Source organism: Ricinus communis, chromosome 8, assembly GCF_019578655.1.
Source record: "Ricinus communis isolate WT05 ecotype wild-type chromosome 8, ASM1957865v1, whole genome shotgun sequence".
Taxonomy (NCBI): domain Eukaryota; kingdom Viridiplantae; phylum Streptophyta; class Magnoliopsida; order Malpighiales; family Euphorbiaceae; genus Ricinus; species Ricinus communis.
In genome coordinates this window covers 18,905,632-18,966,884 of record NC_063263.1, presented here as the reverse complement: position 1 = coordinate 18,966,884, position 61,253 = coordinate 18,905,632, and the positions used below count along the sequence as shown (strand labels likewise).

Here is a 61,253-nt window from a genome sequence, read left to right as displayed (position 1 = left end):
CACGACAGAAAACAAATAAACTCTAATATAGAAAGGCAAACAAACAAATACTTATTCAGAAAGACAAAACAAAACATAAATTTGTAACCAAATATTCTTTGCGCATGTTAAAAGAATTACTACAAAATCATAACAATATTCCCTCATTAACAAGAATCACTTATTTTCTCATTTTTTAGAAAATTCTATTCTTGAGAGAATTAAATTAAATCAATTATTTTTTAGATAAAAAATCAAATCAATTAGAAATAATTTAACAATAAAATAACTTGTTATTTTAATTTATATTACTTTTATATAATTGTTGCATAAATATCATTATCTACGTCAATTATAAATGAAACTTGATATTGAATCAAGTAATATCAGTCGTGACCTTAAATTGAACTGGGTACTTAGTTTTCGTACATTGCAACTGAAATTGAACTGGGTATTTAGTTTTCGTACCTAGTTCAATTTAAGTCGGGGTGTGAAATTACAACTACATTGCAACATGTTTCTCTGTTCCTTTTCGAGTAAAAAATAAACCTCTGTTATCAGTTGAAGTGTGGGTCTAATCATTAAAAATTTGGATGACAAATATGACGAGAGAGATTGCACACATTAATGAAACCATCAAAGTGGGCAAATAATAAATAAACCAGAATTAAAGGTTCAATAAGAGAAGACCCAAAAAAAAAAAAAAAGAAAGGAGCCATTATCTTGGGCGAAAGAAACCAATTTTACAGCGCCTCTTTGCTATTCATCTAATTCTAACGAGTCAGCGAGTCCAAACGTTTAGCCAACTCCTCCTTTTTGATAAAAAGCTATCATACGCCCTCATTGCCAGCTGATTGTGATCCAGATAACAACAACAATTGGCCCAACTACCTACACACCGTCAGAGATATACATTATTATTATTATTAATTCAAGACCAATTTGCAGGCCACAATTTTCCATCCATGACTTCTAAAATGTGCTTTGCAATACAGGCCAGGAATTGGCAACATAAGTTCATTGCTTAAGAATAAGAGAGAAGAAAAAAGAAATGTTTATTTCTCATTTAGAGAACATCATTCAACGTAATAATGGTGCAACGAATTAATCAACTAAAGTGTAGCAGTAAACAGATATATTATTTCTTTAATGATTTTCGACCTGTTCAGAGCCTTTGCTTCCTTGTCGTAATTTGCTTCAACAGGGGATTAGGGCATCACTCCTGGCAATCGTTCAACTCTAATTTCTAACTGAGCAAATATATAAAATTATATTTGGTGGAGAGTTCCCCAGGGATCAATTTGACAGACAATTTCATAGCTTACGAAAAATTTCATTTCAGAGGCTTTCAAATCAAAAGTATTCGGTTCTTACGGGAAGAAAAAAGAAAAGCTCAAAGCTGATAAATCCCACAATGCACAAACGTTCTTATTCACGAATCCTCCTGTCCGCAGAGAGTATTTGGTAGCTACATTCAGGGAACTGATAATAAATTGATAAAATACAACGCATTCCACCCTGAATTATTTATTATAACGATCTTATCTCAGTTGGGAATCTCAACATGGCTTATCTCAGTTAAAGCTTTGGTAATTCTGCAAGTAGTAATCTCACCGTATAGAAGAAATAATTCAAATGTAATTAGTGCGTAATTAGTGCATTATCATTGCTAATTGTGCTCTCCCTCTCTCTCTCTCTCTCAAATTGCGGAAATACAATCCTGTCCCGGTTAGCACAAGTGCATTACAAAACCCTCTTAACTTGCCTCGTAAGAATTTCTACCTAGGTGGACGCAGATTGCAACTGCAGAATCTGTAGGATGTTTAAGCATGATATGTGCATATGCACATTTAACTGGACAATTTTAGGTAGTTCCTTGATCGTTTATAACACCGGAAAACAATTTCAGATGAGCATTCAACCATGGTGGTTCTTTTTATTCCTTAAGCGGTTACCAACACAAAGGTTGATTGGACATACCAGGAAACATATAGTCGATGTCTTAACCAGGATAATGACAGGATTAAACCCAAAAAAGAAAGCTGCGTAAAACCCTATTTTACCAAGAAACTTCTTTCCGAATATATTTAGCTTCTATCACCTTTTTCACCTGTGATTATTCATTTATAAGGCTTGAATTATTGAGGTTATCAGCTTTAGGTATCTTTAAATCTGAGAGCAACTCCAAGTTTTTAAAAAAAAAAAAAAAAAAAAAAAAAACCTTTTTGTCTGAATTTACTCATATATGCTTTTATAATCTCCATGCCGTACTTAATATTCATCTAACACATACTTTTACAAAATAAAATTACATCTCATAGATACAATTAAAAAAGAATTTCAACCTAAACTTTGTAACTGTAAAGCACATAGTTTATGTGAAAGGCGAAAAGCTCCAAAGATCATGCAGAAAAAACAAGCTATAACCGAAGCGCAAACACATATAAAGCATGATATTTAGCCAACAAAAGCTACTGCATGATAAGCACCACAGACAGAAGCATGCATTCACACCAAATTTTGAGGATTCATGAATGACATTTACAAATAAAAGCACATGTTCTTGTGGATGAAGATGCAAATTAAGAACCCAAACTGGTCAAGCAAAGAAAACATGTAGGAGAGTTCCACATCAAACACAACAACATTAAAAATGTAAAGCTTTAATTACAAACACAATACCATACAAAACCGTGCAAACATATGACACAAATACAGAAACAAGAAAGCACAAGAAAGAACACACATAAGATCTGAAAGTTAGAGCAACATCCAACATAGTGAACTAAAAATCGTATGCTAGGGCAAACAATCTAAGTTAGCAACCTCCAAATGTTCTTAATGAGATTAAAACCAAAACCATCGAATCAGTTTCCCCAAAAAGTAATTAGCCATCCTCCACCCTTATCAACATTCTACTTTGAGCATATGATTATACAATGAACCACTAACAATCACCATCGAGCTGTCGAGTTTTTGAAGTATCATTTCCAAACCATATCTAAATAGAAGAATCAACAATCTCTTATGATTGCTTCTCAATCTGCCAATGAATCTCCTTACAATATGACATCTATGATCCATCAATGAACTCAAATGAGCCAAATATCCACACTCCGAGGCCTTAACATTTGGCAACATAATGCAAATTCCATAGGACCATCCAGTCCTTTTATCAGTATCTGATTTCTTCCCTCCTAAATTAACCAATAATGATTGACTAACTTTTACTTGTGCATCAAATAAAATCAAGCACCCGACAAACTATAATAACGTAAGACCAAGTTGACAAGAAAAAAATGATAATAAAAAATAATCTAATGATGGTATGCATTCAGTCGGAGGCTGCAAACTACCAAGAGCCACAATGCAACATGCTTGCAGGGGCAGAACCAATAAACCCCCTTGCCAAATCTATGATAAGAGATCCCTTTTCCTGCACTTTACAGAACTCTGCCACTTCAAATTTCAAAACAACAAAAGGGTACTTTTTCCCTAATGCCACTATTTCTCAAAATTATGTACAACCATCTCCACTACAAATTACTAATCTGAAATCCACCGTTGCTTTTCTCTATATCCAAGCAGACCTTGTAATCAAATATTGATCCACCTTATGGAAGTTTTTCAATAAACATGTGCAAGAATAGAAAGAAGCAGCTTCATATTCCCTAGAAGTTATTGAGCTACACCTCAAAAATAAGATTATGAACCAACAACAAAGAACTCTAACAACAAAAATACCAGTACAATACATAATAAACACACTTCTAGAAGAAATATCATTTGAAAGAGTACAAAATAAATAAAATCAATTAGTTATGAGTACTTACCTATATAAAAGGAATGTCATTGTTGATTTCCAGATCCTCGCACTGCTGGATTACCTGTTTGCTGCTGTTGTTGCTGCTGTATCTGGAGGAGGAGGCTTGCAGCAAACTGTAATGTTGACTGGTATCGCTGATTCTTGTCTACCTCAACCTCTGATGTGCCCTGATCAGCAACAAAAGGAGCAGTTTGGAGTTGACTGGAAACCTCCCAATTTACTTTGTCAGAAGATAAAGGCAACCCAGATTGTGTCTGGGAATGATTACCACCCTGAGCCTGACTAGAGAAGACAACAGGATTGTTAGATTGCTGAATAACTGATGGACTATAAGATCCTTCTGTTCCATGCATCATCCCACTATAGGCCTTCTGATGAGGAACCTCAAGCTGATACTGCTGGCTGACATGTGGTGGCAAAGCAACTTGCCCACCTTGAGAAGGTAAGTTAACGCTGTTCAATGGCCTAGATGCAATTCCACCCTGGTGCGGTAGGTTGACAGAGAAATCTTGGATTTGGGCAGTCCCAGGGACCATAATTTCTGAACTGTTAGGTGCACTGGAGATCGATGGATAAGGCTGCGATAACAATGGAGCTTGCGACTCAGAATTGAACTGGCTTCCATACTGCATATGACTCGTGTTTCCAGAATGCTTCCATCCATGCAAAGTTCTTTTATCAACAACTAAGGAGCCTGACACTGGTTGCCCACCTTCTAAAGTAGACAACTGTGCATTTGCAGGCAATAAAGATGTAAGACTGGCAATAAGCTCAGGCGTCCAAGAAACTCCAGCCTGCGAAACTGCTACAGTGCTATTAGAAGCATACGCTTGATGTACCGACTGCTCCGTCATAGACTCAGTTGCTGGTGGATAAAATATTTTTGATGGAGGCTTCGAGTCCTCGTGCAAAATCCTGTTATAATCCATTGGTGTAAAACGTTCCTCCTTCCGAGCAATTTGATTATAATCAATCTCTGGTGGTGGAATCTGATGTCTATCCATATACTGAGGTATATGGTTGGGCTGACATAGCTGTGGCTGTATTGATGCACTACTAGGAGTTTGCTGGGGCAACTTGAGTACTACACCATAGAGACGTTCAGGACCTTTAACTTTCAACACATTGGTTAAGAAATCTGATGGAGGCACCAGAAAGAGTGTCGTCCCATCATCAAACTTTGCAACACCAGCGCGATTTTTAGAACCCAGATAGCGAAGGAATTCAGTATAAGAAGCAAAATCATCTTCACTATCTGGCAAGAAAAAGACAATGTCAAACCCAATGGCCTCGGCATAGTGTTTTGTGAGCATATCCAGTCCTGTTCTGGCTGAGCAATTAACGACTTCAGGACTGCAAAACAGGAAGCTTCCACATTAGGTGGTAAGAAAGGAATTATTTGTTCAAGTGCCATTGCCACCAAGAGAATATAATGACAAAAATGAAGTGATGGTGAAAATAATATCAAATGACATTTTTACTTAGAAGTGACAAACTTCAGGAAACATTTTGGGAATCTATAACAAATTCATGGGAAACTAAAACTTATTTAAAGCTCAAGCCTATTACACCTTGATAATTTCAAGCAAAATTGAACTAAAGAAAGATAAAACCATATCTAAACCAAACATTTAGCAGCACATGATACCGACAGCAAATATACACAAAGGGGAAAGGGGCATTATACAATAAGAGTTATACTCACAGTTCTAAATCCATCCCTTTATCTAAAGGGACACAACGAGCATTACATACTGGTGTTCCACCCTTAGCTATAATACCTCGCCAAATAAAATCATGGTCAATACGATGTTGGTGTGGTCCTCCTGCAGCCCTTCCACCAACCGGACTAGCACTACGCTTCCCTTGAACATTCACAAATGGACCTGAAATACCTGCATCAGCAGGAGGACCAAACCTATTTCTTGAGGGAAAAGCATCCTCATCAATGGGCAATGAAGCATCAAGCCTTGACCGTTTTGGTTCCCTCTGATACTGACTGGGGTCAAGCACATCCCATCCAGTAGATACTGACCGCATTGGTGGCCTAACCCTTGAAGCTGGTGATGGAAGGATCCCAGATGCAGGAGGAGACGGCCTTCTCCAGTTTGGCCCCGTTGGAATGTTGGAATTCCCATCACGGAAACTATGCAGAGGAGCCAAATCATTAAATTCTGCACCAGAAAGCACAGGGTCAAAGCTACCTTGAGGACCAAAAGGACGCAGCTGTAGGTTCGGTCTGCGAATATTACTTGGTGGTAATGGTCCAGACAACGTATGTAGCCCCATAGGACGATGATGATCCAATACTTCTAGTTGGTTAGACCCAAACAGATTTTCATTAAAAATCTCTGGCCTTGGGCCTTTACCTCCAGCATTAAAACTAGAGTATTCTTTACCAGGAGCCAACTCACTGCTTGAATACATAATTGAAATGCGAGGGTCATTGAAAAGCCGGCCCTGCAAGCCTTCTTTCGCACGCCGAGCTTCATCAACACTCCTAAATTCTACAAATGAATAGTGCCTTGCTGGGAAGCTCTTTATTCTCTCAATCTCACCAAAAAGAATCATTGCATTATGGAGCATTTGTTCATCAATCTGCACAGAAGGAGGATAGCCTACCCATAATACATTACTGGGTGGACCTTCCTTTCGGCCCCCTGAAGTCTGAGAATGCTGAAACATTACGAACAAAGGCATTAAAACAGAAACTGTGAACTGAGGTAAACAATTTCGGTTGGTATAAGAACATTAAAACATTCAGAAGCCAAGTAATCTTTCACAAAAAAATTGCTATATGCAGTCCAAATATTCCTACAAAACCACTAACCGACTTGGGCTCAGTGCTTTTATCTGAAACTATAAGTGCAAAAGTTCCGGAATATGTAATAGGTACACAACCGGTCAGACAATTATACCATAAAAGGCAAAGTCATAAGAAAATTGGAATTTGACACAAAAGTAATAGTTTTACAATTGATGGTATGGTAGAAATTATTCAGAATAAATCACCTGAAATCGTCTTACTCCAGAGTGTGCAACTGAAAACTGGCTGTCTCTTGAGTCACGAAACTCGGGCAATTGTTCCTGCTGAATGAATAAAGTGAATCCTAAGTTTATCTGGTCAAATAAAACTAGAAGAAAAGAAATCAATTGAGAGGAAATTGCACCCATTTCATAAGGCAGACAGCTTTTAGGTTCCTTTAATTGGCATTTGTTCTATGGGAGAATATATTGAGGATGCAGACGAATCAAATTTACACATACATTTCATACATCTAGGCTATATAAGTGCAAGATTAACCCACAAGATTGGACCAATAAGTGTGTAATCAAAATCCTAGACTCCTAGTGCACAAAAAATTGACGAGAAAAATATCGAAACAAGCAAGCCTCACTTGCAACGTCATTGGCTATCTATACCAAATCTAGTTTTAAAATATGAATTCCATGGCAACTACAGTTAGAACTCTGAGAACTACATCATATATTCTCAAGAAATAAACTTACCCTTCTTACAGATTGTGACCGAAGGAAATCCACTCGTATCTGATCACCACCAAGTCGTTTTCCGTTCATGCTTCTCATGGCTTCTAAAGCATCTTCCAGTTTGACATACTCGATAAATGCAGTATTCCGGTCTCTAAGAAACTTAAATTCCTCAATTTTACCAAACTTTAGAAACTCTTCTTCCAACTGTTCCTTAGAAACTGCTGGGCTGATTCCACCCACCCACAGATTCTTAGAGGGTTTGGCCTGAAAGCACAATCAAGTCGGGTGACAGAAAGAAGTGTATCCACTAAATATTTATTTCACATCAATAGTCTATTCCAAATCAAATAAGAGAAAATCTACCAAGACTTCTGAAATATTTAAGCCTACATTGGCATAAGTCAGCATGCATCCTCAAAAAGTTAAGCATACTGCATCATCCACAGATCCCAAAATAAGTTGTAGCCATGCCCCCCCAACCCCCCCACCCCCCCCACCCATTGTGTCTCAATCTTTGTTTCTCTAACTCTTAACTTTACCTTAGCGTTCCCATGCTGGAAGCGCGTTGAACACTTATACATGTTTACTTAGGTATGATTCTCAAAGTATAAAGAAAAAAAATAATGCAAAGTTCGAGTGAAATAGCTTCAATACGAGTTTCCCCATTTTTAGAAAAAAAAATTGTTTTTCTTCTTTTGGTGAGAGGGGAGGTTTTTGTTGTTGCTAATCTAACCAAACAGATAAATATCACTTCGGAGGTAAATGGGAAAAAAGATGTATCTTAAGGAAGACATACATGTCATATTTTTCTGGTCCGCATAAGAATTGCCAATGGTTGTTGGATCAATAGCCAACTAACCTCCCTTGTGAACAAAAAAATAACAAAATAAAACAAAAGAAGCAAATCACATAGGTACATAGCAAAAACCAGGGTCCAAAGTGTGTGGACCTGCAGAGGTAGGTAACAACAAAAAGCTGAAGAAGAATGAATACAAAATTTATATTCAAAGACTTTATCCTTCTCCCCCAATTCGTATATTGCTTACAGAGCAAGCAATCAAACAACGATTAAATACTAGGAGTTTATGTAGATGGTATGAGGAGTCACAAGGTGAAGAGATCAGCCTAAAGAAGTTTCTAATGGAATTTGACAGGATTACTTTATTCTGCCAATCATAGATGACTTTCAAGTTCTTAAAAGTTCCTGGTGGATTCTCAGAAAGATGCTAAGGCTTTCAAAAATGTAAAGATCTCTTTTTCCCAGCTCCATTTCTCTGGACCAATATAAATAGTATTATAGGAGAACAACAATCTATCCATGAGCCTTTTTAATGAGTTCGTATATTTATAAGTTGCAAAAACTGGAAGTTTACTTTGGAAACTTATGATTCATTAAGCATATCAACGAGATTACAGTGTCTAATCCAATGACATCATTAATAAGCTATTTGGAATATGTTCCTCCATAATTTTCTAAAATGGGTGACTGTAAGAAACTAAAACTCTTATTGAAGTATTTTGACGGCAAGAATCATTTTGTACTTTAAGTATTCAACAAAATCAATAAAATAGTACATTGTTAGTTCCATTATATGTACAGCATCTCTGAGATTAAACAGTAGCCATTTTCACTAAATTCTGAAAGAAAGAAAACCCATATCTATTCATAAGAATTTAACCCATGTGCTTGCATTTTTTGCTATATTCATATAATTAATTAAAACGTTGTACGTGTATTCAGTAAAGTGAAAATCTGATATTTCAACTTAGGATCTAAAGCTTTTGCTCCCTTTCTGCCTTTTTTCCAGCTTGAGTAAACATATTCTAGGGTGGAATAATAATAGGAAAATTAATTGTTAACATTGCGCTTCAAGAAGAATTACCGATGATTGAAAATTGTGGCTTATATTGGGAATTTAGCAAGTCAATATGGAAAAGTTAACAAGAGAAACGAATGTCTGGTTTCTCGGAGAAACAAATATTATTGTTTAAAAACGAGTGAACAAAGTTTCACCAGATTTTTGAACGTTGTCTGCAGCTTTTATTCATATGCTGAGCGCAATTTATGAAACTAGAAACGCAATGTCGTGTTCATCAACGCCTTAAAGATATGTAGATTTTCTATTCGGTGAAACAAGATAATAATTGACCCAAATACACACACACAAAAAACGCCTGGGTTTAAAAGGATTTAAACCTGTAACAGATACTTTAAGTAAACGATAAAGACATTTCCATCTTCAATGTTTTTCATTTTTCTTTTTTAATTTGTGACCTCTCTAGTTGGGATGGAAATTAGAACGAATATGAAATCTCACAAGGATAATGCTTTTAAAATCGGTACTTTCTTTTTGTTTCTTTGTCTTTCATGAGTTGATCTAACTTGCAATCATATGATATTTTTGATATCTTGGAAGTTAATTTGTTAAGAGGCAGAATAAAGAGTAAAGAAAACCAAAAAAAAAAAAAACATTCACAATGCTAAAAAGAATCAAATAATAATTTACAAAATCCCTAGACTGAATAATCAACAAATTAAAAGAAAAAAGGGATCCGAATCGAGAAAAACTAAAAATTAAACCTAACAAAACAACGTAAAGAAGAGAACAACAAACCGGTCTCGCAAACTCGATTTTGACAGGATTTCCACGAAGCAGTGTCCCTTGAAGCGCGTCTTTAGCAGCTGCGGCATCCTCCACATGCTTGAAGTACAAGAAGGCGTAGCTTCTAGAAGAATACGTGGTTACACTATCAAGAGCACCGTATTTCGCAAATAGATCCATAAGATCCGAATCTGTTACATCCGGAGCCAAGTTACCAACCCAAAGATTGTTCGATGGAGCCTCCGGTTCATCTGATTCCTTGTGTACCCTGCTAAATTTCATTGGAGGAGCCATTTGCTTTTTAAAAAGAAAGGACAGAGAATTAGGGTTAGGGTTTGGCTAATTAGGGATTATGAAGAGAGGGACTGGTGAATGGAAACTTGAAAAGAATGATAGGGAGAATGGGAAGAGAGGAAAGGAGATTTTACAATGAGAATTGAAGAGATCAGAATGCGATTCCTTGCATTTATATATGCATATATGGCGAGGCTATTGCTTTTACGAAAGAGAGAAGATAAGAGGAGGTAAGCATGATAAGGTTTGCTAAACGCTGTGTCGTTATATCAAAAGGTTCCTAATCCTCTTTCCAATTGATAAATAACAGTACATTTCTTTAGCTTAATATGATAACATATCTATCTATAATCTATACAATAATAGTAATATATAAATATACTCTTATAATTAATCAAAAATTACTGATTTTATCTCATCATAATTATATATGAAATTTATTTAATTTTTTATCATAATAGAATTAATTAGTAATTAATTTAATCCTAATCCTAATCCTATCATAATTTGATATACATTCATAATTTTATAAAAAATTGATAAATATATCATATTATATACAGTAAAACCTCTTTATAATCATACTCTTGAGACTAAATAAAATTTATGACTATAAAAAAGTTATAACTTAATAGAGATTTAAGTACTAAAATTTTATATTGATTTTTATTGGTGAAATTATAAAAACTATAAATAAAATATGTAAATATTTTTGTCATATTATACAAATATAATTAATAAAATAAAATAAAAATATAATAAGATAAATTATAATATAATATATATTTTTTAAAGTTATATATACAAATATTCTGTATAGATGATTATTTTTTATATGAGACTTAAAAAATTTACAATTTATTACAATAGAGAGTTTATTTCTATTTATAACTAGTCCATATTAGGACTATCACTTTTTATCACTATATAAAAATTATTTATATATAAAAAGTATCACTATAAAGAGACTATATATGCCTATGATAGAGTTCAAATAACTCAATTATAAATTTTTTGTAAAAATTGAAGATAATAAATAAAAAAGATGATACTTTTAATTTTATTTAATTAATTTTTTATTTATGTGTATCTTTTTTTAATCCTATAATAGTTTTATAAACATTTTTAATCCTATCAAAAATTGATGAATTACTTTATATCGTATATATATATATATATATATGTGTGTGTTCATTGTTATTATTATAATGTTTTATTCGTAAGATTATTTATTATTTACTACTATATTATCTACTAATTTATTAAATAAAATTATTTTATAACTTTTATAATAATAATTTATATACGTAACACCAGTGACGAGTAATACTAGTAGATATAACTGAGATATAAAAAGAAAGATTGATATATGTTAATAACATTTACATACAAATATAATGATGATATATAAAATTTTATGTTTATTATATAATTAATTTATTAACGAATAAATTATAATTAAATAAGAATTATAATACTAACAATAATTTTTAATTTTAAAAGATAACATATCATTTATATTTTTAATATTATATCATTTATATTTTTAATATTAATTTTTATATATAGCTAAAAAGAACTTTTAAAAATTTTATATTTATCATATTAATAGAATTTAAAATATTTAAGTCATCATTACTTTCAAAATATCATAAATAATTTTAAAATATTAGAGATTTTATTAAACTTTTCAATCAATTTTACGTTATCAAGTACTGTTAAAATTATACCAATGTAAATAGATGACTAATTTTTTAAGTATTCTAAATATTATTTATTGATAATTGAATTTAAAAATAATTTATTATTTAAATATATTTATATAATTAGGAGTATTTTATTTAAAATCTAGAATTTCATAAGTTCACTATTAAGAATATAAAAATATAGATTTTTTATAGTACAATTTCACTTATATAAGAAAAAAAATAAAACACAAAGCTTTCATCATGTATTAAATAAGAAAAATATGTCTTTTATATTAGGATTAATTGAGAAAATAGTAAAATAACGAATTCAATTATTATATTCATTTTCTAAAAAAATATGTAGTAATTAATTATTTACTCATGTGTTACTCTTTAACTATAAATTACAATGAAGAATTGATAAAAAAGGATTTCAAAAAATTTCTATAATTACTTGTTACATTTTAAAAAATAGTAATAACTTAAAATACTTTTAAGTGTCTTCTTTAATAATTTTTTAATATTTTAAAATTTTATTAATATAACAAATAAATAATTATTTAAAAATATTTATTATATGATTTATTATCAATTTATGAAATTAATACTACAAATATAATTGATATGTTTTTTTTAAGATTAGACATTATTGTATAATTAGAAAACTATCTTTTAGTTAATATAATGTCAAGAATACAATTAAATAAATTAGAATCATATTTAATTATAAAAATACCTTGTTAGTTAATATATAATATATTTAATTATACAATAAAATAAAAATTATATATAAGCATAATACCTATATATATTAAAAATAAATACTTAAGTCAAAAAAATATTTTTATATGTAAAAAATAAATACATATATCAAAATTTTCTATTTTAATATATTAATTTTAAAGATCATAACTTTTATAATAAAAAAATCTTAAGTAATATTTAAATATAAAGAGTGAAAATTTTTATTTAAATTCATTAGACTCTTTAAATTTTATAATTAATTTACTTTTATTTCCATAAATATTAGTATTTTTTTTATTTCTCTTTTCTTTTCTTTTAAACTTTAGCCAATGAAAAGATAAAATTAAAAATATTAGTTAATGAAATATATTGAAAACTTGCAATACATTAATTAAATACAAAATAAAGAACGAAATTTAGCGCTCTATACTATTTACTTTATGTTTAAAGAATAAAAATATATTAAAGCTCGTTTTTTATATGCCATTGTAAAATAAAAAATTTAATATATATAAAAAATGCGAATATTAAATATTATAGAAAACTCAAAATTATTAAAATATAATCTAGATTTTGCATAGAAATCTTCTATTAATAAACTATTTTACTAATAATTAGTAGTATAAATCTTTATTGAATCACATAAAGAAATCTAATAAAACCATTACATAAATTTAATAAGAAAAAGTAAATAAGTAAAAATCATCATCTCCTAACAGAAAATCAGTAGAAAAGTTTGAGATAACACTGTTATTATTTTTTTCTTACGCTTATTTCTAAAGTGGTATTGCCTTATTGCCTTACCACTAGGAAAAAGTACCAGTTATTATTTTTATATTCATTTTAACTTGAGTTATTAAGAAATGAAAAAAGTAAAACAGAAAGTTTAATCCACATATAATAAGATCATCAAAGAAAAAATGTAAGAGATTAGTGGATCTTACATCATTGCTTGGTTCATCCTACAGGCCTTTAAATGTTATTTTGCAAGTATTTTCAAAATGTCATTGCATAGTTACAGTATTAATCAAAGAATTTGTGGAAGTGAAAATATGAAGAGTCCTATAAGTAAAAAAGCAATCTTCAGAATGTCAAAAACAACACCCAACATGGTGGCTGGCTCTGTTGGCCAGGAGGACAAAAGATCAATGTGATCCTGTAGGGCTAGAATTTAGATTCCCAAGAGTTCTTCTTGGTGGGTGGTGCAGCAGCACCTAAACCTAATAGAAAATTTACAGACGACACCTGACTTGACTGGTAGCCCAGGACCAAATAGAACAGGAACTCACTCACTATCATTTCTAGGATAAGAAAAGTTGTTGAAAACATGAGTGAGGAGAATATGAATGATTAATTGCTTTAACAAATGATAGGAAATCATCATCTTAGCAACTATACACCCCAATAACTAATAAGTTATGATACATATAGAATGCAAGAAAATACCCTCCAATTAAGATGATTCCAAAACCCAAGGATCTCCTCAAGTGAAGTTAGGGAACACTAGTTCCAACAATGAAATTAGCACTCGAATTCAACTCCAAACGCCACAAACCAAGTATGATTTGATAAGTTAAGAATAAAACATAAGATTTTGGTTAGAGAACGCCACAAAACATCTGTGAAATGAAATAGTTTCTCCAACAAAACATCAGCACAAACACTTAAACATTTATCAAGCTTTACAGCAATTCAACCCAATAGACACATTTTGATGTGCAGCAAACTAGCAATCAAACGCGTGATTGTTTACCTTTTAAGTTCTTTACTGAATAAAGGGAAGCCATCATCTGTCAACTACCCAACAACAGGATGAGCAATTAACATTTCCAAAACTCAAGCCATCACAGGTAGTCTAGGATAAATATAAAAAAGGAAAATTAGATGCCAGAGTTACTCATTTAAGGCAATTCACCAACGAAATGAAATTAACGGCATCAATTAAAAAGCATCAACAAATAGAAAAGAAAACTATGTGTTTAAGATTGATATGTTGCATGACCAAGATTCCCAGATTTCTCATCAAAGCCAAAGCCAAGTTCTGCAAGACTGACTTTGCCCTGGAAGAGATCCAACAATTGAGGCACCTCTTCTAGATGCTTCATCACAAACCTTTTCAAGAAGACCTTCTCAGAAGCTATCAACACAGAGGATACAGGGATATCATCCTTAATCAAACCTTTTAACAGCAAAACTCTTACAACTGAACATCTAGGAATAATCCTTGCCTCCAAATTATAACAAAGAACAGTTGGAACTCTAACAATATCAGCAGGACGCCAACCCATCTCGCAGACAAAGAAATGCATTTTAGTCATTACATTCTTCTCCGAGATATTCATACATAAGGGCTGCTTTTTGAAAATTGACCAAAACTCATCTTTAGAAATACCCCACCTCCTATAAACCTCCACTTTGTGCTGCCATGTTTTGTTAGACATTAGAAGAAAAACAGGCAGTTCCCAGACAAATGACTGCTTTGAAGGGTCAAATCCCATTTTCATAAGCTTCTCAACCCCTTCAGTAAACTTGCTTACTTTTCGGCACATAACCATAGTATAATTAGCTACCAGGATAGGAATAGCAGATAGAGGAACTCCAATTTCTCTTAAAAATGATAAATTGACAGTAAAATATTTCAGCAGTTTAGGCATAGAAAATGTTGACATGCGTTTCAAAGTCTTAATTACTTTCTCATCATCTGAAACAAGTGCACTTTTCAAGATATCACAACATGGAATGAGATATCGCTCTAAGCTCCTACAAAGTAAATGTGCATTCTTAGAAACAATTATAGAAAGGTCTGAACTTGAAGCACCCATTGAACGTAAAAACTCAAGCTTTGGCAAAAGTGAACTCTTAGGATCGGCTAAAAGCACCTGGGGCCTTTCTTTAACAATTCTGGAGATTTGAGAATTGTTGAATCCTTGGTCCTTGAAAAACATGAGTACGGAATTTGGTTTTTCAGGTGTATCAAAATGTACCCACTTAGAGAGAGTTTTAGCAGTTTCTGAAGTGAACCCACATGAATTTACGAGATATGAAACTGCAAATGATTTCTTATAGTCTAAATTTTCAGTTGAAAAGTATCTCACTTTAAGAAACAGAGAAGTACTCTTGTTCATAGATAATTTTGAACAGTACAAACAAAACATTATAAAATTTTACCTCGAGAGGAACAATCAATTACTAAGAATTGTATAAAATCTTGTTTAAGAGAACTGACCAATGGAAGCAGCAAGACAGCCGTGGATATTGGTTTAATCTTCTCCCATCTCCTCTAACTGCAGAGCACCAGAAGGAGAATTCAGAGTTTTCTATTAGTGAGAAAGGGGATGCTTCTTTGAGTTGGGATTCAATTTTTTTTGCTTGTAACCAGTAAAATGAGAGCATGGGTGCGATTTTCCAATATGCAGCAGGCTTTTGGGAGGGAGAGACCTCGAGGAGGCGTAGATGGGCTTCAGAATTTTATTTGTTCTTTGGAGGTTCTTGCTTGTTTTCTTCGGTAAATTATAACATTGACCGGGCCATGAAGGTACCTGGTCTAATCCATATATATAAAATTTTTTATCCTTCTATTTTGTAATTTTATTCTAAATAATCACCCCGATCGAAAATTTTCGTTAGACGATTGTGGACTAAATTTGATTTTAAACTATTTACTTTTTTATTTTTAGTGTAATTAACAGATTATCCCCTATAGTTTATTCATCACACTAATTTTTTTTAATAAAATTAACTATTACCTCTTTCATTTAAATTTAAATTTAAAATTGTTAAAATACTAAATTGATAAAAAAGATTTTCAACTTAATCATTAAATATTTTATTTTAATTTTTAGTATAATTTAATTTTAGTAAAATTTAAACATTTTAAACGTACTTATATTTAGCAAAACATTAAAAATTCATAAAATTTAACTTTCAATTATAAAATAAAATAAAATATTGTTCTTATTATTAATTTTTTATACTAGAATTGTAATTGAATAAGAAATTTTAAAATCAAATTAAATCTTTTATCAATTTGTTTTTTAATTATATTGACTTTTAAAATATAAAAAAATTTAGTGCAATAAATAAAATACATGGAATAATATATATATATATATATATATATATATATATATATATATATATATATATATTACATAAAAAATTAAGAGGCAAATAGTACAAATCTAAATCTAGTTAACGATTGCTCGATAGAAATTTTAACGGAATGATAACTATTTTAGTATAAACTTATAAAATAGAGCGATGAAAAAATATAATTTTTAAAATGTTAAAGATGCAATGTGATAGGGCAAATGCAGGCTAAGGTGTTACTAAAATGTACCCACTTAGAGATAGATAGACTGATTCAACAGTTTTTGAAGTAAACCCCCGCATTGCTTTATCAAATATGAAAACTGCGGATGACTGCTTAATGTTTGAATTTTTAGTCCAAAAGCATCTAATTGTACAAGACAGAGAAGTAGTCATGTTCCTAGTAAATCTTGTACAGAAACATCCAAACATTATGATATAAAGAAGAAAGAAGCAAAAGTTACTTAACAAAGTTGATTCATTCAAAGTTAACAATTTAACCTAAGAAATTAAGGCCACCAATTAGAAAGCATCATCAACTATAAACCTGCATGACCCAGAATCCAAGACTTCTCATCAAAGCTGTCTAGCTCTTCAAGATTGATTTTTCTCTGAAACAGATCCAGTAATTGAGGTACCCGTTCTTGATGCTTGATGACAAACCACTCCAGGAAGTGTTCATCAGAAGGCATCAACACTGAGGATAAACCGATATCTGCCTTAATTAGACTCTTCGAAAGCAGAATTCTAAAAGCTAAACATCTAGGTATAATCCTCATCTCCAAACTACAAGTAAGAACGACAGGAACGCTAACAACATCAGCAATCTGCCAACCCATCTTGCAAACAAGAAAATTCAATATACGTATTACTTTCACCTCCGACCTGATCATAAATGTGGGATTCTTTCTGAAGATCGACAAATTCTCATCTGCAGAGAAACCCCACTTCCTATAAACCTCCACTTTGCGTTCCCATGTTTCCTGTGTCATTTGGAAAAAAAGTGCCCTGATAAATGTAATCTTTGAGGGTTCAAATCCCATATCCATGACCTTCTTAACCATTTCAGCAAACTTATCAACTTATAGGCACATAACAGAGGGATGATTGGTGACCAACACATCAATAGAAGATCGAGAGACACCAATCCCTCTTAAGTGTGATAAATTGACATTAAAATTCTTCACCAGCAATTGCATAGATAATACTGACATGTGTTTCAAAGTCTTTGATTACTTTGTCATCAGAAACAAGTGCACTCTTAAGGATATCATAACGTGGTATAAGATACTATCTAAGCTTCGAAGCAACATTTCTGGATTCCTAGGAACAATTACAGAAAGGTCAGAATTTGAAACTCCTACAGAACGTAAAAATTCAATCTTTGGCAAAAGTGGCTTTTCTGGTGGGGCTAATAGGACTTGCGGCCGTTGCCTAACAATTTTAGAGATACGGGTTTTGGTGAATCCATGATTCTTAAGAAGTGTAAGTACTGAATCTGGTCTTTATGGGGATTCGAGGCTTACTTTCTTAGAAACAGTTTCAGCAGAATTTGGTGTCAAACCACATGAATTTATGAGATATGACACTGTAAATGACTCTGCACTGAAATTTTCTAATGAGAAATATCTGATTGACAGTAATGAGTCAAGACCAAGAATACCCAATTGAGCATTTGGGAGTAAAATGGGAGCATTATAACACTTCCTTAAAGCTAATCTTGAACATGAAAAACCAAACATCATGATATATACTCGCCTAGATTTTCTTTTCGCTTTTTTCTTTTAGTAGATTCCTCTCTTTCAATCAGTAAAGGCCTTAAGAATTGTATAGATGCGATGACTAAGTAGCATAGATATAAATGTTAACAACTCATAATATTATCATTTAACTGTTAAATCAGTCTCATTAAATTAATGACTTTTTCAACAATAATATGACAGTCAAATAATAAAAATTAGAAATTATTAACTCTTAAATCTATTTTATAAAACACAAACAACATAATAATAATGACCGATTAAAGTGATGATGGTTGAATTTTTATGGTTGTGAAAATAATTTAGATTCGTGTGCAGGATTTACTAGTACTCTTAGCTTACGGAGTTAAGACGTTTGACCCATGGATCTGATAATAGTCAATATTAGTTTCGTATGAACCTACTTTGTATCATTTATTCGAGAATTAATTACTTTTTTTTTTTTTGGTCAATAGATAGTTTTTAAGTTTCATAGATGCTGAAACAGCTATAGTTACAAGGAGAGGTGAGAATTTGTTAGTCTCAAAAGACAAATACACAAATGGCTTTATAAAGCAAACTAATACGCTGTCTAATCAAACAAACTCAAGTTAATAAAGTTAAAGGTCTAGAAATTATATGCAGCCCAAAAAACTATAAAACCCTTCCAAAGAACTAAATAAGACATACTGAATTCTCATATATAGAGGACTTTGCTCACTGCTGCCAACCCTCGATGCTGTTCACTGTCACCGCGGACGCAACCATATTTAGGGCTCCATACAGATAATCATAAGCTCTTAGTCTTTTCAGCATCATAGAATGCATAATCTCAAGTTTTTCATTAATATTTTCATAATATATATTTCTTTATTTTGTACTTTGAATATTCTTATTCTAGTCAATCCAATCTGTTGATGTTGAATTGTTGTTCATATTGAAATAAATCAAAATTGATAAAGAGTTGGTCAATGATGCTCAAACATGTACTTATTTTGAGTTGAAGTAAATATTAATGACCGAGTTAAAATTTAAAAATAGAAAATTTAAATTTTTTCTGCTAAGAGACAAAAAGAAGAGAATAACTAAGAAAAACCTTTAAAAGAAGTTCTCCACTATCTAGAGCACTAATTATGAAATACTTGATTGCCACTTTACTACGATCGACTTCAATTCCACTCGAGTAGTTTGAATACAATTAACCAGAACATAAATATTATTATATTCGACTTTAAGTAATTTGTGAGTTTAATAAAATTTTATAATTTTTATACATTTAACTTTATCCCAATTATATAAATTTAAAACTTTTAATTTAAAATTAAAAATTTATTACATGAAATCCTTTTTTATTTTAAAACGGAAGTGCTGAGAAAGCAATAAATCAAAATTTATTAGAACCAATATTAGGAGCTTTCGAAATACAATAAGATCTTCATCATAATTATTACAAGCGTTATAGTAAATTTAGATGAAAAATTCAGTGAAAAGAAAAAAAGAAATTCATATACTTTAACTGAATCAATGAAATAATGAAATCTATAAAAATTACTTCCTCCATTGCATATTAACTATATTTTTAATAATTCATTTAGATTAAGAAAACATTTAGTAGACGTGATTATAAAAATCGCTAAATTAGACTAAATTGTCCTTCTGCAGATATTTGTAAATTTATTACACTTATTTCCACACAAAGATAAGATAGAAAAGAAAATATTAATACTGAATTGAATATATAAAAGTGAGAGATAATTGAACTCTTTTCTCTTTTCTTTTTAGTATGAAATAGAGAGTCTGAAAGAAATTCTAAGAGAACTCTATAAGGATTTAGAAACCCGAAATTCTAAAACAGATCCGAAATAGAGTCAAGTTGGAGGTAAAAAAAAGTAAAATTTAATCAAATCAAGTCGAGTTATACATTTTGAATTTTTTTTTTTGGCAAGTTCAAGCTTAACTGCATTGACTCCATTCTGTTCGATGGCACTAGCTTTGGTTGACAACATAGTGTGAAATTCATAGAAAATGAAAAATCTAAATACAAATAGAACTGAACAACTGTTACCCATTATGTTTATTACAGATAACAAAAACTGAATAAGGAAATATTATAAAACATATAACCAAATCAAATTAATATATACTATGTGGAAGTAATTTAACAGTTGATTTCTATATATATATATATATATATATATATATAAAGACAAAAAGAAAATAAAAATAGCCAGTTTAATTTAATTCAGAGTAGCAATGACCGCTCTGCTCACTATTTCTAGCCCGCAATGTGATCAGCGACATGGAGACGAAAAAAGGAAATTTGAAACAATCTATCTCATTCAAATTGAGCACTGAAATTTTTTTATTTTTAATATATTCTATGCATTCCATTACCAAAGAAAAGGGATATTAATAAAATAAATATCAAATAAAAAAAAAAGTAATGGAAAAAAAAAATTATCAATTGAATCAAGAATCCAGCCATTTTTGAATTCAGAATGGATAAACGATCTTTCTATGTTATATAAATGAATATATATATAATATATAAATATATAGAATATAGAAATAAAATATGGAATAGAATAAAGACTTAGACTTGGATCATAATATAATACAGATATAATAGGGATATCACTAGGATGCAAATGCAAGTCTCTTATATTATTATAAATTAAATATAAAGAAAGCACTCTACTCCTACATGTGTTTAAGCTGGTAAAATAGACACAAACTGCTTATCAGCATTTTTCTATCACTATTTCTGTATCCTTTTCCATCATCTCAACATTTAATAGCATTACATCTATTTACAGATATCCAAATAAATATTTCTTTATCCGTCTGTCATCTAGCACTAGAAGAGCAAAAATCATGCAAGCGCAACACCTGTGGCGTAGAATTGGTTTTTTTACAATAGAATGTGAGAAGAAATCAGGAAAAAGAAAAAGGAAGTATGGCAGGTGCAAATTGAGCTACACTAGCCTAAATCAGGCAACAATTGTTAGAGAACGTATCAAGTTGCAGTAATTCAAAATCAGAGTTAGTGAATGAGTTTTATCCTATTGTAGGCTAGCTAGTTTATATTTTGACACTTTGTCTAAGATACTCTGCTCTGTGTTAATCGGCACCTGCGATCTACGAGCTAACCCTATTGTTTCAGATATTAGCAATCAGTGTTACAAAAGAAGGAAAAAGAATTAACGAAAAATAAAGAAAAGGAAGAAAGTTGTGTTATACTAACATACCCCATCTCTTTCTTTTTCTTGGGGAACATCTCTCTACATATTCTGGCAAGGCTAATCGTGCTAACTGATCGTATATGAGGTTTCGTAATTGACCTTGGGAAAAAAGGCTTCAAATCCTTCCAATTCTGCTACAAGCTACCTTTTTCTCGTTCCACATAACAGGTCAATCCTCTTTGTTCAGCATTCCTTTGTTTTGTAGAAATGATGCCACTGGAGCAGGAAGTTTCCTCATCAATAACCTCTTTGATTCCTCTATTCCACTGAGCAGAAGCTTCATCAATCCATCAACTTCTGCTTCATATTGCTCATAAACAAAGAAGGCCGTAAAAGCAAAGACCAGTGCTGCATTTAGTTTCAATGAAGTCAAACTAAAGACGATAAATTGATAATACCTTATAAATTTGAGATTTTAGAACAAAGGTCTCTTACTTATACCAGCCACCACAGTAAATGATTGCAACAGAATCAACTTGATAGAATAGAGAACGAACAGAACCTGTATGGTTATGAGAATAATTTAAGAAGAGATTCCACAAGAATATGCCTAAATTGAACTCCTGTTTTATTCTGACCAAATAAAAAATAAAAACAACTATCCTATTAAGTATAGAAAAAGGTGTTTCTTACCTTACTAGTGTGAATTAAATATTCACATGCATTCTAGACAAAATAATTTGTCATGTGCAACACGTAAAAGCAGCTATATGTATTTGGAATGTATATATATTGCTATTGCTGGGGGCACACCAGATCTTCAGTTAGTTGGTAGATCCGGAAAATCCAATGGATGTTCCTAGAGCGGCCCTAAAGAAAATGTGCAGCCGAAGTGTGCCAATTTGCTAATTTCAAAAACCGAAATACTTAATTTTGCATGGCCACCTTTAATCCACATTAAGCGTACACAAACAAAGACCACTACAAATTCCAATAGTTTCTCTAAATCCGCTAATAAATCAGCTGTACAAAGCCATATTAGGCTAAAACGTTTTAAAGAAGTATAACGAAGTGATATAGGTGGGAACTTAGCATTCACTCTACTGTCCTCACGCATAAAACGTTGGATCCAGTAAATATCAGATCCCACAATTTAATTGTTAAACTTAAAGACTTCCAGATCAAGAATCACAAAGGCAACTACGGAGTCCATATCCTAATTGTACATGCAAGAAGAGGACATGAGCATCCAAGTAAAAGGAAGCATGGGAAAAAGAATTGGTAAACTCAGTCACTGTAAAATAACCACTATCACAATCCATACCTTCAAGAATCTATTGGAATCCTTCCCTTGGACCAATAATCGTATATTATGAACCCCTCTATTCCACAGAGAGGCTATGGATGTCACTGAATCTTTCACCATTGTTTCTGAAATTTCAAACCAAGACAAAGATATCCTCTGAATGGTAAAGCCGGATCTGTTCCAAAGGTATAACAATCAACACACATCATGTAAATCCCAACATATAAATCTGATTATCTAAAAGAATAAGAAATCAAGAGCAAATTGTAAGCAGTAGCTAAGAATTCCTAAAGCACAATCTTGTTGCATGAACAGTAATGCTAAATAAAATTAAGGATTCAAAACATCCTGACAACTGAACTACTTACTTTTCCTGTCTTTGTTTCTCAAAATAACAAAGAACTATGTTCAGTTTTTTAAGGTCAAAAGCTTTTCTTTAAAATGTTACCTATTTACAAGTAACCTCCAGAATAGTATTTAATATATTATTCGTTCTATTACGAATCCAATTTTTAAAAGAAAAAATAAGAAAGATGCAGCTTGACGACACATGTTTTACCCCTTTCCATCTTATAAAAATCATACTACTACTGAATTATTTGATTTGAATACCACTCAATTTAACTAGTTTCTTCTTTTACTAAGTAAAACTGCCTAGTTTACTCATGATATACGCTTCTTCTCTTGACACTTTCTTACCATTTATTGACAATTTAAAGACACAAGATTTAGAACTAGGACTAATTGTTTTCATCTAGTAACTGCCTCTCCAAACCATTAATATTTGGAATGCCCTTTATCTTAAGAATATAATATATTAATTTTACTAAATTATTGATTGTAGAAGGATTGGTGAAGTGTTCCAATCTTCAGAAAGGTGGGAAATAAATAAACCATAGTTGTTAAAGGCACATCAAGGCACAAAGAGGTCCTGGAGCCTAGGCACAGCTATCCCTTACCAAAGTGAGGCGCAAAAGAAAAAAGAAAATTTCATTAGGCTGATGAGACTCGTAAAACAAGACATGAAAGAAATCATAAACCTGACATCAAACATTTTTCTTTTGACAAACGACATAAGCTGTTATTATTTCCCATTCTTTTTTTTAAACTTGTGGAAACCCTTGAACCTTCATTTCATTTCTTGGAGCAATTAGGTATCGATGGGCTTATTGTACATCTTATTTTTATTTACCGTCAACAACCCAATTTCAATCAGAAGTCAAAAACAAATATTTTTTCTGGATATAATATTAACGAGGCACACCTTTTCACACCTCACGAACTCCTCTACGGCGCATGTATCAGTGAAGTTGCCCGCCTCCAAGGCTTTGAGGCGCGCCTTTACCAACAATTAAATAAATTGAGGTGTTTGTGAATAGTTCTATGGCATGAAATTAGCTTTGCAAAGAAACAACAACATCGAAGGATAAAATCAACTCAACTAAGCCTCTCCAATTAATCGTGATCAGCTATATGGATTCCTATTTCCACTCCAAATGAGAACGCTCTACACCCTTGCCTATTTCTCACTGCCCTTGGGCTCCAGTGAAGTTAATCACAAGTAGGGGAGGCTCCTAGGTTTATATTGACAGATTCCATATCATGAAATCTGACAACTTCTTATGTTGACAAAGTTCAAATTTGTGGTTTAAGATAGATTTTTTTAATACCTTTTAACAAAAAATAAAACCATAAGGAGAAAAGACTGAAAGAAGAAATGGAATATGTGCTTTCATGCCACATATCCCAAAAATGTTAAGCTATCATAAGCAGAAATAATAATTTGGAATATCTGGTTTCATCCCACATATCCCAAAAATGTTAAGCTATCATAAGCAGAAATAATACTTACATCTTTAGTGGTAGAAAGCCATATCCATACAGAACGGTGACGCTTAACAGCAGGAGTCTGGCAGCAGATGATGTAAAAGTTCTTCCAGAAAGTAAAAACCAGTAAAACAGGACCGCAAATATGAGGAAATATGTGAATGTTTTCTTCTCATCTCTCCAGAGCAATATGTCCGCAACTGCAACAAGAAAGGTTAATTAAGAATCTTGTACTGCATAGCTGTTTATATACGAATTTTAGGACGCATCACAAGATGATTGAACTAAAATTTGCGAGTATGATAATGCTGGTGGAAAACAGTGTGTTTTCAGCTGAGAATAGACCAACCCAGATAGGTTTTTTATAGCAAGGGCAACCATAGCCATGCCAATTGAAATGAAATCTAGCTCCAACCTTTATAGGCAAAAATTAAAGTTCAGGGGAAGATCAAAATCTGCATGAAAAACCATACACCCAGAAACAAATTAAAAGCATAAAAGCCATCAGTCTAAGGCTTTATCAATAAGGTTCTGTGTCTAAATGCTTCTTCACAATTTAAACTTGAACTGGTAGAAGCAGAAAGCAGCTGTAGAATGCAATAGAAGTGTAATTGCATAAACTTTAAGAAGTATACAACAAAATAAGACTCCAACCTTTCCCACCACCTAGTAGCTTATCAACCTTTGATTCTTCTTCAAAATTAGGACATCTCATGAAAGATGTGTCCTTAACCAAATTTGAGTAAGCTTCAATGGTTAATGCAATGCCATCCTGTACGTTCAACAATCAACACAAATGGAAGAGAAATTATGAATTAACAGATCCACTTACACGAATTAAATTATAGAAAACAAGTACTCAACTAGAACTAGCACAGACAGGTTTTAAATGTCCTGGAAAATCCTGGCATTCCAGTTAAATACTATCTGAATCATTCAAGCATATTAGCTTGGTGAAGTCCGTAAACAATATAAAGCTACAATCATATAGACAAAAAGAAAACTACGCATTCAGCAAATCAAAATCAACAATATGTCATAACACCAATAGCATCCAAAAATTAGAGGCTACATAGAAACTAGAAAAAGAACAAAAAACACATGCAAGAAAACGTCAATGGTCTGCACACACATCGCAGGAAAAGGTATGATCGTGAAAGAACAGAGTTAAGAAAAACTTACATCCAGAGAGACAACTGGTGAGTATCCAATGTATTTTTGAGCTGCAATGCAGTTAAAAGTCCTCGTGTGTGAAGCTAAACGAAAGAAATAAGCTGACATAGAATGATTATATTTACTGAAGCCCAGCTTTTCGTGCATCCATTTGATAAACAAAAGGACATACCACACCATCTGGGCTGGAAGTTTTATCAAAGGTCTGAATAGAAAAATAAGAAAATATCACTCTCTAATTATAATAATAATAATTTAAAAAGAAAAAGAAAACTATAAGAGAACACCATATAGCAAACATAGTGATATGAAATGAGTCAAATCAATAAGGTATCATCACATTCTCTATCCCATCTCTATGAAGATTTGACACAATTGGCACACATTTGGCACATTACACACAATGAGAAGGTCATGCTCAAATGAAGAGCATCATCTTTTTTACATCATGCATGCCCATAATATTATTATTTGCTTTTCTTTTCCCTTTACCCCGTGTTATCCTTTTCCTTTATGCTTTGGCTTTCTATCATGCTTGATACAAAAATAAAGGCAAAGTTCAGTTATTTTGTCCAAAAAATGTTTATAATACACTTTCTACAACTTCTGTCCAGCCTTAAGAGCTTAATAACTCAAGATGCTTACTTTACCTTTGATAAGACAAGGCTTCTACTATTAATGATGCAAATTCCCAGAACTTCATGGGCTCGAGATTAGTGATGAAGAATGCCTGCAATAGATCAGGAACAAGGTAATATCTCGTGGGACTGCAGTCAAACAAATAGTTAGAGCTCTTTGCAGGATGCCAAAAATATTGGAGTACCTTTCCAGCAACACAGACCATCTGAGAATCTAAGGCTTCTGCTGCACAGATGTGGGCATGAGCAACATTCTCAACATAGGTAAAGTCGGACATGTTTTCACCACTTCCTATAATAAACTGAAATGAGAAACACTGTTACTTCAGAAGAATTAGACAACCACAATCGATGATTTAGGAGTTCAGTTTGTGTATGAAATAGCATAACTGAAAATGGAAGGGCAAAATACAAAGCATCTTTTCAAGATATATCATCTTGCAATGAGGTAAATAGTTATAGCATATGAAGGAACAGTGTATTGGAACAAAAAAAAAAAACAATCATGTTTATAACAAGTTCACATATTAACATAGTAAATGAAGCAACAGAAGATGATCTGCATAAATAGCTCTCAAACCTTTGCACAGCCAGATTTTGCTAAACTTATCAAGAATGGCAGGAGTTGTGTATCTCCAGGTCCAAAGACATTGCTAGGACGAAGTGCACATGTCAAAAGGCCGTCAATATTGTTAGCAAACAGGACTAATGCTTCTGCATGAGCCTTAAGGTCATTTAGCATGTCCTCAAACTGTATCACGACATAAATTAAGCAGGATGAGTATATAATCAACTAAAAACATAAAGGATAGTGCTCAAGTAATACATACTCTCCAATGGCAGGGTAAGGACTCATCTCCGTTGCATATATCATGTGAACCATCAAAAATGACATCAGCAGAACTGTTATATATCAGCTTTCGAACTTTACACTGTCGACAAGCATCGATGACGTTTTTAGCACCTGATGAAAATGAAATAGAGCAAGCAGGATGTTTCAGTATGGCAGCAACCCCACTAATTTAGTACAATAATGTACCATTACCTTGAACTACATTTCTGTAGCAGTAATAGAAATCATGAGTCCATAAATCGGTAGCTTCCATATAAAACACAACAGATGAACCTTCAATAGCTGCAAAGGCATATACAATAAACTGTTAATATCACACCTTATTGATTCACATCTCTTTTACCAATGGTAGTTAATTTCATATTACCATGACTAAAGTCAGCAACTAACTAGCCAAAATTCAAATCCTAAATACAAACAGATAAAAGTTTGTTTCAGGGAAAAAAAATATTTAGACCTTCAAGAAGTAACCAATTCTGATGCTTTAAGAACAACGCGACCCAAAATGAATCATTTCAAAAAAGTTGCAGCATGTGAAAAGGCTAACAATGAATATATAAAATGCAGCAAGGTTATTACTAGTGCTATAAACTTATATAGGGACTTCAAGGTTAATAAGTAGCAAAACAGAAAACTGGTAAGGTCTTCTGATTTCCACACTAAATGTCTTCACAAACTTAGGAAGCAACTAAATGTTTAAATAAGAAGTGTAACTCAAACCTATTAATTCTCCAAAACTATATAATATAACCACACTTTCCATAGCATCTCTGCATTTGATTACTTGCTAAGACAATTATGCATGCAGAAGTTCAGTGATCCTGTTCACTCTATAAGTAACTAAAAACAGACCAACCCACAAATCCAATAAGGAGCAAGAAACATGATGAATGATGATAGTATGTCAATTTTGTAATGACTGCCATTTCATGAAATGACCTTTTTTGTGATAAAGAGCCTCTAACCAAGGAAGCAGTTTCCCCCAAAAAACCCACAAAATAACTCTTCTGGATCTTTGTCAATCCGCCCATAGTGACTAGGGTGGATATCTCGTATCTGGAAACTAGCAGTTCACCCTGTTAATCCTCCAGGACCCAAAGAACTTGGTTTTCTCCCATGAACTATTTGTGTCAATGGATTAGTTCGATCCAGAACTTGAGATAACGGGCGTAATCCGAAAAGAGATTCATAAGTGGTTGTTAATGGAGTTGAAGTTACCAAAGTTTGAGGGATTGGTATCAATTTATGCCTAATTGCTCCACGTATAGTTCCTTTAACCACATTTTCTTTCATGCATAAAATTAGCTGCTGAAAACAGAATTCTACTCAATGGAGGCCTTATGTAGATACTTTGCCTAGTTTTCACATTGCAAAAATAAAAGCATCGCATGATAAAAGCTTAAGAAGTTCATTTCATGTACTTTATTTTCTATGTTTTAATTAATAAAGGATACAAGACACCAGTGCAGTTTGACATTTCACTTTGACCAAACGTAAAAAACAAAAATCATGTCACTTGTATTATGATTTCATTTCTCTCAAAATGCTCTTTGTTTAAGTAGAAAGAACTGAATTCTAGGACTTAAATAGAATTGAATTCTTACATATTTACTTTCCAAACAAGGCTATCATATTCTTCATTATCTATATCTAGTCTAGAATGTATATGACAATAAATCCAAAGAATAAAAAGAAATCAAAATGTTAAAAATCACCAAAATATACAAAACTCATTCTTTTTCTCTCTCCTAATTCTTGGTTGCAGTTTTAACATTCGTCTTACTAAGTACTTATTCAAAATTATAGAAGCCAAACAAGACTTGAAACAAAAATAAAAATAATAACGTAGACAAAATTTAAAATTACCTTTAGCGATAACGGAAATGTCAATAACGTCGATATAGTGATAAGAAGCGCGGCCGGAGGAGATAGCGTCGTTAAGAGAGGAGTCAAGTGAGTCAGTAAGGTCGAGTTGCAAAGACTGAGCGGAATCAACGACTCGAACGATCCAATTACCGAGTTTAAGAAGGTTAAAAACAAGAGATCTTCCTATAAAACCTCGCCCTCCAACAACAGTGCAGGTTCTAGGGTTTAATTCACCGAACGGAACCTCGATCGCCATTACTTGATTAATTAATACAGAGGAAACAGAAAATAAAAAGAAGATTTAAAGAAAAAAAACAAAAAGGATTCGAAAGAAGAAATGAGAAAATATGACCAGAGTGTAACGATGTGTAATTGTCAAGTATATATATAAAAGGAAGGAATTTGGCGCGGAAAGTATGTACAGCGACGTTTTGTTGCTTTTCTATTTGGTTTACTGTAGCTCTTGTTGTTGCTGGGTCCCATCATTTTCTTTTTCTATGGCTTCAGGTCTTCTTTTTTTTTTTTTTTTTTCTTTTCTAGTTTTATTAATTTGGGAGGTGAATTTATATTCCTTTTAAAATTTTTGTTTTGTTTTGTTGTCTTCTAATTCTAACTCACCAAACCTATCTAATGGATGTAATGTGTTTTCTGAGGAAAAGAGTTTTCTTTTCTTTTTTTCACATAATTATTATAGTAAATAGTGATACATACTCTTGGATATTTTTTACTTTTTATTTTTTATTAGAGGCAAATAGGTATTTAATACAATCTTAGTTATGTATGAATTTAATTATAAATTAGTATTGTTTTTTAGAGTGAGAGGTGAGTTTGAATTTTTTTTTCCACATTAGGTGAGTTTTGATTTTTATAAGGAGTGCAGGAATGTCAAAACGTGTTAATGGATCGTAAAAATTCTCAACTTTAACCCGTATATTTTTCGTGCCTGGCGAATCGGGTTTGTTACGATCCATTTTGACACTTCTAAATGAATATAAAAAAAAATGACTATTTATATTATGTATTTAATTTCTATGGCCTGTTAAATCTTATATGAATAAAAGAAAACTATTTAATCAAGATTACTATATAATAATTAGTATATTTTTATTTGATAGATTGACAATATGGAGATAATATGATTAAGATATTGTAAATAAACGATATTAGTAGCAGAGATAATTGTTTAATGGTAGCTGGTAATTAATTAATTTTAAATATTTAGTAAATTACTATTAGTTATTACATATTATATATTTAATGATTAATATACACATCAATTAAACTCTTATTTTAAAAATTATATAACATAATATTATTGATTTAATGGCTTATTAATTATATATGTGTATGTATCTTAAATAATATATAATTATATAATAAAATATTTTATTTATGTAATGATTAATTCTATGTTAATAAGTTAAAACAGTAAATATGATACTATTGATTATTTTAATTTTATAAGAAACAATTTATGTTATTTTTTTTATTTTTGTTTATAAATTTTTAAATTAGTATTCTTAAAAGGTATATAGAATAACTTTATATTGTATCTAATATATTCAAATCAAATTAATAATAGTTAAAAGTAACAATATAGAAATTAATAATACAAAAAATTCAATTCAATTTATTTATTTATATAAATATGTTTTTGATGAAAATTTTATATTGAAAATGTTATAAATTGAAATTTTTTAATGTCTTAATAGCTGTTTAAAAAATACTATCAAATATTTTAATATAGCTAAAAATTAAAAAATTATTAGTTACTCTCCAATAATTATACTAAACATCCTCATAATGTAAACATTTAAATGTAATGATATTTTTAAACCTAATTGGTTTTATTTTTTGACAATTATATATAAGATTATTTGATATATTGGAATATGATGTTTTTTTATTTAGATATATGATTAGTATATATTAATTATTAAAATTATAGGATTGAGAAATTTTTGTTAGATGGACAATTATGAACCTTGTACTTTTTTCAATTTTCAATTCATGAAAAATTAATTATGAATCTCATATTTTTTCTAGTTTTTAATCTATGAGAAATTAATTTCAAATAGGGAGGAATATAATAGAATAATGAAAATAAGTATATGTTCCCACTTTTTAATCATGAAAAACACAATTCTTCATGACCTTTATTATGTTCCTAAAAGATGAGGGAAAGGAGCAGCAAGTTATAGCAATCAGCTTTACAAAGACAATTAATAAAATGGAATGTACCCACCACCAATTGCAAAATAGCCTCTAAAGTAGAAAAGAAAATGTCTAATCTAATAACAAAAGTGAACTCTTTTATGGGATCTCTCATAACTAAGGCCAAAAAGCCAATAGAGCATTGGCTTGACTAAAACACTCTTCCATGTAAAGCAAACTCTAAAAAGTGATTGCTCTTATGAAAATTTGACACCTCTCTTTAGCATTATAAAAATAAAATTTCATTGTCAATTGCAATAAAAGTACCTTAATTTTGATGACTTAAACAGTCAGTCCTCCTTAATTTACTCAACCCAATTCTCATATTATGCATCAAGCATTACATTGTGAGATCATTATCTTAAAATAAAATTAGAGAAGTAAATTAGTCAATGCATATAATATTTATCACCAATTGTACTTATTCAAATGATAGTCAAGAAAGCCTATTATCTCATGGCTTAGTGCATTTATTCCCTAGTTAGCTAGCCAAACACCATTTAGTCCTCAGTAGTGGGTTACCTAAGAATGAGAAAATTATAAATAACTACCAAAATAGGGTATTGATGCCAAAGAATAATAAATAAATAAATAAAACCTTTTATGTTATTGACAACATAATAGGTTATGATGGAATGATTGATAAATTAAAAAATAACAGTTTAAATTTATTATCCAATAAATAACTATCTCATTTTTCTAAGCTTTAAATATATTGTACTAGAATCTCAACATTTAATTTAAAAATTTAAAATGAAAATTATAAACATTAATAAATCATATTTGATTGGAGACAAAAAGATGTCAGTACAATCCAAATTTGAGGTGACATTGATAATTTTCATAAATGGTATGCAAAAGGAGGATAAGATTATCTCATGAAGTGTATGACTGAGTGTCTTGATTGAGATGTAAGATGGGTTTGAAATCTATTAGCTACACAAATGGTGTTAGGTAAACCCATCCATCACCTACAATGCCTAACCCTAAACCTACAATTCCAAAAACCAAATCACATTAAAGAAAAATAGAAAATATTTACACACACAAGGGTTTTGTTCCTGGGCAGCTCCTCCCTGTTATATAAAAATAAATGTAAAAATTATATTATAAGTATAAGTTTACTTATTGTATAATAAAATTATAAATTAAAAACCAAATATAAAAAAGTAAAAAAAAATTATTCTATAAAATACCTTTTTCTCCAAAAAAATCTACTAAACTTTGGTATAAATTTTCATTTCATTTGCAAATATATTTCCATTAAAAGAAATTACTTCTAAATGAAATTTTTATGTTTGAATATAATGCAAATTATTCATATGATTACTTGCAAATTATTTTTGGATATGTACGACTCCAGAAAGTTATGAGAGATTAAAGGGTGCAAGAACTGCTAGTCCAATGATATATATTCTAAAATGCCCATTGAAAACCAAACTCAATAGCCCAATTACATGCATAACATAAATAAAGCTTAATGTGTTATTTCATAAATTACAATCAAGAATTAAAAGAAAAAAAAAAACAGATTCCTAGGTAAAAATAAGGCATCTGCATCAGCAAATATTATAACCAAGATTCACAGAATTTTCTGCTAGAATAAAAAATTTGCCAGAAGTACAAAATGGTCAATTATTTTGGATGCAAATAGTTCGATATGAATTCTGATTCCAGAGGTCTACAACAATCATACACTTGAACCATTTTCCACAGGATAGAAAATTTTCGTCATCATCGAATGGATTTCGAGTAGGATCAAAAAGGACTTCATATCCAAAAAGAAAAAACAAAAAAAATATATGGACAGAACAAGCAAGGAGTACCTATCCTATAAACAAACACATACACTGTACTTCAATATCAAAAATTATCCTTTGCTCGGCGAATAACACCCAAGACTTCTGCATCATTTGCTGTCGCTGAGATTTTTAACGACTGCCGTATTTCTGCACTTGAAGTCCGAAGAAAAGGATTACAAGCCTTCTCGACCTTCAAAGTCGTCGGAATCTAAGAAAAGCACATAGTCAACTTCAATATGGGAAATTTAGGAAAACATCAAAATTATGCTAATATTGACAAAGAACAGCACTTCTTATAGTAACCAACCATCTGGTAGGAAGGCCAAGGACTGGGAGGTCCCTAAACAACTCAACTTTCTTGGTAATATATGCTCATGTAAATTGAAGTTGATTAAGGTTCATGATCATACCAAGGTTTGGACAAAAATATGAACTTAAGTGTAAGGATTTACTAGTTTACAGTCAGTGACATGTGAACTTTAAAGCATGATGCTTATTGTATTTACAACACGAGATAATGGTAGAAGCCATCTTATGTATAGACGTTTGCGGCACTTCATATGCAAGATGTGAGTGCAAGAGGTATGTCTTGGTAAAAATATTCTTAGGATCTCAAACACAAGATATCAGTATGATTTTTAGCCGTCTTGCACAAAGGCACATGTGATATAAAGGTATCAAGTGCATTAGTGTCTATACATGAGATGCTAGTGTTGCTTCCTACACAACCATCTGAACAATCTAAGCCTAGATTAGTCCATATGATATGGGACACCTAGTAATCTAGACCATTCTCGTGATGCTGGAAGATCTAGGATCAACAGGAATTGGATATTCTTGAGTTTATTTTTCAAGATTAAGGTCAATAATGCTTCTTACTAATAACCACTTAAGTATGGAAAAAATACAGAACTGATCTATAGATGGCTGTGCATAACAAATACACCTTACAATCAACAATTTTAATATTGTACGCTTAACCATGAATAAAAGTTGAGCATCGTGAAGAATCAAAATGAAAGGTTCTATCAGATTCAAAACCAATAGATGCAAATATAAATACATTTTTGGTTTAACATATATACTAACAAAAGTCATTCATGTGACTAGCTGTCTCATACCAGAGACAGGGGGGCACAGTCCAACTTAAAAGGAAGGGGGTTCTGCAGAGGCAGGATTAAAGGGTCGTGCAGATGTATGTGGGTGGAAGCAATTACACAAAAAAGAAAAAAAAGAAAAAAGGAACTCCAGGAGCTTACCGTTGGCAAACTTTTGCTGCGAAGATGGGTGACATGGGCCACATAGGATCGGAGTGCCTCATTATTGGGTTCTATAGACAGCGCGAACTTTGAATTACTCTGTCAATTGAATCTCTCATAGTTAGGGCCCAAATTTCTGATCTTGGGAAGATTAAGCAAGCAAAAATATGGAAAAGGTTATATCAACTAACCAATGTATATTCATGGCCGCAATATATATTCGTATCATCTGGCAAAGACATAATTTTTCCAAGAGAAGAATGCATCTGAAACAAAGACGATATTTATAATATTCCATCACCATTGGAAGCCTATGATTGCACATGTATACATGCACAGCTTCCATAAACTTCTTCAAAAAAAGAGAACATTTAGTTATGTAAACATCCGTAGGCAATACCATATCTAAAGCTACCTTCATAGACTTGAGAGGTGAGCATGAACTATGCTGAAAATCTTTTTAAATGTACAACTCACAATTTAAAAAAAAAAAAAAAATACAGCATCCATTTTTCACTCCCACCATGATCCTAAGTACACACACAAACCCCTTCATTATTATTTCTGATGGTTGGGGGGATAGTAGCAGCGTCCAGGGGAGATAGGGCAAATTTTTGATAATTAAGACTCATGCAACATGTTCCTTTAGATTATACCATATTATTCTAGTTTGAAATAGTATCCCTCTTGTGACAACAGCTTCCCATTTAAGATTTAAGTACCAAAAGTTTTTCAAATCCTGAAGGCTCCCTTTCAGTAATTCAAATGATGATACATCCACCTCTCAAGAACTCAGATATTCCCTACTTCTGTTCAAGGTTTATTTACCCTCTAAATCTAACAATCTCAGAGCCAGCCAACCCTGGTTTCCCAATTTCTCTCCTTAGACACCATCTTGGACACTGAGCTGGTCCATCAGGAGTAGAACTATGCTATCTGTTTAGCATATAATAAATCCCATGATATGCAGCAGCGGACAACACTATTTCAGATATCAAATTAGCAGCATAGTCACAAATTAACGTCATAATTACCTGCTCAGGTGTCCCTTCGAAAAGTTTGCCACATGATAAGCTAAACAAAGTGTCTCCTGTAAAAATTGACCCTGATCCAGGAAAGTAGAAACTAATGTGGCCTACAATAAGCAAAATCAGAACATTAGTATGTAAAAGGAAGATATGAAATGCATGTGCACACACGTTTCACATATTAATTTTGTTAGTTATCTATCAAATCCCACAGACAAGTTAGAAGAGATTGTGATTTACCAATGTGAAAGGCAAGATCTCATTTCAAGAAACTTAAAACATTCTACGCCAAACCAACAATATAAAATAGCTTTATGAAACAGTAGTTCAAACTAAACCATTTGCCACTTGTGAACTAATCATACAATAACAATGTAAAAGAAAATTCATGAAGCAACAATCATAGCAGCTAGCTAAACAAACAAGTATTCTTATTTCATCAATGGATGTTACAACACGTACACATCTTCTTATGTTAGATAAATAACCAAATCCAACCTCGGGTATGACCAGGAGTTTCCATTACAAGCACCTCATGTCCTGCAAACATCCATTTATCCCCATCATTCAGAACTATATCAATGCCAGGAATTCTATCTCTGTCAGTTCCTGGACCAATTACCTGCAAGCAAGAGATAGTAAAAAAGAAGTCCGTAAGACATATGAGCCTTGAATAGGTAAAGAAACTGATTTTTGTGGTCAGAGTCACCAATTTAAGACCTTTCTCCATTTCCAAAATATATAAAAATTTTAAAATAGAATTCAGAGGAAAACTCATCTAAGCAATTGAAAACATTATCATGAAAATAACGATAATCTTATAATTAATAGCGTTCTCATCTGCTCTTACACGATGAGGTGGCATAGCCAGTTTCAGACCGCCTATTTAGTATCTTTTCAAGATAGTTGGGCCACCTAGATCTATGAAAGCTTTAGGTTATCTAAAATGGAGACAATTTGATATCATGGAAGACTCAAGTTCTTTGAATTTGTGCCTTATTTCTCTTCTCGGGGTATCTCGACAATATGGGTAGGAGTATGAATGGACAAAAGGTTGAGAGAATGAAGACAGATGGTTTTTCAATTGATAAAATGTGAAAACATATTTAAGTTTCGAGAGATAAAAAAAGTGAGGTATATCTAGATAGACATGGGGGAAAGCAATCGAAAAAGATATAGAAGCACAAATATTTCTGAAAAGGCAGCCCTGAACCAGGTGGTCTAAAGGAAAAGATCCATACAGCCGAGCCCAAAACTTTTGAGATTAACTCTTAGTTACGTCAAGCAGAAAGAAAAGTAGAGTATGTGAACGGATAGGACTTGCGAACATTTTCAAAGATCAATAAAGTGGACTCCTGGCTTCTTTATGAGCTTGTTCATGTAGGCTCTCAAAGCAAAGGAGCATTCTTTAAGATTATTATGGCAATGGAAAGCATAAAAGATAATAAACTTAATGGTTTACTTTCTTCCTTGTGCATAACAGATAGTTTGAAATAAAAATTCAAACTACCAAACTTCTTTCATTAAACTAAGCTTTACATCAAAAGAGGAATACCAAAAGGAAAGCAGCCAAGCACCAGTTATACATTCTGCTTCCATAGGAAAATTAAAACCGAAACTATAAAATATAAGCCGAGACTTGCTTTTCAAAGTGCATATACAATCTCATGAGTACAAAAATCTAGCACGAACCCAAGAACTCTACACGTTTCAGTTTTTTCACAACATTCTCAGTTTTACCAGAAATAAAATATTCCTGTCTGAAATTGTCATTCTAAGATACAGTTACCCTCTTTAAGTTGAAACAAAAGGAAGAAAAAACCTTCTCATTGTTAGATACGATCTAGAAAACTTGAAATTGTCAAACTCACTCTAGATTTTAAAGCTTATGACTAGTGCCAATGCTGACTGATAAGAATCCAATATCTACAAATATGAGTAAATGGATAAAATAAATTTCACCAGGGAGTACAATCATCATACCTTTGCACCATACCTTGCTTTCAACTCTTCATTCCCACCAGTGTGATCATGATGATGATGAGTATTTAATATATAGGTCAAATTTCTGTTTTTCTTAGTAAGAGCATCTATAATAGGTACAGCTTCAGAAGGATCAACAACTCCAACTGTTCCTGTATCCATATCATGTAGAAGATACGCATAGTTGTCCCTAAGACATGGCACCTGAAGATGCAAAAAGAAAAAAAGCGAAAGATAGGTATTAGACATTCAATTTGCAAATATGGACACAAGATAGCTACCCTTGAACAATTTCTGGACAGAACGACGGAAAGAAGTACCAATTCAATTTGTAATGAGGAAGACATATTGGAAACACTGCAGAACTGAGCAACTTTAAGTGTTCGACTAGCTCCACGCAATGTCTTAAATGGCATAGACAATAAGTGCATGAATCCATACAGGAGACCTTTTCTAAAGCAAAGCTGTCTTGCACCTGGCCGTACGCAAAGCCCACTCCTCACCTAAAGTATGAAAACATAAGTAAGGTTCTAAACCATTTTTGCAATGTTTATAGCAGAATACTAAAAGAAAGCTGTAAAAGGTGATCAGCTTGATGATGGAAAAAAGGAAAGAATAGTTGTTTAGCATAAAACACACATGACAAGGAAAAGCCAAGCAATTGTTTCACTTTATCCAATCCAAGCATTGCATACAAGAATTACTAGATAATACCAGGAAAAACTATGAAAAATTGCACAAGTCTTTACGGCGATGATGGTCTCTGAACTTCATATGCCACACTATTCAACTTGCAATGTATGCTTACAATAATTAGAAAAATATTGTGACGTTCCCCAATCATGAACCACTATAGGTTATAGAATTTTGAATCCTTTCGCCTGGATTATGCCCCCAACTTCACATTCATTTCCTGAATTCACTGTTTCATTATTAACCTCAGCCCCTTTATACACAGAAATGTTAACCATTGACATCAAGCCCTCAACAACTTTTCCACTAAAACAAACAGTATATTACACATCACTTTAATTAATTGCTATCTAACAGACAATTTCTACCTGGGAAATCAAGTACTCACAAAATTGTATATGACTACACAATCCTTTATAACGAGGAAAAAGAGAAGGAAAATTTTGAGCATCCCTATCAAAAGACAAAAAAAAAAAAAAGAGAGAGAAAAACTGCACAGAGAAATACAGCAAAAAGTGAAAGAAAAAAAAAACCCAATTCTTCAATTGGTTCATATACTTGAATCATACATGTCCCGGAAAATTTAACAAGAAAACACAATCGATTCTTTTTCCTAAAAGAAAAAATACACACATTCAAACATGCAAGGAATATTCTAAAAGAGATATAAAGAGAATGAAAAAAGAAGAACAGAAACAAACCCTTGAGCAAGGGATGGAGGCCATAGCACAAGAAGCTTTTGAGATCATTTGCATCACTCTCTTATGGGTACTTAAATTAACACACAAAAACAAAAATAAAATAAAATAAAACAAAGAAAAGAAAGAATTTTAAGAGAAAGAGAATTTTCTTTTATATAAATAAAAAAATTAGAAAAAGAAAGTGGTTGAGAGAGTCAGAGAAAGAGAGAAGAAAGAGTAATTGCGATTTGTGGGTTGGCAAATGGGTGGCACTTTGACACACACTCAGAATCATTACTGATTTTGATACTTTGATACAGAAAATAATAATAAAAATAAAAAATATTGCTCAAAAAAATTCCAAAAAGAAAAATAAATAAGAAAAGGTAAACAATTGATTCATTCCCTTTTTCAGTTCTCTTTTATCCTTACTTCTTTTTTAACATCTCTCTTTTCCTTACTAGAAAACTACCACCGCTACGCCTTTATTTAATTTCTTAAACATGACAGTATATTTCTATTCTTTTTCTCGGAGATAATATGGTATCTAAATTTAAAGACTGAGTTTTTTCCTTTACAGATCATTTAAGATATCTCATAAATAAAGATAAAAAGGAAACTATTCTAAAATTTCACCATTTTTTATTTTCTTTTCAATTTTTTAATAATTATATTTTATTCTCTATTTATGAAAAAAATCAACAAATAATATACCACGTAACAACAATAGCTATTCTTTTATATTTATTATAAAAATAAAAGAGACTAAAGTAGAATAGAAATAAAAAATTTAAATTTTTTAATAGAAATAAAAAATTTAAAATTTTTCATTACTTAAAAATAAATATTTTTATGATTTAAACTAAATTTTAAATTTTATTTTATGTTTTTCTAAATCAACAACTAAACTGAATATTTAAGTAATCTGAAAGTTAAATATAAATAATTTCATCTAATTTAGAAGTTTTATAAAATAATAATTTTTAGGGATGTAAAGAATATTTTTAATATAAATTATAATAAGATAATAATTCTAACTTTTAATTATCTAAAGTTAACGTATTTTTACTGATTTTTAAAATAAATTTAAAAATTTTATATTTAATAATTCTAAGATCATTGTAATATCTATTATCTTATATCCAATTCAAATAATATTTTGTAGTAATTATATTTATCATTAAAATGGTGAAATTCAAAACTAGTAATAAATTTTAAATAAAACCATGAAAAATTAAAATTTCTTGTATAATTCACTAACAAAATAAATTTTTTTATTCAATTCAATAAAATAAAATAAAAATAAAATCCTTCCATCTTTTTTCTTTTTCCTTTTTAAACTAAAGATAAACATTCAAGTTGGAATTAAGTCAATTGTCAAAGAGCTTTCAGAAACTTACCAGAGATAAAACTACAAGCGGGTGAGATTAGCGAAAACCAGAAAGCATAAAATGAAAAGACAAGACACGTGGAAGTGGGTACAGGTGTTGGGCATGGAAGGTTGCGTCATTAACCGCTTTAGTGGGGCCCATGTGGCAGATTACGCGTAAAGTTTGATCCTCCTTGTCTTTTTCTTTTCTAATTTTTGTTTTTATTTCTATTTCATTATCTTATATTTCTTTTTATATAAATATAGTTTTTTTTTCTCTTTTATTTTAATTGTGATAAGATAAAAAATTTGTTTTATGAGAGTGAAGAACAATACAAAATGAAACCAAGAGAAACAAAAAGAAAAAGATTTTTCTTTGATGGCTTTTGTCCATCACATTTTACTATGTAATGAAAACTATAAATCTTCCATTTCTCATAACCTCTCACATTTCCATTTTCTAAAATATAATCTCTTTAATGTATGGAAAGAATTTCATTTCAATTTTATTAGATTTTTTTTAAAAAAAATTTATACATTGAACAAAAAAATCTATTCTTTTAGCTAAAAAATAAGAGATAGAATCAATAAAAATTTAATTTAGATTAGTTTATTATAATAATATTTTTATTTGAGACCCTTTAAATAAATAAATAGTAATAAAATAAAATATATTTTTATATTTTATTATTTAAATAGTAAAAGGTGAATTTATTTTCACAATATAAAATACTAACATCATAATCTTTTTTTTTCACATAAAATACTATTTACATAAAACATTATAACCTAGCAATTTATATTATTGGGTGAGTAGAAAAGCTTCCTTTTTATTGACAAAGTTCTCAAACTTCTACTAAATCAGAGATTTCTTTTGCCAATGATGTAAACTCAACAATGGTTTCCAATTACTTAATAATATGTGGATTGATTTATTCTGTTTCAAAATGTAACATATAACAAAAGAAATTGATTTATTCTGTTTCAAAATGTAACATATAACAAAAGAAAAAATTGGAAATGGAAAAATAACAAAAAGGGAAGTGAATTCTTCCAAACTGTGTGGCACATGTAATATTCAATGTTTGGCCAGCTATTATTGACTAAATGGGTTAATGTATTTCTTTATAATTATGATGCCATTCACTCATCTCTATTAATGGGTAGGCTAAATATATTTTGCCATTCCCATTTCTTTGCTATTACAAAGTCTAAAGGGATGAAGTGGGTAGGTGGTGTAGGTAACATGTGATAATAATGATAATAATAATAATTATTATTATTATAGAAGACAATAATATGATTATTGAAAGTAAATTCTACCATCAAAATCAATATAAACATCCATGTCTTAGAAATCATTTCCAATATCACATGGCGCTGGTTCTACAAAAGTGATACCTTCAAATTATATATAATTATTTATGATATTTAAAGATTTTAATGATATATTTTTATATATAATATGATGATAATATGTATTTCTATCTCTATCTCACTTAAGTTTTATTATATAATTCTAAGTAATATCAGTCAAGAGAAAAAATTATAAAGAAAAATATTCAAAAAAGAGTTTAATGGGACATGTTCGTATCAAGGCATAAAATTAAAACACATGGACTGTTATTTACTGCACTATCCCAATTCTACTATTTATCAAAAGAGAACACTTCAATCATTTTATATTATTATTTGGATTTATATTAAGAGTTATTATGAATTAATATTTTGTGGAAATAAAAATACTTATAATAGATTGATATAGGGTATACATATTTTTAGAAAGATTTATTTAAAGAATGACTCTTTTTTATATATATTTATGCATTCATCTGTCCACCATTGTTGTCTCTACAATTCTCTACAGTTCATTTTTCATAAACACCTTAGTTTTAATGGAGTAGAAATTAACATTAATGGATCCATCAGTAAGTTAGATTTGGGGAAGTTGGTAAGCAAATAATAATGAGTTGTGGATTACAAATTTCTAACCGCTCTTATTATTTTTCATTAATCTTGTTTTATTAATACCGATCATATCCTAAATGAAAGTTGATTCTTTTTTTTTCTTTATATCTTTTTATTTTGATCATTAAATACAGTATTTATTTTCTTTTATTATTAATAGGATTTTTATTTTTTTATTATTTTATTATTTTTATAATTAGACTCATTTAAATATTAAAGATTCGATTTCTAATTAATATAGTCATTAAATAGGGTGCACAGATTTTATTATTTAATTTATTAATGCAATTGAAGAATATAAATATAGAATTTTACTATTGAAGTGAATTTTTTTTCTATTTCTTGATTGTGTATTTTTTATTTTTATTATTTATTTGATTGTACTTCTTATATTTAATAAATAAAAATTGATGATTTCTATAAGAAAAAAAAAATAAAGCAAGCTTGAGGAAGTTACTTTTAGGGGGGATGAATTCAATGTTACAACAATACCTATACAACATAAGGCACTTTACATTATGTTAGATCCAAGAAAAAAAAATTGCTGCATTAAGCAATTTAAAACTCCTTTCCTTTTGAATTGTATGATGCAATTTAAGAAGCCACATACATTAAAATTCTTCCTGCAAAACCCAAAATAGAAATAAAAAATATAAAGAGAGAAGGTAAGGAAGAAATATGTCCTTTGCAATCAAAGTCATGGAGATCATATTGCATAAGCAAATTTGTATGTTAAATCTCACATAAAGTTTCATTTGAGCATTAAGAATATGTAACAATCTTTGCAACAATGTAACAATCTTCCTCACATTTTATAATCAAACTTCTCTAGTTTGCTGCTTCAAATTTAATATATGTTCCTTAGAATGCATTATTAGAGATAGTCTTAATTATGTATTTAGTTTCAATTTGGTCATATAATTTCAATTTTTCTCGTAAACTTAATTTTAATTTGGATCGCATAATGATCATTTTAGTCTGTGTTTCAATTTGTCTCGTGTTTCCATCTACATCAAATTCAGAATGTATGATTTTTATCTTTTATTTATGTTATTTTCTTCATCTTTATTATTATGTCTCTCACTTTATTCAGCATTCTCATTTAAAATTATTTAATTTTATTGTTGTTATTTAGAATATTTCTCTCAATACCTACGTTGACAGATTTCTAAAAAAGTGAATCATCTTCATGTGACACATCATAGTCACTATCAATTAGTTCCTCATGAGGATAATTCACGTTTTAAAAAGTCGTTTGACATAGGTATAAAGACAAATATTCTAGGTAGAAATAATAGAGTCAAAATAATTTTAAAGGATAGTGCTCAGCAAAGTGAGAATTATGTTGAAGATGAAAAAAATGATGGGAATAGAAAAGTAAAGATCAGATATCCTGAATTTGATGCTGACGGGGACATGAAACAAATTGAAAATCAAACTAAAGTGACTATTATGTAATCCAAATTAAAATTAAATAAATTTGATAAAGTAAATTAAAAATCAAGTGACTAAATTAAACTAGGGGCATAATTAGGTGACCAATCATATAATTACTTGCATTAGTACGATAGTTGAAAGGCTAGAAACTTAATAATATATATCTTTGACGTGTTCATCTTCATTTCTTCCAAACTAAATTTCACAAGTAGATCAAGAGAAGTCATGGGAGACTGACCTGCCACAGTTCAAGACCCACATATGTAATTGGCTTCAGAACATAGAGGTCAGGATCATCTTCAAACTCTGGAAAAAATAAATGAGAAGATAATGAAGGTTCACTAAATAAATTAGAAAGTCAAATCTGATACAATTGTTGGATTGATTGCATGGTCTGAGGAAATGTAAATGCACACTTGCAGTTGCCTCGAAAAAATTGTATAACAATTCTGTTACATCCTACAATTCATACTTGTTAAATATATCCTCTATGTAAGGGGAAGCTCAACTGGACTAACATATTGTGTGTTCTATAATGTCCTGGAGGCAGAGTGCACTTCTCCCACATTACAGAGGTGGTTCAAGGGAGCAACAAGGAACCAAGAAAAGGAATTCTCGGGTTTTCTGAGTTGCAATAGATCCATGAACAGGAATACGACGCCTCGTGCCTCACCTGCGACTAACTTAGCTGTGGAGTTAGCTATTCAACTAGCACTGTGGAGAAAAGAATAAGGAAGATATTTATTGATCATAACAAAGCCAACAACATTGAAGCCTTAAAAAGTCCAGCCGAGGTTTAAAAGTTGGTTTGAAATTGCAAAAAGCTTGTTCAGTTTGAGAAATGAAGTTGTGTCGTAAGCAATATGATTGTTTTGCATTTTGCACTGTGGATTATTATCATACCACCACCAGATATAATATAGAGGGGTTCATTTTCAGGGTTCTTTCTGAAATCCTAAAAGTTTACTTGTATATGGGGAGATGCCCCAGTATGTTGAACATTATCTCATGGACTGTTCTGTTTACCTTCTTTGCTTTTGTGTTTTTGATTTTCCATGGAGGAAGGATATCCCAGTCTGTATGCGGGCTTCCAGATTCTCTTCCTCCATTATCAACTAAGATACTGAAAGATGCATTGGGCCTAAGAATAAATGTATAGAAGTGAGTTACCTTGTCAGTTTCACATTGTACATCTTTTCTTATGGGTCCCTGGTAAGAGTGTGTAACATGGAGCTCTTTTCTCTGTCTGCCACACCTCATACATCAGGTCCAAACATAAAACTGCAGAAGGGGAAATAAGAGCTGTCAGAGAATTTACAAGCACATGAAATAAAATTGTAACCAAGACATCCCAATAAATACAGCTGTTCATGACAATGGGCAAAAGAGCAGACGATAATAGAATCTTGGCGAAACAGTGGGTTTTCCCATTTAACCCTTATGCACATTTAGGTAGGAATAAGAGCTCTCATGCATGATTTCTTCTACAAGTAATGAAGTTGAGCCAGTTCCCTGTATAAAAATTAAAGAGACCCTGCCCAAAGTGCTTGAAATGCCACTTTGTAGTTTCCTTCTTTTCTCTGTTTCCCTCTTTTGTGAAAGCAAGAAGAGCCAAGAAGGAAAGTATATCAAGTACAAAGTTACCAAAAGATGTCTTTGATAAAGTATTGAACATCATGAATTTGTAACATAATCAGTGATGAAAAGAAAAGACTAAGAAACAGGGGAGTTTCAAGAAATAATAACATCATGCAGATCAGTTCATACACACATTGAATCCAGAAAGTTTTTGAATATAATTTTGGCAAGGCACACCACATGAAACATTGATAAAAAAAGTTGATAATGCAACAAATAACATGCCAGTAAACTGAAGAAATGAAATAAGAAAAAAAAAAAAAAAGGCAATGCCTTTATCATCAGGATCAGTAAAGTACCAGCTTTTCCTTCATTTCTTTTCCAATCTGATAAAACCCACCTATCCTTCCCCACATCTTTTCAAAACCCATATTCAAATTATTCAAAGCAAAGCCAAGTTGCATCAATTAGCTTCCATCACTTACTGACTGAAAAAAGATAACAAAAACAAAGCAGTTTCTTTGACCTTCTGTTGTCCACTAAAAGAAGAAGCTTCTAGAGGGAGTGTAACCAAAAGAAACACAGAGCATTGAATCAAAGATCAAAACACACACACGCAGACTGAGAGAAACATAGCGCCATTACATTAGAGTTTCTAAGAAAATACCGTGGAGATTTCAGAGAAAGCAAAAGGGAAAAGAAAGAGAGAATGAACAAAGACAAGCTTAAAGAAAAAAAAAATACTGAACTAAATGTAACTCAGGGATGATCTCCATTTCTGCTAACCCAAGTGCCTGACAAGTGAGACCTCACTGATCGGATTTATTTACGTGATAAAAGGCCTTCGTTCAGTAGTTTATTCACCTTTTCCTGTTTTGTTGTTTTTCTGTTATGAACACGAGGATAACTGTCAATTCAATTTTCTGTTACTGCAGGGTAATTTGCATTCACGTCCCTAGGACTTGAGAAATTTCCACTATAGTCCTTAAATTTCAGTTTGAAATGCCAACGTGGCTCCCAAAGGCACAATAAATACTTATGAAAAGAATTCTTTCTTCCACTTTCTCAAAAATAATAATAAATCAGTGCCAGAGTATTAAACTGTTATATATATAATAAATTAACATAAGAAGAAATTATAAATTTAGTGTTTTTTATATTTTTCAATCTGCATCTGTTAATATATTACTATAGTGTCTTTTATAAATTTTATAAATAAAAACAATAATTTATTTTATTTTACTATGAAATGACTTAAATGTCTTACTCATTATTTATAATTTTTTTATTGTTCTTTTTTTAATTTTATTTCTATATTTTTATTAAATCTTTGCACTAAAAAAAAGTAAAAATTGATTAAATTTTTAATTTTTTTTGACAAAAATTTCTCATCAATTTTTATTTCTTAATATTATTCTTTTAAAAATAACTTAATATCTCTCTCCCGCTCTCTTCTTATTGTTTTGAGATGAAATAATATATCTTTAGTTTTATTTTTTTGTGGTGGATATAAAAAATAAAAGAATAAAATCTAAATTTTTTATTTTTTATTTGATGAAGGAGAAAAAGATGAGAAAAATAAACAAAAATATGAGAAAAAGATAGTGCTAAAAATGGATAGAAAAGAAGATTTAAGATTATTTTAAATAAAAATATTTAAGTCAATTTACTGTCTAAAATAAATTAGATAAGCATTTTAATCTGTAAAACAGATTAGACACACCATACTAGACATTTTAACAGATTTAAGTATTTAATTGAAAAAAAAATTAAATACCAAAATAAAAAAAAGAATTATAACAATAAATTAGTAATTTTTCCTTAGCATAATGCCCACTAAGTCCCAAACCCGTACTCCAGTTAGTTACTAATTAATATTATTGAACTTAATATCATTTGCTATTCAATTTAATTTAGCCACTAAATAATTTATATATTATAAGAAGTTGTCAGTTTATTGACAGAATCTTTGTTCACTAAAAATATTAACCGATGATTCTTCTATAAAAAAAAAAAAAAAAGGTAGACAATATGTTTGTAGAAAATTCTTCGTTGATGAAATTTCAAATTTATCGATAAAATACTAATAAAAATATTATCAATGAATTAGAGAAATATTATGAGCAATTTATTAGTCTAATTTGCTTAAAATTAAAATTAGTCATAAATTGTTGGTCATCGGTAAATTGTTGATAAATTAGTGATGAGAGTAATCCTTTTCTAATTTTGACTACATTATTTTTCTATTTTATATATTAATTTATTTTTGAGACTTAAATTTTCAGATATATATATTTAATTTTTATTTTGATAATATATATTTATTTTTAACATATGAGATTCAAACTTATATGTAATTTTATAATTTTTTTTTTGAATTTATGAATTAATAAGTTACATTATTAATTATACTTAACCGTGAAAATAGCATATTAACTATAATTTAATATTATATTAATTAATAAATAGCTTTTTAATAAGATAATGATATTAATTGTATCATAAAACATAACATTTTAATTATATTTTAAAATTATATTAACTAATAAATAAATTTTATAATTAGATAATAACTCTAATTTTAGAAAATAATATCTTAAATAATATTTTTAATATTATATTGAATAATAAATTAATTTTTTACTATATAATAAATTTTTAATTATAGAAAATAGTAATATAAATTATATTTGATAGTATTAATTTATATAATGCCATAATTAACTAATAAATTTTTTAAAACAATTTTTATATTATTGCATTGATAAAATTTTAAAAATAATTTAAAAATATTTAAAAATAGTTAGTTTGTTATTATTTTTTAGAATATTATAAATTAATATTAAATATTAAAAGTTTTATTAATTTTATTTATGAACTTGATTTTATAATCGAAATAATAATGAAGATCGTATAACAAATGAATGAACGACTAGTTTTTAGTAATTCGTTAGTAAAACAACGAGAAAATATTTGATCGATAAGATTGATTATAAAAAAATAGGAAGTTTTGATATTTTATTGGTAAATTATTAGTAAATGACTAATATTTCATCAATAATTCATTGGTAATTTGATTTTTAGAATAAATAATTCAGTAAGTAATTTTTTGAAAATTTTGATTGTTAAATGGGCAAATTTTTACAATGAATAAGCAATTTTATTTACCACTGTTTTTTTGTTTCTTTTATATTTATACAGTTAATTTTAGTAGTTTATATTTATACTATATTTATTTATATTTTAGGGTTTTTAACTTTATTTTTCTTTTCTACTATTTTTTGTCTTGAGATTCTATTTTTTTCTTATATACTTCTATGATTTTAGGATTTTAGTTTTTTTTGAACAATTCTTTTTCAAAATTTGGCTCTATGATTATAAAATGACAAACAATAAAAGTAGGTCTTTTATTAATGAGTCTTGTGAGATTTAAAGGAGTATCCATTTTGAAACAATTGTATTTACAAAAAAAAGTTTTTGTACTTATTTGATTTTCTCTTAGTTACAATTTTTATTCACTCATTTTCTATAATTTTTTTCACCATAATGAATATTTGTTCCAGACTTCCACCTTCCACTTTTTTTTTTTTTTTTTTTTGAGCAAGAAAATAGAGCAAAAAATTCATCCTTTGAAGAGTTGGTATAGGTAATATATTAAAGATTAATATATAATCATTACCATTAATTTTAAGAATTTGTCTGAATTTTGTATTTAGTTGAGACTTTTTTTTATTAATAAAGAAGATAATGCAGGTGTTTGATAAAATGTAAACATTTATTAGTTTTGCTAAACAGAGAGTCATCAAATATTGAAGCTTTAGTGGGAAGGAAAGACATATGTTCCTAACAATTAAATATGTGCCTGTTTGATTTAAGCCACAATTACAATATATATTTAAAGATAATAAAAATATTCTCTTTATATACTAAAAAGTTAAAATACTTCTAGTCCTACTTTGTCTAGTCACAAATCTAACAATAATCTTAAATTAAGTGATGATAAAAATTAAAAAATAAATAAATGGAATTAATTAAATTAAAAATTAGTCAATTAAGCCAAAGAGTTTTCTTTATTATTATACCAAATTAAGTTAAGTTAATAAAATAAAAAAATAAGAAAAAGAAATAAATTTTTAGCTTTTTCATTAATATGATCATATATGTACAATGAATAAGAAATTTCACCATTTCTGTTTTATTATAGTCATATCTATTATAAGATACTCTTAATATACTCAAATGATACTTTCAATATATCTTTTTTTTTTATTAATACTATGTTACTTTAAAGTAAATATATTTTTAAATTTTTTGTAACAACATATTTAAAAAATATCACATAATATAACAATATATATATGATTTTAAAAAAATTAAAAAATCAACAACATATACTAATAAAATACTGTTAATATACTTTTAGTTGTATATATATGAATGTTTTAATTAAAGTTGTAATATATAAATCATTACTCAATTGTATAAAAAGATACTATAACTATATTTAAAATATATTTTTATTGCATCTTTCAAATATTTTTATATTATAATTTAATATGTGAGAATCATTTGTTAATACATATTTTGAAGCAAAAAGGTCATCCTTGATATACTTTATGCTTTTATTAGGAATATGCTTCTTTTTTTATTTTTTATTTTTTTTAATTACATATAAAAATACTAAAAGATACTTGCAATATATAGATTAAGATATTTTTTGTTGTAGTATATTTATGGTATATACTAATATTTTTTATTTAAAAAAAAGTATTTTGGATCAATATTTTTTATTAAAAATACTAATAGAACATTTAAAATATACTTTTTACTATATATTTATTTTTTAATTAAATTTATTTTACATAAGGTTAATAATTGGATTAACTAAACAATACAAAAAAAATATTAGAAAGATACTGTTGATATATCTTATAATGTTATAAAATCTTGAAAACATACACCGATTTATAAATTTTTTAAAATTAAATAAAATATGGCATGAATCTTTGATATTTTATATTTATAATAGCTTTTTATGCTTTTTTTTGGTAGAAATATAAAGCATATACCAAATATAATAAACTGTAATTATAGTTCTTTTGTGTTCACTTCGAATTTGTGATATATTATGCTAAGTTTTTTTTTAATCTACTGTCTAAACTTCAAAAACTCACGCATTATTATTGAATTATGAGATAAATTTCAGCTTCGATATTATTTGAAATTAAATTAAAAAAACTAAAGATTAATTGTTTTAAATGAATCTGTTTTTTTCTTTAATTTATTATTTTTATTTTTATTTTGCAATAACAATGAAGTTTTTATTTTATGGCAGATTTAATGTTTTTGTTTCTTATTTTGTAAGAATAATAATTTGGAAGGAAAGAACTATTTTTTGTAGGAAAGAACGTGAAAATTTGGAAACCGTAGAAGCAAAGTTCTTTGAGCTTCATCACCGTATAAATAAACATGAGGATTAAAAACAAATCTCATAGCCTAAATCTTGTATATATGTAATTTTCCCTTTTATTAATCCTATAGTTGATATAGTTAAGCGAGTGTATTCCTCGAGTTCTTGATCATGTTTCTCATATTCTTCATTATAATTCAATTTCTACATGAGCCAAAACATATATATATATATATATATATATATATATATATATAATAGTTTAAATAATTTAAAATATGAACATTTCTCATATTTTCAGAATAATTTAAAGTTGATCAAATAAAGCATAAAAATCAGAGTTACCAATAAACTCAAAGAAAAAGAAAATTTCATTAAAAAAAAAAAAGGAATAATATGATGGAATGATCCGAGTGTTGGCCCTCTTATAAAGAAGCAAATGCCCACATAGAAAGACAAGTGCCTAATTAACATTTTACATTCTTAGTTTGGTTTTCACTTCATCAATAACCATTCCTAGTGTCTTATTAATTACACAACAAAAGGCAAGTTTGCTATTTCTTGTCCTGGGCCAAACTCAAAGATCACATGCAAAATATAATGATAACAATCAAAAACAACAGTTGGTCTTCTGAATGGAAATTTCACTACTCTTTCACAACTGGGGAAAAACAGAAAACACTGTTTTCATTTGTATGATTTCAGAAAACAAATGCCAATGAGAATACCTTAACAAAAAAATTTCCTTGCCCTTCACATTTAAATGATTTCTTTTGATAATTAAATAGGAAAAACCCATCTATACCTCAAACCCATGTAGGATTTATGTACATAAATTAGAACACCTCAAGTAAGTCCTTAGCCCACTTGGTGGTCAAGGACACAAACTATAATGGAACTGTTGCTATTATATATGCATCACCAATGCTGTATTTCACATGACCAAGCTGCAAACTAATCTGAGTAGTCACCTTTTTGTTTTCAGCTCTATACTTCGGATCCTTGGCGATGATTGTGATCCGCCTCCTAATGCAGCAGCGGCGGATTCAACATGTGTAAGAAGATACTCATAAATCTTCTTCCTTAGTCTGTCAACTGTTTCTGATGGAACATTGGGTGTCTCTCCTTCTTCATCTTTACTTGATCCAATCTCATCTAACCAGTCATTCACACTTTTCAGCTGGGTCAACATGCCTGCTATTTGACCATTATCTGACAAAGTTGAGGAATCCACATCAGCATCAAGGAACCTCTCCACAAATCCCAGGAACCAATCTTGGGATTCCATCCGTAACATTTCAGCCAAGTCCACAGCCTCATCAAGGCCGCTTCCTCTATTCCACTCAGGTGGAGGTTGAGGCTGTATTTTCTGATTAATGGCAGAAATATCCCCTGCTTTGCGGAAAGCTCCTGTAGCTACAAGCTTGGAGCCAACCGAAGGACGGGTTTTTGCTGGAGTTTTTGTTGAGGCATTCTTTGAAGAATTTTCAAGGACTAAAATGGGTTGATTGCTATTGGAAGTCTTTTGGCCTTGAGTGGAAACTGAAGTTATTTCTTTGGTAAATATAGAAAAGGATGACAGATTGGTGGCTAGTGCAGCTTGGACCCAAGAGCCTGCATGTTTACGCCTATCTGATGTGACCTTTAGCACTTCTTCTGATGGGTTGATATCAGAATCTGGGGATGAGCCAACAGTAACAATTTTAGAGAGAGAGTCAGCAACTGTGCGAGCATTGTTCAAGCTTGTATGGAGGGTCAGGAACTGCTCCACAGCTGGTTGTGGATTTTCTTCTTTAGCAGAGGAAGTTAGCTCAGAGTATATACTACAAGAAAAAAGGAGGGGAAGAAAATCAGACATAATATTTTGACTGGATTGCAGATATGTACAGATTGATGAAGTATTCATTGTATATGAGAATATGAAATTGTTATATAAAATATGAACTTCAGAATTACTTAATTCTCAAATGCAGACAAACAAAAAAACTCAAACTTCATGCTATTTTTTCCATCATCAATTAAATGTGGAGGATGAGAAGAGATATTATCTCCAACAATGTCATTGCTTCTAATTAGCCACAACAAACATAACTTTTTTTTTTTACATAAACAAACATAACTTTTATTTTAAATAACTCTGATACCTCGAGGCTGCATTTCACTATTGAATTCTAATTTTTTCCACAATATGATGTTGCATTTGTCATAGTATTCTGCATTTTATTTATTGAATTCTAATTTTTGCATAATTTCATATTGCATTTATCATAGTATTCTGCATTTCATCATTGTATTCTAATTTTTCCACAATATGATGTTGCATTTGTCATAATATTAAGAAAGAATAAGATCATGTCTTCCAGTAGATGTCAGACATAGAATGTATTCCTGAGCCTACACCAGTAAAAAATCTTTACTGTGCATCGAAACCTGTTTGACCAAATGATTAACAGGTCAAATCCTAAGAGTCCCCATTCTTTTCAACTAAATTTGAAAACAGACATGGTCTTTATACTGGACCACACATTCAAGTTCAATTAGAAATCCCTTAGTGGTGATGCTCTAGAAATTAAAATAGGCTTGCTTCATTTTCTTCCATGTCAGTTGTGGCTGTACACTAACAAAAAAACTGAACTTAGTACCGCAAAATTCGACCCTTAACTTTCCCCAATTTCTTAAAGACAGGAGTTACATCAATGAATTCCCTCTTTGGAATGGAATAACAATATTTTTTAGGATCACTAAGGGCTCTCCATAAACCAAACTTCACCTTCCTATTCAGCAATGTAGTAATTCAAGCACAATTTCCTTCATTAGGTCTAACCTAGGTAAATGTTCAATGTAAATGAAGTAACAAACACTAAACTGCAGACAAACATGCATGTTAACTATTATAGACTCATTGTGACACATAGATATGGCTATGATGGTGTCTCTGATGTCCTAGATATTCTTAAAGTGGGATGCCATTGTCCATCTCCTCATATCCTAAGATCACGCTGCCTTTTTTCTTTAAAAACCATAGATTCATATATCTTATGAAGCTCTCAATCCATTTAAGCATCCAACAATAGCAGTAGACTCTAGAGGGACAATTATTTCCATATTTCATAGTTTAACCCGAACTGGCCACCACTGTTAACACTGTTAACAGATTTGTTTTCTATTTAAATGAATTACATTACCACTGACATGAACAGCAGGGCCCTATATTCATATTTTTCTTATCTACAAATTTATAACGAGTAAAAAGAATAAAATCTTCCTAAGAATGTTCCCAATGATCCATATGGCTAAACCCAACCAGACTTGGATTAAGGCTTAATTGAGTAGAATTGACTTTTGAGATTATTTTTTAATAATATGGTACCTTGCTTTAATATGTTAAGAAAATAAAATTGATTGCTTCAGTTTCCAAAAAGCACTTATTCCTTCAGATCAAACCAAAAACTCCCCCTTGATGGTAACCAATTTTCCTTTTCTGATATTATTAATTTGGTCGTGTGCTTCATCTAGTGTGACATGTTTTACAGAACGAAAGGATCCACAGGTGATGATTATAAGTTGGCATAGTATGATAAATATACTCTTTATTCTCTCTTTGCAATATTAAGAAGGAAGCTAAGTTGGCATAGACCAATTTGACAAGCAGATGGGTCAGATGTAAGCTTCTTTGTCTTGTCATGTCAAGTCAGCTTATGATCATCAGGAAATGAATACTCAGGCTCCATCGTGACACCCACACCACCTAATTAACAATGCTTATGGAAGTCTAACAGAGGATATTGCTAGCTACATGTTCCTAATTGATAAAATTGAAGAGTAACTACAGTATAAAGATTTCCTAAATGCACGCCTTTTCTAAACATAAAGATAAGTATTAAATGCTGAAAAGGCATCATTATAATCCATGTAATCAGAATATAAATATACACACATATATCAACCAGTAAATGCACAGCACACATTACCTTTAAAGGATACATGCAAAAAAACTGGAGCATAGTTTATTCATGCTTTGTTCTAGTCCTTAATAAAAGTATTATTAGTACTATTAAGAACAAAATCATGAATGATATCTTACTTCAAGTTAATTAGAAGAAGATAATATCCAAGAAAAAGGTAGTTATAAATCCATGCAGCGCAAATAATAGGAGGTTGCCTTTAGGTATAAAGGATTACAGTCTACTTCACAGTCGCATCTTAGTTCTAAATGTAAGGGCAAACAGGCTACAAATGTAGCCAATATACTGATGATAAAAATTCAGAGTAGTCACAAGCTAAGCCTGGCAGTAGAAGCATCTCTTAACTTGAGGACTGACCAAAATGCACGACTCCCAATGGCCCCCTGTGCCATATCCCCTTTCCTCCATTCTGTTGGAAGGAAGAGAGAGAGATGATTGGGAGGGGGTAAGAATTTTTCCATTTAAGTCACAAGCACCTTCTAGTATAAACTTCCGCAGAAGTTATAAGCAATGTACAAGGAACGCTATAGATTGTAAATATGTAGAACAGGTCAACATAGACTAGCCTACAATCTTATGAATCATGGACATCATCCATATATTGATTCACAAACAAAAGGTAACAAGACATTTTCATGGGGAGTACTAGTAGACTAGATGTTTAAAGTATGTTATAACCCTCATTTCTTTAACATATTAATTAAAGTATCCATATGCTATAATTCTAGTGCAAACAGGAAGCATGAAAGCACCTAGAAATTAACACTGTCCATTGGAGGTGGAAGAGTGAGGAGAAGAGAGAAGAATCACAAGGCATTAGCTGAAATGAAAACAAAGCATTTCATAAATGATATAAAACAGCTGCACAAACAACATATACGTAAAAACAAAAAGAAAAAAGACTTGGCATTGGCACTTCCCAGATCTTGGACATCATAAAAAAAATGAACAAACAAGAAAAGAACCCATCACGCAACTATTATGCATTCTATCTGGACCATTTATATTATGTATCCAATGTACTTGATATTTTATTTTTGTGATCTAAGAAGCACGGTAAAGTTAACAGTCAAATATATGAAGCACCCTGACTCATCCTATACTGCAAGCAGGTAAAAGAATCCATTTGTAAAACTAACAAAAATGTTCCCTGAAAGTCTAGCATCATGCTTTACGGCATTTTGTGTCTTGCTAAAGTAAGGGTTATGTCTCATGCAAAGAAGACCCTTAAAAATGAGGAGAAACAAATATTTTGATTCATAATTGGTGTCCACATATTCAGTTAAAGCAAAATAGCCCTAGTAATATTTTTTAGCTTGTAAATTTTTAAAAATAGTGCAACCTCCATTTTCTTTCACTTTCTACCAATTGTGATTCTATGTAGTAAATTGATAAAAGAATTGCTACATAGCATTTAGAAAAGCACAGAGGCAGTATCTTTTCTTCTTTTTTTATTTCTTTTTGAGAAAAAAGAGGCAGTATGTCGAAAGACATATATTCTAACAGAACTTCAAAATTAGTCCTTCCCAAACTACGCAACTTGATCCTTCATACTTACAAATTAATCCATGTTACATAGTACAGCAGACACTAGACTATTAGCAATCCCTCATATGATAGGATTCTCTTGATGTGAGAATTCAACACAGAAAAGGAATCTAATATGACAATCTCAAATCATAGTGATTTTGCAAAGAAGTGTTGGTGCCTTGCATATAACTCACTAAAGCCTTGCAACTGATATGATGAAAATTAGGAAGCAAAAGGGCTGCTGATCAAGTTGATTTTACAAGTAGGCGTTGATGATCAAAACGTGTCTATTGAAAAACGCTTTCCATTTACTATACCTTGGAAGAAGTTACAGATTCTTCTCCTTTCGACTACCAAAAAGTAGGGTTGAAGTTTTTATTTCTTCTTCTTATGATCTAGAGAACAGACGTGCTCCAATCTAAAATGGAATTTCATTATAATGCAGAATCAACAGAAGTATCACAACAAACCATGATACAGTTACTTCCTGAAAATCTTCTTTTTGGCACTTAACAACTATATTATAAACACTGTGAGGATAACAATATCAACCTGATATAACCACTGAGATTAGATTCTTTACTCATCAACTATTTGCACTGACTCCACTAACAACGTCCTATAAGTTCCATATTCAAGAAAAAGGCTCATGAATTAGCTCTCTCCGCTCCCTAATATGATCCAGGAATTGCTAAAGATTAAATAAATCACTGAATCTCAACTAGGATTTACATTGTAAATCAGAACTATCCTATTTCAGAAAGGAGGAAAAACGTGCTTCAAATTTCCTTGCCAGTACTTATATATTGCTCGGGTAACTTACCTTAGACATCGAAGTAAGCTCTCCGAAGCAGAAGCCTCTTGGATAGCCTCAACTGCTGCTGTCTGTGCAGCATCTCTATGCTTCAGAACTTCCTGAAATCATAAAAAAATGTAAACAAATCGGAGAAAATGGAAAGAAGAAACACGGAACTTTAACATATCTCCTGGAAGAACAGAAAACCATAAGATTAAGTGAAAAGAAAAAAGAGAGTTAATGGTATTAGAAGTGTTGGCTCTCCCAAGTCAAAAATTATTAATGCATCAGAAATACATGCAGTCAAGTGGAAACATCTTTTTCTAGTCAACTTATGAGGAAAAATAATTAATCGCCTAAAAGCAAACTGCTAATGTAGAAAAAATGAGTTGGGAAAGGATATTTTAGAGTATTAATTTGAGATACTGATTTATAGTTGATGTTCCGAAGAAACCTTTTTTCTTTTTGAACCAATTCCAAAGAAAATGAGTAAGCAGCTAAAAGAAGCATGAGGCATAAGTCACAAAGAGTAGTTACCCCAAGGGGCAAGCAACTTACAGTATATATAGCCAATTTCATCAAAAATGTAATTGAAAATTCTGTACAATTTCTATGCATCTTTTAATCATAAAGAATAGAACTGGCAGATTGCAAATACAAAAGATCTAATTAAGGTGCACAGAAACTGAATGCCAGACAAGTGGGAGATGCCTACAAGAAAACACAAAAATCAAAAGCCTAATAAATTCCTGGAACTGGTCCCCACCGCCCCAAGGAAAAAAAAGAGACCAGGTACTCATATAAACAGCACCATAGAGGTTTTACCTTTCCGAGCTTAGCAAGAGAAGAGGGGAGCGAATTCCACGAGACACTTCCCTCAGTGAGTTTCCTACCATTTATTGGAACCTTGACCAAGTTTCCTAGGAGGCCATTACTAGCATTGTCTCCCGATAACTTCTTTCCAATAGATGTCTTTGGCTTATTCAACTTTTCTTGATCATCTGAAATTCCATTTGCAGTAACCTTTTTGGTTGAAATCGGATTTCTATTCTCCTCTTTAGATGACTTAGCAGATAATTGGGTCTTATTGTCCTCTTTAGACGGCAACCTCTCACTTGACGTGCTTTTTCTAGGAGCCTGCCAAATACATTTAGATTAGATGCACAGCCTAGTAGTTCAACTTTAAGAAGAGTGCATGCAAAAGCAGATTGAAGTGGGTAAAACAGCAAGAGCAAAAGATATTCAAAACTTATTGGGATTCATCACAGCATCAAGAGAGTATAACAGATGCAATTATCAACTAACCAATTTCATCACTCAAACCACATAACAATCATCTTTAAAAAATTTCCTCATTATAGTTCCGTCCATTAATGAAAACTAAAAACACTGAGAACCAATGACTGACAACAAATGAAAATAAGATTCAACCCATCCATACTCCAAAATTAAGGCAATGTTAAACAACTAAACAAACTAGTTCTTTTTATTTTTTTGCGAATCTCAACCAAATAATGATCTAATTAATATCAATATGAATAGATGGTAAACTTACAGAACTACTTCGAACTTCAGCCTTTAGATCATGTTTGGTAGCCCTCAATTTTGAATTATCCCTACTCTTCACCTCCATATTACCTTCCCAACTCTTCCTCAAAGCTTTGGCCCCCAGCTCAAACCCATGAACAATATTCTTGATGACTGGTACCCTCTTTGCAGTTGGACTTGCTGTGCGAACAGAACTCGCCTTTTCCACTACTCCTGTCTTAGTTGATCCCTTGTCCGACCCTTTAATCTTTGCCTGTTGCTTTACCCCATTAGAAAATTTCTCAAATGAAGTAGGCAGCGAATAACAACTTGTTGGAGAGGAAGGAATTGACCTTGAACCTGATGATTTCACTTTTGCCAAACTTTCCTTCTTCAAGTCCAAATTAAGTGCATGTTTTGACAATTGAGACTTTGACCTAATCAGAGAAGAGGTTCTCTTATCTGATAAATCCTCCTTAGTAGCATTACCATTCAATCTAGTTCCAACTGGTTTCTCCTTCTCTCCTACATTATTACTGCCTGAAATCCCTTTTACGGGTGTTCTTATTTTCTCTAAATGTTTTGAACTTGAACTCGAATCATGATTATTATTGAGGAACCCAAGAGAGTGAGTTGCTACTATATCTTCCGGGCTCCCTACACAAGGGTGCCTCCCAGGAACTGGCCTAACACCTCGAAGAATAGGGACTGGTGACGCTGATTCTAGCCTTTCCACATGAATAAATTGACCCAATTGAATCTTATCGCTAAGAATTAAATCATCATGCTCATCAGGTAAAGATACATAAGTGGCATGAGATGAATCTGATACCTTCAGATAAAACCCTTGGTTAGGAAATAGCTCACCTCCTGCTAATGCAGGTACAATGCTCACTACTTGCAATAAAGACGACCTGTATTCACCAGCAACTTTGACATCTGTATTCATATGTTGCAAAAGTTTGAGAAGCACTCCAGGGACAAGATTTGCCATTTCTTCTGAAACCTTCACTTTGCATCAGTTCAATATACCCAGATGTAGAAGTTGTCCTTTGTATATAAAAAAAGAGAACTTGAGGCCAAAAATACGAAAGCAAGGGTTCTTTTCAATACCTAGATTGAAATCAGAGAATCAAAGATTTGGGACGGGTAACACAGAAGGAAATAAAGGATTACACTTTAGACCCAGCTGATATTTTTTTACCCAAAAAGGGTTAAGATAATCTCATCAGAATCAAAAGAGAGAGAAAAGAATGCTCAAGATTCAGATTTGAAGATGTTTATGCTTATGGAACTAATAATGCTTGATTATAAAATTAATCAAAAAGTGACAAAAAAACAGAACAACTAACATGCAATTCAGCCTATGAAAATGCATTAATCATACAACCCAACTCAACAATCCACACAAAATAAATTATATATACAAATAAGCAAATTAGGCACCAACCAAAGATGAGATTTTTAATCAAGAAAATAAACTAATCAGTCATATAACACAACCCAGAAAGCAAACATTTTTCCTAAGAAGGTTTTCAATGATATGGAAGTAATGATTGCGTACAGCTTGGACACAAAACAAGTGAAATGTACTTAAGAACTCAACAGACCAGATTAGAAAGAAAGAATGACTGTAAGTCTGTAACTGATAATAGCATTTGGCATTTTATGGACAAAAAGCTATTCAAAACAAATCAAGAGCAATTTCTGTGTAAAACCCAAAATGGGAAAGCCAACAAATTTTTCAGGAAAATTATTTGTTTTTAGAGGAATTATAGAGACAATAAAGAGAAAGAAAATCCAAATGGGTAAAAAGGCAACCTTTTTTCAAATATCAGAAGAAGATAAAGAAACCACAGATAAACAACTCTAAGAAATGCTTGTTAAACATGGGATAAATTTAAAAAATAAAAAATTGGAAAAAAAAAAGAACTGAAAGGAATAATTGATGCCAGGCCTAATGCATGATTGATATTACACAATCCATAACAATAGAAGGAAGAGAGAGAGAAGAGGTGTGTCAGTCACTGACACAGACCTATAGATCACACATGCAACAATTTCAATGAGTACAAGAAAAGTGAACTTGACCCACCTTTAGGATTGGATTGCACTTGCACAGCTCAATTCACTGAACGAAAAAAGGTTACTGCTTTGTAAAGAATGAGTCTTGTTCAGGTTATACAAATTACAATGGAGTGAAACAAGAAAAGAAAAAAAAGGGTTCTTTCTTGCAAGAACTGAAGAAGAATCTTGACAGAGAATTTCTTTAATAACAAAGAAACAAACAAACAAATTTAAAAACTTAAAAAGATACATAAATTAATGGGTAAATTGTATTTTATATGTATAATGATAATTATATATAAGTAAGCAAATGGGTGCATGTGCATAGTAATGGGAAGTGTTAGGAACAAGGTAATGGAGGGTGTCGGCTACCTGAAAAGGTGTCACATCCCCAAGATAATAGACAAGCAGTTGCGATGTCTTCTTTTTTTCTCATTTATTTTAGTATATATTTTGTTTCTCATTATTTGTAATCATTCTGATTTTTATTTTTAAGAAAATAAATTCTTAGTCTTCTTTGTTTATTTATTTTCTTGACTATAAGGCCCTCATATGCTTCACAATCACCATATCATGCATGTGGTAGATATTGAAAGTGGACCCTATTAACCCCTCTTATTCAAAAAGGAATTATCTCAAACTTTAGAT

At 30.9% G+C, this 61,253-nt stretch overlaps 5 protein-coding genes and 1 pseudogene across 10 annotated transcripts; all 6 read right to left on the bottom strand.

Moving 5' to 3' along the window:
• Nucleotides 1-603: 603 nt before the first annotated feature.
• Nucleotides 604-16,133, bottom strand: LOC8287637 (flowering time control protein FPA). Of its 5 annotated transcripts, none has more exons than XM_048378555.1 (7): nt 15,853-16,133; nt 14,380-14,481; nt 7,316-7,561; nt 6,818-6,895; nt 5,511-6,481; nt 3,813-5,158; nt 604-870 (listed from the first exon to the last, which is right to left on the bottom strand). In XM_048378555.1, exons 3-6 carry the CDS (start codon nt 7,391-7,393, stop codon nt 3,829-3,831), a joined length of 2,457 nt encoding a protein of 818 aa, XP_048234512.1. In that variant the 5' UTR covers nt 7,394-7,561; nt 14,380-14,481; nt 15,853-16,133; the 3' UTR covers nt 604-870; nt 3,813-3,828. The 5 variants fall into 5 exon arrangements, with proteins under 5 accessions (XP_048234512.1, XP_015581057.1, XP_048234513.1 ...); XM_015725571.3 differs by lacking the exons at nt 14,380-14,481; nt 15,853-16,133 and adding an exon at nt 9,913-10,460 and having other exon boundaries at nt 5,511-5,979; nt 6,058-6,481; XM_048378556.1 differs by lacking the exon at nt 14,380-14,481.
• LOC112536432 lies at nt 14,527-15,846 on the bottom strand. The gene has a single exon (XM_025159177.2). It carries the CDS (start codon nt 15,779-15,781, stop codon nt 14,606-14,608), a length of 1,176 nt encoding a protein of 391 aa, XP_025014945.2. The 5' UTR covers nt 15,782-15,846; the 3' UTR covers nt 14,527-14,605.
• An 882-nt stretch (nt 16,134-17,015) lies between the features above and the next one.
• Nucleotides 17,016-18,488, bottom strand: LOC8287635 (annotated as a pseudogene).
• A 2,909-nt stretch (nt 18,489-21,397) lies between these two features.
• On the bottom strand, nt 21,398-30,061 carry LOC8287636 (3beta-hydroxysteroid-dehydrogenase/decarboxylase). Its single transcript, XM_002529429.4, has 12 exons — nt 29,300-30,061; nt 27,626-27,715; nt 27,411-27,544; nt 27,161-27,331; nt 26,766-26,882; nt 26,593-26,672; nt 25,952-26,147; nt 25,424-25,541; nt 24,795-24,969; nt 22,961-23,117; nt 22,132-22,198; nt 21,398-22,044 (listed from the first exon to the last, which is right to left on the bottom strand). Exons 1-12 carry the CDS (start codon nt 29,553-29,555, stop codon nt 21,866-21,868), a joined length of 1,740 nt encoding a protein of 579 aa, XP_002529475.2. The 5' UTR covers nt 29,556-30,061; the 3' UTR covers nt 21,398-21,865.
• Nucleotides 30,062-33,134: 3,073 nt separating this feature from the next.
• Nucleotides 33,135-39,349, bottom strand: LOC8287660 (probable hydroxyacylglutathione hydrolase 2, chloroplastic). The gene is made up of 8 exons (XM_015725577.3): nt 38,980-39,349; nt 37,906-38,088; nt 37,586-37,789; nt 36,101-36,224; nt 35,609-35,709; nt 34,766-34,840; nt 34,575-34,673; nt 33,135-33,523 (listed from the first exon to the last, which is right to left on the bottom strand). The coding sequence occupies exons 1-8, from the start codon at nt 39,031-39,033 to the stop codon at nt 33,377-33,379; spliced, it is 987 nt and encodes a 328-aa protein (XP_015581063.2). The 5' UTR covers nt 39,034-39,349; the 3' UTR covers nt 33,135-33,376.
• Nucleotides 39,350-51,382: 12,033 nt separating this feature from the next.
• LOC8261821 lies at nt 51,383-60,854 on the bottom strand. 2 transcript variants are annotated; one of them, XM_048378035.1, is made up of 5 exons: nt 60,634-60,854; nt 58,567-59,651; nt 57,837-58,148; nt 57,039-57,130; nt 51,383-52,543 (listed from the first exon to the last, which is right to left on the bottom strand). In XM_048378035.1, the coding sequence occupies exons 2-5, from the start codon at nt 59,530-59,532 to the stop codon at nt 51,688-51,690; spliced, it is 2,226 nt and encodes a 741-aa protein (XP_048233992.1). In that variant the 5' UTR covers nt 59,533-59,651; nt 60,634-60,854; the 3' UTR covers nt 51,383-51,687. The 2 variants fall into 2 exon arrangements, with proteins under 2 accessions (XP_048233992.1, XP_048233991.1); XM_048378034.1 differs by lacking the exon at nt 60,634-60,854 and having other exon boundaries at nt 58,567-60,609.
• Between the last annotated feature and the right edge of the window lie 399 nt (nt 60,855-61,253).

Excerpts from the sequence above, each read along its gene's own strand:
- LOC8287660 (XM_015725577.3), bottom strand. The coding sequence starts at position 39,033 with ATGCAAATGATCTCAAAAGCTTCTTGTGCTATGGCCTCCATCCCTTGC. Across the intron at positions 38,089-38,979 it reads CCTCCATCCCTTGCTCAAGG|GTGAGGAGTGGGCTTTGCGT; the intron begins GTTTGTTTCTGT and ends TTCATACTTTAG. Across the intron at positions 37,790-37,905 it reads CCTCATTACAAATTGAATTG|GTGCCATGTCTTAGGGACAA; the intron begins GTACTTCTTTCC and ends TTGCATCTTCAG.
- LOC112536432 (XM_025159177.2), bottom strand. The coding sequence starts at position 15,781 with ATGTTTTGTTTGTACTGTTCAAAATTATCTATGAACAAGAGTACTTCT.
- LOC8261821 (XM_048378035.1), bottom strand. The coding sequence starts at position 59,532 with ATGGCAAATCTTGTCCCTGGAGTGCTTCTCAAACTTTTGCAACATATG. Across the intron at positions 58,149-58,566 it reads CTGAAGTTCGAAGTAGTTCT|GCTCCTAGAAAAAGCACGTC; the intron begins GTAAGTTTACCA and ends TGTATTTGGCAG. Across the intron at positions 52,544-57,038 it reads AGCTTACTTCGATGTCTAAG|TATATACTCTGAGCTAACTT; the intron begins GTAAGTTACCCG and ends TTTTTCTTGTAG.
- LOC8287636 (XM_002529429.4), bottom strand. The coding sequence starts at position 29,555 with ATGGCGATCGAGGTTCCGTTCGGTGAATTAAACCCTAGAACCTGCACT. Across the intron at positions 27,716-29,299 it reads CATTTCCGTTATCGCTAAAG|CTATTGAAGGTTCATCTGTT; the intron begins GTAATTTTAAAT and ends ATGCCTTTGCAG. Across the intron at positions 22,045-22,131 it reads TACTGTGGTGGCTGGTATAA|CACTGGTCTTTGCTTTTACG; the intron begins GTAAGAGACCTT and ends AACTAAATGCAG.
- LOC8287637 (XM_015725568.3), bottom strand. The coding sequence starts at position 10,194 with ATGGCTCCTCCAATGAAATTTAGCAGGGTACACAAGGAATCAGATGAA. Across the intron at positions 6,482-6,817 it reads CTGGAGTAAGACGATTTCAG|CATTCTCAGACTTCAGGGGG; the intron begins GTGATTTATTCT and ends GTAATGTTTCAG. Across the intron at positions 5,159-5,510 it reads AAAGGGATGGATTTAGAACT|TCCTGAAGTCGTTAATTGCT; the intron begins GTGAGTATAACT and ends CCTGTTTTGCAG.